This window comes from Gracilinanus agilis, chromosome 3 (genome assembly GCF_016433145.1).
Source record: "Gracilinanus agilis isolate LMUSP501 chromosome 3, AgileGrace, whole genome shotgun sequence".
Taxonomy (NCBI): domain Eukaryota; kingdom Metazoa; phylum Chordata; class Mammalia; order Didelphimorphia; family Didelphidae; genus Gracilinanus; species Gracilinanus agilis.
Window position 1 is genome coordinate 409,398,395 of NC_058132.1, and position 72,089 is coordinate 409,470,483.

The 72,089-nt window shown below is 37.3% G+C and overlaps 2 protein-coding genes across 10 annotated transcripts in view; one reads left to right on the forward strand and one right to left on the reverse strand.

Moving 5' to 3' along the window:
• Window positions 1-10,083: 10,083 nt before the first annotated feature.
• Window positions 10,084-46,678, reverse strand: GART (phosphoribosylglycinamide formyltransferase, phosphoribosylglycinamide synthetase, phosphoribosylaminoimidazole synthetase). Its single transcript, XM_044670214.1, has 21 exons — window positions 46,144-46,678; window positions 44,751-44,846; window positions 43,163-43,337; window positions 41,929-42,040; window positions 40,091-40,159; window positions 39,245-39,379; window positions 36,730-36,808; window positions 36,437-36,522; window positions 36,066-36,234; window positions 35,401-35,632; window positions 32,779-32,873; window positions 30,714-30,823; window positions 30,211-30,409; window positions 25,397-25,648; window positions 25,001-25,153; window positions 23,439-23,645; window positions 22,811-22,951; window positions 20,666-20,796; window positions 17,089-17,230; window positions 11,511-11,626; window positions 10,084-11,409 (listed from the first exon to the last, which is right to left on the reverse strand). Exons 1-21 carry the CDS (start codon window positions 46,286-46,288, stop codon window positions 11,218-11,220), a joined length of 3,036 nt encoding a protein of 1,011 aa, XP_044526149.1. The 5' UTR covers window positions 46,289-46,678; the 3' UTR covers window positions 10,084-11,217.
• Window positions 46,679-51,479: 4,801 nt separating this feature from the next.
• The window catches only part of SON (SON DNA and RNA binding protein), a 34,580-nt gene continuing 13,970 nt past the window's right edge, over window positions 51,480-72,089 (forward strand). For 4 of the 9 annotated variants that reach the window (XM_044670215.1, XM_044670218.1, XM_044670219.1 and 1 more), the window contains exons 1-6: window positions 51,480-51,623; window positions 54,219-54,385; window positions 55,772-61,948; window positions 63,156-63,316; window positions 65,015-65,161; window positions 65,410-65,598. In XM_044670215.1, coding sequence (XP_044526150.1) covers window positions 51,547-51,623; window positions 54,219-54,385; window positions 55,772-61,948; window positions 63,156-63,316; window positions 65,015-65,161; window positions 65,410-65,598 — 6,918 coding nt within the window. In that variant the 5' untranslated portion in view covers window positions 51,480-51,546. Of the gene's footprint in view, window positions 51,624-54,218; window positions 54,386-55,771; window positions 61,949-63,155; window positions 63,317-63,547; window positions 64,848-65,014; window positions 65,162-65,409; window positions 65,599-65,703; window positions 66,502-72,089 lie in introns of those variants that run through there. The other 5 variants (XM_044670223.1, XM_044670222.1, XM_044670221.1 and 2 more) reach the window with 5 other exon arrangements.

Here is a 72,089-nt window from a genome sequence, read left to right on the forward strand (position 1 = left end):
CCTGCAACTCAGTGCTACACAGTGGGCACTGAGGAGAACCTGCACACAACTGTGCGTCCACAGAGTGTGCCTGACCTGCCACTCAGTGCCACACCCAGTGTACACTGAGGAGAAACCTGCAACTCAGTGATACATGCAGTGCCCACTGAGGAGAAACCCAAAACCTGCCACCCAGTGCCACATACAGCGTACACTGGGAGAACCTGCCACCCAGACCAAAACGTCTTCTGGTAACAAACTGGGGAGTCAACCTGGGTAATGGCCTTACTTTCCCTATCCTATGGGAGCGTGAGCAAAGAGAGGACCCACAAAGATATCGCCCCCCAAAAATGGGGGTTTCAGGAGTCCAAGAAAGGCTCCTTCCTACCTGAGAAGCTGTGTCCTCTTGAGTGATCTGGGTACAGGAGCAGCTTCTAGGAGAGCCAAAAACGTTGGGCTCCAACTGTTATGGGGGTGCAAATGGTGAACCCCTGGGTTCAGGAAGGAAACCTTTCTCAAGAATGAGAGGACTCCAGGCTTAGCTTAAAAGTAAAAAGAAAGCTTTATTAGTAAGATAGGATTAATGGCCAGCAAGACAGCATGAGTGGAGCAACCCTGAGAGGGGGCTGCTCCCAGGACACACAGGGCAGCAGCATGAGTGGAGCAATTCTGGAAATTGCTCCCTGAATGCTTCGGTACAGGGGTTTTTATATTCTTTACAATAGTGAGTACTTGAGGTTATGTCATGGTGTGACTCTGGAGAGCTAAGCACTTCAGTGGGTTGAGGGGTCTGCCTGAGACCCTCAGGACTTAGGCTATCAAGGTGTGGCCTAGAAGTGTATTTTTTTGTCTATCTCAACCTAAAGGATGATCCAAGGATAATAGTCTTTATAGTAGCTATCAGATGTTCTTTGGCTTGAGAGTCACAGGGACAGAAAAGGGGAAGGGAATTTCCCTGTCTAATACAGTGCCCATGCCATCTTTGTACTATACCCATGTCACTGTCTCTTCTTTTAAAAATGATTATTTTTAAAAAACCCTTATCTTCTGTTTTAGCATACATTCTAAAGCAGAGGAAATATAAGGGCTAGGTAATTGCAGTTAAGAGACTTGTCCAAAATCACACAGCTAGGAAATGTCTGAGGTTACATTTGAAACCAGGTCTTTCTATCTCCAGGCCTGGTATTCTATCCACTGTGTTACCTAGCTGCCCCTCTGCTTTAACTTTTGTCCTAAGAGTAATGAACAAGATTGCAATATGTTAAAAAGAATGATTTCTCTTTCACTCTGACAATTTTTTTATAGTTTATTAGACTCCTGGTGAGGGTTCAGGTTTTCTCGGAGACTAGCACCTCTGCCTGAGCAAAATAATAAAACTTAGCTTTTTGCTTCTATAATTTTTGTGTTGTGGTAAATATATTCTGGCAGCAATTACCTACCACATGAACTCAGAGAAAAAAATTTTTTCCTATCGTAAGTGCTTTCAATGGGAATTTTAATTTTCTTTTATTAATTTTTATTATTCAGGGCTCAGGAGTGTTTCTCCTGCAACTTTTGGTTAACAAAAAGACCATTTTCTGTTAATATTAACCTCACCTGACCAAAACCTGTCTTAGGAGATGTAAAAATTTACTTAAGGGAGGCCTTAAACATTCCTTAGATCAGAAGTCAAAGGAAGAATTTCAGTTGTCTTGATTCTTTGGTGACCTGTAAATCTCCTTCAGACTTTGAAATTTCTAAATAGAGTTTAATCTGTAACCTGACTTAGTTTACCTATAAAATATGTTTAACTAGGATTGTTTATATATGAGATTATAAGTGTTTAAACGTATAAGATTGCAATATGCAGTGTTGTGATCAATCTGTGATTAAGAGAAATTGAAGCACAAAAGTCTGAGCAAATCTATTGGCAAGGCTAGCAGTTAACCAATAATAGAAGTCAGTGGCCCCGCAGTTACAGAGACATACATTACAATCAGAGAGAAGCTTTCTATAGTTTGATTGCATAAATTCATTACATCTGGTCCACTGGAGCTAACTAAACTAAGACCATGATTGGTCCACAATTATACTGACTTGCAAAAGGGAATGGTCTTCAGAGTTTATAGTAACAGTGAAAACTCGGAGTTGAACAACAACAAAGTTCTCAACAAAATAACCCTGTTAATAGAGACCCAGCGTTAGGAAAAACATTCCTAACCAGGTTAACTCATTCTCCATCCATCTTTATCTCCCTCAAGAGGCTAGACCAGTTTCAGTTGAGTACATTGTCTCTTCCAAGCTTTTCTACCAAGGCTTATACAAAATAAATCCAAAACTAAACCCTTTCAAATCGGTGAATACTAAAACTCTTAACTATGAATCAATCAATATAAATTTCACAGTAAAAGAATTATTTTTGTCAGTGACATAATTTTGGTTGTAAGAAGGCTTGTTAGAATCCTAATGATTGTTTGATTTACTTTTTTGTCTGAGATTAATCATGATAATATCACCTATATTTTTCTTACCTCTATTTAATTTCTGTGTTGGGATAGATTTATTTTGGTAGCAGATACCTACCATATCAACACAGAAAGGAAATTCTCCCATAATACCTTTAAGGGCCATTCTGAAGACAAATACTCATTTTATAGATCACTGATCTCCAAAAAGTGGGAGTGTGGCACATGATCAATCAATCTTTTTGTTTGTTTGTTTTGATTTTGGTTTATTTAAATTACAAAAAGCCAAAAAAAAAGACAACTTTATATACAAAGTCATACTGGAACTGTGGGTTATGGAAAGAGGTAAGAATTACAAAGGGAACATGTATAGATAGATAGAAAGATGAATAGATAGAGCATTTCTTAAAGGTTTAAGATGATGGAGTGCTATGCTAAGCACTGAGAGCAAGAAAACAAGAGGGTGCCTACTCTCAAGGAACTCACATTTTAATAGGAAAGAAAAAATGAAGTGGGGCTTGGAAAGGTGGGGTATCTTGGGAGAAGAAGACAGCAAAGTTGAATCCCACCCTCCACATAACAGCAATTTATTGAGCTAATCTTCAACATAATTATACCCACCCATTACCCGCTATGGGCCTAGCAACTCATTCCACTGTCTCCAGGTATTATTGCCTGTGTAGACTAGTAACCATAGAATAGTTGCCCTGGTGCAGCAGCAGCTATGCCATTCTGAAAATCTGATCTCATCAGAAACCATTTTTGCTTGTTTTTTCCATTTTGTATAGTGAATATCTACATGCAGGGAAACATGATAACTGCTGAAAAGCTTTTTTGTATACTGATCTTTTAATTGTATTATTAATTTTTCAACAAAAATTATCCAAAAATTCAAATGCTTAGTTATGCTACTTTGATCAAATTAATGATTAATCAGTAAGCAATAATTATAAGCTTTCACAATCTCTCCACACATACACGGGAATATTTTTAAACTAACAAAGCATATTCAATCATGTCACTCTCACTCAAAATGTAACTATGAATATTTTAGTAAAAGCAAAACTTTTTTGTACCACTGATAATTTTCAATCATTTAATTTCACCTTTCTTATTCATAATTTTAAAATTCTTATTTTTGTGTGCTCCATAATGTATGTAACATATTAACATGCTATATAAATTATACATATTATAATAATTTAATTTGATCGATTATATAAATAAATGAATGTTCTTAAACAATATGTTTAGTCATGGAGTATGGGAGAATAAAAAAGTTTGGAGACCACTGCTGTAGAAACAAAATAGAGATTAGGATGACTGTGTAATAATAGAAATTTTATGGAACTATGTGCCAACACATTACATTCCTGCTCCATGTTGACCTTTCTCCTCCCCTGGATTCCACTGCACTCTGACCACAATTTCTTTCTCTACCATTTCCCTATGTATTTAGTGATCCCTTTATGGTATACCAATAGTAAAAGTGGTCACTGTGAAAACATTTGTAATCCAGGAATCATTTCCATCCACTGAGCATTTCTGAAGTGACTAACAGGTGTAAAGATGCACTAGAGCAGTGATGGTGAGCCTTTTAGAGAAAGATCGTAGGCCCCACCCCCCACTGAGTGCCAGATGTGTCCTGCCTCTCTCCACCCCCCTCCCCCTCATACCCTAGAAAGTGCTCCTATTGGGCTGCTGGATAGAGGGGTGGGGGATGTGGAAAAATGTCATCAGGCACAGTGGAGAAGGGGAGAGAGCAGCTCTGCCAGGTCCCTCTGCCTTTCTAGTAATGAACTGGAGGTGGGTTGCATGTGCCCACAGAGAGATCTCTGCATGCCATATTTAGCACCCGTGCCATAGGTTCACCATCACTGCTCTAGGGGTACAGAGACTGACTGAAAAATAGCCATTGTTCTCAGAAACTTATTTTCTAATAGACTAATGATTTCTAAATTTTAAAAACTGTCAGCCACTCTGCACTTTACAGAAAACATTTAATACCAAATAACTTTTAGCTTATACTGTATTCACATAAAAATTATATTGGTTTTAGAGCAATATTCAACCAAATCTTAAAAATAGGGTAAATTTTTGCTGTACTACATTTACTATTATTATAGGATAATAGATTTAGAGATGGAAGATCTCTTAGAGGTCTTAGCTCTTTGGTGCAATCTGGGCACCACTTCCATCTGCTTGGGGAATTGGAAATCCCCAGATGAGGACCCAGTGGGCTTGCATTAGAGGGGTCAGGATTCCAATACTTGGCCACCAGAGAACTTCTCCGTGTTTCTGCGTCCACAAGGAGTGACAGCATTAGGGCGCACTTCCTTCATAGAAGTTTTACCCCTGCCCCCTGGAGGAAGATCTTGTTCCATTATCCCTATTGTTGGGGGCTCCACCGGAAACTAGAGGAGAGGGATGGCTGAGACTATGTATAGAATTAGGGTAAGTAACTTTACCCCATTCCCATTTGCATCCCAGGAATAGCATGCTCCCCTTTTCCTATTCTCCTTCTAGTTGGATCAAATTTCTTGACTTTGTTTTCATTTAAAATAGGTGTATTTCTGTGGGCGCTGTACTAAAATACTTAATAATTTTGGATCCTACAGGAGGACACATACAGAGTTTGGAAAATACTCTACTATTGCACTGCTAATAGTTAAGCAATAAAGGTAATTTGAAAAGAGAGAATTAACAGCTAAGTGGGTTTGGCAAAAGTTTCTTATGGGAAGTGGCACCTGACTAGCTTTGAAGGATGCTAAAGATTATAAGAGGAAGAGGTGAAGAGAGTTCACGTTAGGGATGGGGTCCCCTTCTGGGCAAAGGCATGGAGATAGGAGATATGATGGAATGTAGAATCTGAGGAATGTCATTTCAATTGTTTGGCTGAATTGTTGAATGCTTAAAGTGTGAAATATGTCTGGGAAGAGTTTATAGTTCATCCTCAAGGATATAGGAAAAGGCACTAAAGAACTTTGGTGTTTAGAAAGGTGAGGCTTAGAACCTTAGCAACTCAGTTTCTGTCAAGAGAAATAGGGAGGGGGAGTAGCTGGGTGACTCAGTGGATTGAGAGCCAGCCCTAGAGATGGGAGGTCCTAGGTTCAAATCTGGCCTCAGACACTTCCTAGCTGTGTGACCCTGGGTGAGTCACTTTACCTCCACTGCCCAGTCCTTACTGCTCTTTGGGCTTGGAACCAATGCCCCATATTGCTTCTAAGATGGAAGTTTTTTTTGTTTGTTTTTTTAAAGAGAAAAATGGCATTTGGAGGAAAGGTATGTATAGGTGAGAAGGTAGTGAATTCCATTTTAGTCAGCACAAGTTTAAGATCTAAAGGTCATTCAGTTGAAGATATCAAAAAGCCAGGTGGTGATTGTGGGCTGGATGCAGAGATGAGTCACCTGCATAAACATGATAAATAAACCCAAGGGGGACTGAATTCACCAGGAAATAGTGTGGTAAGAGGAATAGCTGCCTAGCTCCACCTCTATCCAGTGGGCTGGGCTAGTTCTTGTTCTTGAAAGCCATTGAGGGGATTAGAGAGAGGTCCTGGGTTCAAACTTGGCTTCAGACCCTTCCTAGCTGTGTGACCCTGGGCAAGTCACTTCACCCCCATTGCCTAAGCCTACTGATTAGGCTTTCTGAGGCCTAAGGAGCTCCAGCTTTTCCAACAGGCAACTAAGGGCAGGGAAGTTGGACTTGGTGACATCAAGTTACTATCCTGGTGGAATATCCATTCTGGGCAATGAATGTCCTTCCTTTGCTAGGGCTATTAGATGAATTCTATGTCATTTGGAACAAAATTAAAAGTAGATGAATGAGGCAGATGCTTTTGGGCTTGGCAGCCACATCCCATATCATCACTGTGGGATTCAGCAGTAAACAGTGACCACTGGGCAAATAGACAGATAGGAATGCATGGGACCCTAAGGAGAAGGCAGTAAATGGTGGTGCTGCCCAAAGACCCAAGCCAGCTCCCAGACTGCAGTCTTAAAGGAGATGGTGGGCAGGCAGTGTGCAGCTGGAGCAGCCTTCTTGTGATCACTCCACATGTGTCAAAAACGGTGCTAAATGTGGGGGACACAAAAAGTGGGTAAGAGCCAGTCTTTGACCTTAAGATAAAATGGGGGAAAACTGTGCAAACAATATATACAGAGGAAGCCACCTCTAGGATAAATAGGAAATAAAAGGAAGGGATGGCTAGATTTGCAGTTTAGGAGAGAATGGGTTGGTGGGGAGGGTCTGGAGGCAGACAGATCCCCCAGCAGGTTAGTGCAGTATTCAGGGTGTAAGGTTAGGGTCTGAGACAGCGAGGAAGTTATTTAAGAGACACTGTAAGGGCGAAAGCTTAGGGGGTGCCTGGGTAAGGAGTATAGAAGTGTTCCTGGGTTTTGAGCCTGGGGGAGGATGCTACTGCCCTCTATGGTAATTGGAAAAACAGAGATGAGGGGAAGAAGTTGGTGTAGAGTTTAGGGGGAAAAGATTAATGAGTTCGGTTTTGGACATATTAAAATGTCTCCTGAACATTCATCTGCTCGTGTTCATACATGCTTGTCAAGCAGTATACTGGAAGGTATGTTAAAATCAGGCCAAGTTTTTCCCCATCTAGTAGCAAGGCTAAAAAAATTTTTTTAAATTAATTTTTTATTTTTAATCAATTTCCACATAAATTTTCCAAAGTTACACGAGCCATATTGTCTCCCTCTCTTCTTCCCTCTCCCCCTCCGTGAGCTGACAAGCAATTCAATCTGGGTTAACCATGTATTATCACATAAACTATTTCCACATTATTCACTTTATTATTCAATTTTGGGAAATACTAAAGGACTTTTGCAGGATGAAGCCCAAGGTTCAAAATCTCCAGTTACACAAAGTGAATAATCTTATAAAACCTAAAAGCCAAACCATATGCCCAAAAAAACAAGTGATAAATCATCTTTTCACTGCATTTATACTCCAACAGTTCTTTCTCTGGAGGTGGATAGCATTTTTTTCTTTTATGAGACCCTCAGAATTATCCTGATCATTATATTGCTGTTAGTAATCAAGTCTATCATATTTGATTGTTCCACAATATTGCTATTATTGTGTACAATGTTCTCCTGGTTCTGCTTACTTCATTCTACATCAGTCCATGTAGATCTTTCCAGCTCTTTCTAAAATCTTACTTTTCATCATTCAATATAGCACAATAGTATCCCATCATCAACGTGTACCACAATTTGTTCTGCCATTCCCCAACTGGACATCCCAGCAATGTCCAATTCTTTGCCACCACAAAAGGCACAGTTATAAATTTTTTTGTACAAACAGGTCCTTTCCCATTTAAAAAAATCTTCTTGGGATACAGACCCAGTAATGGTATTACTGGATCAAAAGGTCTGCATTCTTTTCTAGCCCGTTGGTTATAATTCCAAAATGTCCTCCAGAATGGTTGAATCAGATCACACCTCCACCAGCAATGCACTGATGCCTCAATTTTGCCACATCTCCTCCAATATTTATCACTTTCCTTTACTGTCAGTCTGCTAGGTGTGAGGTGGTACCTAAGCATTGTTTTAATTTGCATTTCTCTAATCAAGAGGGATTTACATTTTTTCATGATTGATAGCTTTGATTTCTTTATCTGAAAACTGCCTATCAAGAGTCTCTGACCATTTATCAACTGGGAAATTACTTGGATTCTTACAAATTTGATTTTATGCATTTGAGAAATGAACTCTTTACCTGAGAAATGTTATAAATTTTTTTTCTATTATCAAGGTTTAAGAAAAATACATGTAATTAAAAAAATTCTTAATTGGAAATATCCCAAAAAAGGGTTCTTAAATGCATAGAATATAAAAAGGATTTTCTATGAAATCATGAATTTTCATACTTAAAAATATATAAATTTCCACATCACTTTCAAAATTGTCCTGGCTTGTCTACCCTCTCTTATATATATTACAAAAAGGTGTCGTCTCATTTTTTTGAATATGTAAAAGTTTTAAAGTCTTCTTTGTCTCCTCCCTAATCATTACTATCTTCTCACTGCCAAAACCTTTTCTCCTTTCAGGAGTGCCTACTCTGGTGGCAGAGGAGATGAGAGTACTGGGCTGGAAGTCAAGAAAGCTCCATCTTCCTGACTTCCAATCTGTCCTCAGCCATTCCCTAGTTGTGTGACCTTGGGCAAGTCTCTTCAGCCCTTTGCCTCAGATCTTCGTCTGTGACATGAAATGGAGAAGGGAATGGCAAACCACTCTGATGTACACCCAAGAAAATCCCAAACAGGATCACTGAGTCAGACACAACAGAAAAACGTTATCAGGCACTGTGATAAGCCTACTACAAATACCTCATTTGATCCTCACAACAACTCTAAGAGGTGCTAGTAGTAAAATCCCCATTTCATAATTGAATAAACTAAGGCAGATAGAGGTCAGATAGCTAATAAATATCTGAGGCCACATTTAAATACTTCCTCACTCCAGGGCTAGTGCTCTATATACTATGTCAATTACCTGACTCCTACTGAAAACTGAAATCAAAAGCCCCCACCACTTCATATAGCACAATTTGATCAGCCATTTTCCATTGTCTAAGAGGCAATCGAAGGTATTTCAAGATCTTTTCTGGTTAAAAATAGAAGCCAACAGGGTCTTGTATGATCCTGATTGTGATTCCTCAGTATTTTAAATGTTTCTTTGTACATCTTTGCAGTATTTTTTATTTGATATTGGAGTTATGGAATTTGGCTTCAATATTTCCTAGACTTTTCCTTTTGAGTTTCTTTCAGGAGGCAATCTGTGGATTCTGTTTTCACTTGGAGTAGAACTTCCTGATCTGAAACTATATTATAAAGCAGCAGTTGTCAGAATCATCTGGTATTGTTTAAAAAAATAGAGGTAGATCAGTGGAACAGACTAGACAAGGAGATTCTGAAATAACAGAATATAGTAACTTGGTATTTTGATAAAGTGGAAAACACATATTACCTAGAAAAAAAGCTTCCTACTTGATAAAAAAACTGCTAAGACTGGAGTCTGGCAGGAAATAGACTAAGACCAAAATCTTATACCAAAGGCCACAAAAAAATTAGAAGAGAAACACCATAGACCTCTCATAGCTATATGTAGAATTATTTTTTTAAACCCTTATCCTTTGCTTTAGAATCAATACTAAGTTATTGGTTCCAAGGTATTAAGAGTGGTAAGGGCTAGCAATTAGGAATAAGTAATTTATTCAGGGTCAGCTAGAATGTATCTGAGATCAAATATGAATCCAGGACTTCCTGGCTCTCTATCCATTGCATCCAGCTGCCCCAAAGATAGTTTCTTAATACTTTAGAATCACACTAAGACTTTTGAGGGACAATGTACACTAAGGATGATTACAACCTTCAAAATAAAGAACAAATGAGGGAAAAGTCCAAGAGGGAGGACTTTGAAGCAATTCGAATCAACAACTTGTCTAGTTTGCTGAATGAGGGAAATAAAGAATGAAGAATGATAATGATCAGAGGGATAGAAGATAAAAGACTAGGAATTAAGAGGTAAGGATAAAGTCTTATTTTATGGAAGAATTTTGATGCCTTGTTTGACTGGGAATGAAAAGACAATCTAGCCAGAGCTTGAATAGTCATGTGAGATATAAGATAGGATAATTTGTATGTTTGTTTCACATATAGAGAGCTTTATTCTTAATTGTGTTGTTTGGAATTAGGCTGGAAACAGGCAGATTTCTCAGCAAAAAACCAGTCTTTATAATGTATTAATATTATTTTTGTTGAATAAAAATGAATAATTTCATTAAATATTTCCCAATTACATGTAAACATTTTATTACAATTATTACTTTTTTTGAATTTCAAATTCTCCCCCTCATTGCAAGTGAAGATGAAACTGAGAAAACAAAGCATTTAGAAATACAATAACATACATAATACCATATATTTAAAACATGAAACAAAAACTTACTGACAGTCAGATAACATCAATTCAGGTAAATATATTTCCAAATTATTCTACACAGAAATAATCTTATGACTTTTGGTATTTTATACTAGTCACAAATAAAACAATATGCTATTATAATCAATTTAATAATAATAATACTCAACATTTATATAGTGCTTACCATGTTTATAGTGCTTACCACAGTGTTAAGCACTTCATAATCATTATATCATTTGAACCTCACACAATATTGGGAGGTGGGTATTATTTTCCTCTTTACAGATAAGGAAATCATGGCAAACGGAGATAATGTGCTTAAGATCACACAGCTAATAGATTTGATATTGGAATATAATTCAAGTATCCCCACAATTTTCCAGCCTTTTCTGGGGGAACTTGATCTGAGATGAATTAACAGGGTCAGAATCTCTGAAATGAGCCAAGAGTTAGAGAGGAATCTGAGCTGGAGGAATCATAGGGAGTCTCTGAACTGGGGTGAAAGTCAGAGGGGATACTAAGACAGAAGTTAAGGGTTTTAATTAAAAAACAAAACAAAAATTTTAAAAACTTCCTACTCTCCAAACCTCCAAAGTCTACTAAAATGTTTTTTTAGTAGTTTAACTTAATGTAATGTAAGCTCCTGCTAAAAGCCATAAGTGGGAATGAGTCCTGTTTATTGGGACAACTGCTTCAAATATGAAATTTCATTATTCTTCCCAGCATGCTGAATTCTGGATGCAGGCTTTTAATTTAATTTTAATTTTCTAGAAAAGTAGTTTTGTATACATGATAGAAATGACAGCACTTGACAAGATAAATCTAGATTCTTTCACCCCAAATTTGTGATGTCTTATTCTTCTTTAGTCCAACAAATCTTTCCATTTCCTCCAAGTCTTACTGCACCACTGGCCACCAGCTGTAAAGCAGCAGGAAATATTTTATGTTCTGCTATTTTTACTCTTTCTGATAAAGTTCCAATAGTGTCACCTCTCATTACTGGGACTGCCTCTTGAGCAATAATCTGACCAGCATCCACTTCTTCCTACAAAAAACAAACAAACAAAAAACAACCCAAAACTGTTTTCAACATTTTCAAAGGTAACTTGCTTAAAGGAATTCATTTTTAAGAAAAGAAAGACTTACAGCCACAAAATGTACTGTACAGCCAGTGATTCTGACCCCAGATTCAAGAACCTGCTCATGGGCATTTGAACCCTTAAAGGAAGGGAGCAATGATGGGTGGATGTTGAGTATTTTACCTAGAAAATAAATAAAAAATACAAAACAAAAAATTGGTTAGAGTTTAGACATCCTACATTCCTAATAGAGTTGTACTATGAACAAAAACCAGGCTACATCTTTTGCCTAGAATCTACTTAACATTTACTATAACTTAAGTACTACTGTATAGAACTAATGCTAATAGTACTATAGTTTTGAGCCACCATTTATAACAGAATCCAATAAGAATGAACTTACATATAAGCATGCCTATTATGTACAAAGGTACCGAGAATACAAAGACAAAATGAAAAGCTATCCTTGCCTTTATGGAAGAATTGCGACATATAAACAAGTAAGTCTATATATCATTATTTGAAGAGAGAAATAAGTCTGACTGGGAGAATTCAGGGGAGGCTTCCTACATAAGACCATAAAAGAGCTGATTCTTGAAAGATGAATACCTTGAAGGCATTTTAAGAGGAAGAAGGAGGGAAGGGAAAAAGCATTTATTAAGCACTTACTTTGTTCTAGGCACTGTGGTTGAATGTTTTACAAATATTCATTTGATCCTCACAACAATTTTGTGAGGCAGGTACTGTTATTTTCCAGTTGAGGAAACTGAGAATGATAGAGGTTAAGTAACTTGCCCAGACACAGCTGGTAGTCTGAGGCCACATTTGAATTAGGGTCTCCTTGACTCCATCAGCAAGGCTCTATTCACTGCCCTACCTAGCTACCTAGGTTGGCACAGTCTAGATAGAGCCTATATAAAGAAAAGGGAGCATTAGGTAGGTGGGAGAAATGCTTAGTTCAAAGAACTGTTAGGCCAGTTTGGCTGAAGCACTGAAAACCTAGAATGGTTGATTTAGAGATTTCAAATTGTGTATTTTATAATTTGCAAGAGGAAAACTATAGGAGATTATTGAACAGTGGAATAACTTAGGTGAAATATACTTTAAGGAAGTTATTTTGACAATTCTATGGAAGATGAATTGACAAGTGGAGAGACTAGAAGTAAGGAGGATTAGGAAGATTAAGGAATGATGAGAGTCTGGACTAGAGGTATTGCTAAGAATGGAAGAGATGCAAAAAACTTTGTGCAAGTATAACAGGTGTGGGCAAGATGATTGGACCTTATCCAAGGAATTGACTGATAGCTCAAACTGACTCCATTTTGAGGGAACAAGCTTTATCTTAAGAGAATACAATAAAAGAGTGGCTACAGACAGTTAGCCAGCTAGTAGTAAGGTAAGGTAAGACAAGTAAAGGGGAAAGAATAAGAGAAAGAGGATAGGGGTTTTCTGGAATGCCTTTTATCTTGAAGGGGCCATTTTGTTTGGGCAGTTGTTTCTAAGGAAGACAGGGATTTCAGAAATTGAGCGTTGTTTGGGTGACTAGGAAACTAACAGACCTACCTGTATTTACAGTCCACAGACCCTAACCAATGCCTAAAGGTTAGGTTATACCTAAAGACTGATGTGAGAAGTTTTCTCATAATTGTGAATCTAAGCATGTGAGTATGTCTCATCTGAAAGGTAGTCCCATACAAATCAACTATTGTTTCTATTTTCTTTTGATTGTTTATAGCTACTTGGCACGGTTTGTGGGCGATTTTAGCCCACATCACGACGACCAAGACCCCACAAATGAAAACTGAATACGTAGGGCAGAAGAGTTTAGGATGATCCTGGTGATGGGAAGGGTAGGGATAAGGGGAAGGAGTTTCAACAAAAATAGAGAAGTTTGATCAAAAGATGAACAGTTATAATAGGTGGAAAGATAATTATTTCTATGTTGGACACAATGAGTTTGATATACATATGCTGAGAAAAAGATATTCAATAAGCAGCTAGTTCTGAGCCTAGAACTTGGGAAAGAGAATATGGTTAAACATGAGGATTTAGGAGTCATCTGCAAAGGATAATTAAAGGGAGAAATGACAGAGAGAGGGAAGAGTTCAGAGCTCAGGAGAAAAAGGACACAAATGAACTGATTTAGAAAGAGTAATAAAACTTGGGAAGAGATGGAAGAATAGAAAATTTGTTGTCAATGTCAAGATTTCAAAGTTCAGACTAACTTGTTAACACAGAACACTTATAACTGATATTGTTAAAATTAGAAAGCTATGACCATCTTTTTGTATGGCTGAGGTGGGATGAAGATATGGATATAGAAGCTGAAGACATTAAATGGGATTTACGATGTTTTGAAGGAGGTCATCAGATATACTGAAATTATTCCAAGTGCAAAAAGCAGGTAGAGAGGTACACTATGGACTTCATGTTAAACTTAAAAAAGAGGGAGGAGGGGGCAGCTGGGTAGCTCAGTGGATTGAGAGTCAGGCCTAGAGACGGGAGGTCCTAGGTTCAAATCCAGCCTCAGATACTTCCCAGCTGTGTGACCCTGGGCAAGTCACTTGATCCCCATTGCCCACCCTTACCACTCTTCCACCAAGGAGCCAATACACAGAAGTTAAGGGTTAAAAAAAAAAAAAAAAAAGAGGGAGGATGGATAGGGCTATAAAGATGGAGAGAAATGAACCTCAGACTCTTGAATGTTTTAGAGGGGATTGGAAGCTGTTTTAGGAAAACAAAGCCTGTCTATTATTCTTCTTGTCAAGGCATGAAAGAAAGCACAGTATTTATTACAGAGGTAAGGTAGGTATGAGGTATATCCAGTAATGGTAGAAGGAAGTTTTTATTTCCTCTCTCTCTTTTCTAATTCCTCTCTGAGGCTGATGTAGTTGTGAAGACTGTCTGTCAAGGGATAATACCCTCAAGGATGTAAGTCCCAAGAAGAAAAAACATAGTAAATCAATAAATAAATATTATCTGCCTACTATGTGCCAGTAGGAACTTGTGCTAGGCTCTAGGGATATTATTAATGAATGAAATAATCCTTAATTGTGAGGAGGTGCTACATTCTAACTGGGGAAACACAAGAAGGATGTGTGTATGTGTATGTAGTTATATACAGAATAAACATCGGAGAATAAAAAGTAATTAAATCCATAGTAATTTTAATAACAAAATTACAGAAGATGAAGGGAAGGGGAGAGGGAAATCAGGAAAAATTTCATGCAGAAGGTGCTATTCTGTAAAGTAGAGTTGAGGAGAAAGTGTGTTCTAGGCATGGAAAAGGTAAATAGTATATCAAAAATAACCTATCAAGGCCAATTTGACTGGATTGTAGAATTCAGGAGGAATCTAGAATGAAGTTGGAAAGACAGGTTGGACAAGGCTCCGAAAAAAGCCAAAGAGAGGAGTTTGTATTTAACTTTAGAGGTCTGAGGAAGTTATCAGTTTATTTATCAGGGAAATGACACTATCAGATCTGTGATTAAGGAAAGTCACTGCCAGCTAGGTGATAGACATGAGGAACAACTTGAGGGAAGGAAATCAACTAGGAGGCTACTGCAGTAATTATAGCTAGAGGTGATGAGATGGCAGCTATATGAGAAAAGAGAAGAGGTGAGACATGTAATGAGGATGTAGAATTTGAGATTGTCTCCTGGCCCATCAGTCTGAAATGGTAAAAAGGTAAAAGTAGGAGGAAGGTATGTAGTGTAAAATTTAAATTAATATCCAATAACTCCAAGTAATATATTTTATAAGGTTTATTAATAATCACTCGAAGTAGATGTAAAAACAAAAAATAAAAACCTGAGTAAAGCCACATGAGTAAACTTCTCCTGCCTGGCACTCACCCAACCGGCCCAGTCATGTTTCCAGTAAAAAAGAGAGGGCAGAACTACACAAAACTTGTATCTTCCCTACATTAGTATGTAACGTAGCTACTCAACTGCGGATGCTGGGAGAGAGTCCCTGGGGAGCAAAATTCTATCCACATAGTAGTGAGAAAGGTAGCTTTCTATGGTGGAAAATCACTGGGAAGGTGATATGTTTATGAGTACATAATATTTTGGGGTATCATTTAGAAGCCTAATTTTCTATATGGGGTATGTATATATACTTTTTAAAACTCTGACATTAAAAAGGTAGTGCAGCATAATGGAAAATACACTGGGGGTAGGGGTGGTGGTGCCAAGATGGCAATTTAGTAGCAGAGAGAGCTGAAACCACTGACAATCCTTCCAAACCAATCTTTAAAAAATAGTCAAAACTAACAGCAAGACCCAGAGAGGGGGCTTTCCTGCTGAATACAACTTGAAAGGTAAGTAGAGTGAGTGGATTTTCATGGGCTAAGGGGGAATCAAAAATAAAACAGCACACAGGAGTGCTGGCCAATAACTCCCCCACCTACTGTGCAGGTTCCAAGCTTGGGCATAGGTCAACTTTGGGATCCCAGGACCCTGCCTGAACCCCCACACCCTAGATCCACCCCTTAAAGTCCTAGGCCCTGAGTAATGAGTCCCGTAAATCATCAGCAGAGGAGACAGAACCATGAGTTTTCAGAACTCCCAGTCTACAGGAAAAAAAAAAAAGGCTAGGAAAATGAGCAAACAGCAAAAGAAACATCTAACCTTATAAAATTTCTTTGGAAACAAAGAGCAAGGCATAGAGTCAATAGGAGATGGTGAGATTCAAGCAATCACATACAAAATTTCAAAGAAAAATGGGAATTGGTCTCAGGCACTGGAAGAACTCAAAAAGGAAATAAAAAATCAAATAGAGGTGGAAAGAAAAATGGGAAAAAGAAATGAAAGCCTACTTGCCTAGAAACAGAGAGATCTGGTTTCTAATCTTGGCCTTGGAATTACTTAGCTATGTAGCTCTAGGCAAATCATTTAATTTTTCTAGGTTTATTTAAAAATTTTGTGTGCCTACTGGACATTTCCAACAGGGTGTCTCATAGGAATTTAAATCTCAATGTATCCAAAAAAAACATACTTCATCATCTTTCTCATCAGTATCTTCCTTTTTGGAATTTTCCTACAATTATAAGCAACTGAAGTTAAGTGATTTGCTTATGGTCACACAGCTAGGAAAGTTCTCATTTATTTTCTATTTCTCCTCTCATTTATGGGATTTTGTGATTTATAAGTTATAAACCATTATAAGAATACTGAGGTTAAAAATATATGCTAATAGGGCAAACAGTTGGCTCAGTGGAGTGAGAGCCAGGCCTAGAGATAATGATTATAAACTCATCACAATTTATATTTCCAATCTCAATTCGGCCTTCTTATGTAATCAAGAGACGCCTGATATATCAACTGCTACAAAACAGTTCTAGGATTTTTAGTAGAAAAGAAATATCACTGAACATAGAAACAAAACAAACCTTTCAATTTGTCCTAATTTTAGAAAAGACATTTATTTAGTCAAACACTCTGGTCCATAGATATGTATTATAACTCTATGAATAGTTTTGATAAATTAAAACAAAATCTAAGCTCTAGAAGTTGCTCAAGTTATGGTTGCACGAAAATAAAATAATGAACAGTTCACTTTATGGAATGTTTGTACAAAATCCCAATAACACAAGAGCTGTATTTTGGGTTGGCTGATAGCTGTTAAATGAACAAATTGCTTACCACTCCACTTCTGGACGAAAGGACGAGACAAAATTCTCATGAATCCTGCAAGACAGATTAGGTCAATGGAGAACTCTTCAAGGACTCTGTCAATTTCATTGTCAAATTCTGGGCGACTTTTATATAATTTATGATTAATTACCTGTAGAATAAAAGATGCATAGAATAAAAAGCAATTGTTTCAAAAGTATAATCAAGTCATAAAACCCAACATATACTAAAAATAATTACACTGAAGTCATGATCTGATATTTCATTGAAGCATGAAAGTGACTGGTTTTTTGAAGGTTATGCCATAAAAAGATCATGGGTACTACCTAGACTGGAAAGGCTGTAGGTATAGGACCAGTCACTATTGATCTATTATTCTTTTTACTTAAATTCAATTCAGACATATAATAAGCAAATTATGGAGAAAAATGAACTGGGTATTTAAGGATGAAAACAACATAGTACCTTATCTTAAAGATCACATCATGTAGGTGAGGGAAGAGAGGAAAACCTGACTAAGATATGAGGCAGGATGCAATGACAGCAAAGGAGAGATCCAGATAAAATACTGAAAAAATTCTAAGAATGAGAGAACACTTATCTAGGGGAGAGTTGATGGAAGTAATGGTATGAGTTGGCCCTTGAAGGGAGAAGAATTTCAACAGGAATACAAAGAATGGACAATATTAATTACATATATTAAGTCTTTAGAGCTTTATAGGTCAGGAGTTAAGTCACCCAAGTTCTGTGTATTAATACCAGAGGCAGAATTTGAATCCAGGTCTTCCTGATCCCAAATCTAGCACTATACCATACTACCAGAAGACAAGAAATATGAACCAAGAATAGCAGAATGGCTTGCTTATACTTATGAGATGGGATTGAATAGGAAATGAGACAAGTTAAATATTCAGATTAGCTACAGAATGGGCACAAGATACATATGCAATAAGCCTGGACAGGCTGAAAACAGAATACTTATTTTATCCTATAAAGATCCCATAAGAATTTTTAATCTAGAAAGCAAAATGATTAGACATATATCGGGAAAGGGAGGGACTGGCAGCAAGGAGATGACTTATATTTTAAAAAAGTCCAAATGAGAAGCACTGAGGGACTCCACAAGAGTAATAGTATATTTGCTAAGGAGAACGTACTGAAGAGGTGTAGATAATTAGCAGTTTCTGTGAAAAAAGAACTGAGTTTTCATTGCAAACACAATCTGAATAAATAACACAGCAGATAAAATAAACAAATAAAAACTGTTTTATGTGGGCTGCACTTTGAGTGATGTGTTCAGAATATGGCAAAGCGTTCATAATACTCTGTTCTCAGCATGTTTTTGGGAGGGCATTCATGGACATCCAGAGAAAGGGTGAAAAAGATGATAAAAGACTGATTCAGCTTATAGAGCTGGGAGAAAAGTCAGGGAATCAAGTAGGGCTGTCCCTTGAGGAGAGATCAAGTTTATTTCTTTTGGCCTTGCAGTTCCCTGAGAAGAGTCTAGAAGTTGTAGAAAGGTAGATTTAGCACTTAGGATATGCTAACCATCAGAGCAATCCTAATGTGAAATGTGCCATTTCAGTAGATAGAATGCCTCTGAATAGAAGCTATAAAAGTGGGATGATGACTTGCTAAGTTGTAGAGGGGATTCTTAGTCAGGTACAGCTTGGCCTAAAAGATCATTTAAGTCCTTTTGAGAACTATGAGTTCCTGAAGCCTAATATCTAGTATGGATTCTAAGATAGAAGGTAAAAGGTTAAAGAAAAAAAAAGTCAAGGCTCTTGTTTTGCTCATGAGTTTTATTCTCCTCAGTATTTTCCAGTTCAGTTATGAGATGCCTTACATTTTGTTCTATTTTTTAAGTCTTTTGACTTTTGTTTTAAGGAGTCATTGGATTCTATTTAGGTCATTCTAATTTCCAAGGAGTTTGCTACTTGGGCAAAGTTTTGTACTCTTGTGCCAAAATGTTAATTTCCTTTTTAATTCTTTCTTCTATAGCTCTCATTTCTTTTCCATTTTTTCTTTCTCTGGTGCTCTTATATAGTTAAAAACATTTAATTCTTTTTTTCTTTGAGGATATGGTTGAGGATGTTTTGAAGTCATTTTCTTCTAGGTCTGTCTGGAGAATTGCTGTCACCATGAATGCTTTTTTATGGTGGGATTCCTTTTTTTGTTTGCTCATTTAAGCCAGCTTTCTAACTTTGGAATTGATATATGGGCCTGGCTCTATACATCTCTGAAGGGAAGGTTTGGGGTCTTATTATTGCTTGCTTGGAACATTAAATGTGGTATTATTCTAGGATCTTAAGGGTCAGCTACGGATTTGCAAATTTTCAGGGCTCTCAAAGTGGTTTGATTCAAGGAAAAGCCTGATTCTCTCTGCTCCCCCAACCTCCATTGAATGTGAGCTTTACAAATGCCTGACCTGGGTTTAAGTCTGAGCAAAAGTAGACTGCTATTTGACTCAAATCTAGTCAGATAGCTGAGAAATTCTGCTGGTGCAGAGTGACAGAACTGCAGGCTCCCCTTTGGACTGGAATTCTTGTACTAGTTATTACTCTGTAAACGTTAGTCTAAAACTACTGCTGTCTGCTTCTGAACCTGTTCCCTTTTTGGTATACCACCCATTCCTTACTACCCTAGAATGCTATCGTTGGGCATAGTTCCACTTGCCAATCTACTCTGTGACCTGGAATTGGGTAGTGGGCAACAAAGCTCTTATTGGTACCTATCCCCATCAAGGTAAGGTCTGGGACTGCTGTTTGCTCTCATCCTAAACTGGAGAGCCCTCCTGACCAGATCCTGTTCTGAGTATTCAGGCATAAGCTTGTGCAAAAGCATGGAGACAGAAGATGAATTTATGTAAAAATAGCATAAAGAGGAGTAATGTCTAATAAGTTCGGGGGAAAAAATAGGCTAAAGTAAGATGATGAATTTTAAATAACAAACAATGGAACCTGATTTTAATTCTAGAAGCAATAGAAACCCAGAGGTAGCATAGTGTAGTGGATAGAACAGTAGACTGAGTCTTGAAGATCTGCTTGAATCTGTCCTCAAATATTTACTGTGTATCCTGGGCAAATCACTTAAGCTCTAGGCCCCAGTTTCCTTGAGCCTGGCACATAGTAAGCACTTAATAAATAAATCCTTGTTCCCTTCTAAATCTAATATTCAAGGAGTTATAACATCAGATTTTTGCTTCAGGAATTTATATCTGGTGTCTATGTTGAGGACTGATTAGAGAGGAGAAAAAGGGAGACCAATTACTAGGCTGTTAAAATAGTTCTGATAATAATAGGTATAGTCAGGGTCTCAATCAACTAGGGTGGTGGAGAAAGAGATGATGTGAAAATAGGAATAAACAATATCTGGCAACTGTCTGGATATGAGAGACGAGAGAGAGCTACTTGATAAGTAACACTACTGAGAAATGAATAAGACTGTTGGCAGGACAACCCTAATACTCTTCCTAATTTCCTTTTGCAGTAAAAGAAAAATTATTTCAGAAGATGGCTATCATAAATTTTGAAGAGTCTAAGAACACCAAAAAAAACCCACTCAATACATGCTAAGAACAACTTACCTTAGTAGGAATACCAGCATTTTCTGCTTTCTCTAGCCCGGCCACTCCATCTTTATTAGAGATAACAATAATAATTTGGGCAAAGCTAGTTGGTTCTCGAGTACTATCTATTAGGGACTGGAGATTTGTGCCTATTAAGGATGGAAAAAATACAAGTTCATGACTCAAGAATGAAATTATGATCCCTCTCCTCAAATAATAAGCTTCATGTTAGCTTCTATTTATAAAATGTTCAAATACATAAAAACCCCAAAACAAAATGAAAAACATTGTTAAATGATTGTTTATGTCCTATATATGTATGTTACTGTGAAGGAAGCTTCGAAAGTAGTCATGAGGTTTCTAATATTCTAGGCCAATTTCCTATGAACAAACAGATATAATGGATGACATCTCCTGTCAGGATACTAATTTAACAGATGAAGAAACGCTGTTCAGGATATTGATTCCTAGTTCTTGGCTAAACCAATCTGCTAGCCCTACTAAGGCAACCACTTTTCTGAAGAATCAATTTACTGAGTGATACTAAAATACTTGGAACATTTCACCTCATGGGACTATACTTAAAATATATAAGAGAATTCCACATATATCTGGTTTCTCTTTTCTTATGATTTTTATGGTGAAGTATTAAAAGTTTGGAGCTTAGTGTGGTGTGAGACATTGTTTTAAACCTATGTTTCGCAAGATTGCTTTCTAAGCAATTTATCAAACATTAAGTCTTAAAATCTTTGACCAGAGAATATATTAGGGACTCTCATTTCTAGTACTCTATGTCTATAACTGCCAAGTTAGGTAACTCCAAAAATAGGCTGCAAACAGCTTTTTTGTAAAAATTATAGAGATCCAGCTCTATATTTCTGGGGGTTCAGAGTGGTGTTTAGTGGCGTCGGATTGAATGAGAACAGTCAGACTAAATGTTTAGCTCATAACTGCTCCAACTCCATGGAGTCTTGAGTTTAATATATACTGGTTTCACACAAAGAACACAGAGAAAGAATCACAGCTGTGAAGGGGTTACAAATTATACAAAAAACCATTAAAGTCCAAAAATTAGAGAGATAGATACAGGGTCAAAGGCCAAATTCCAATCACCAGTTAGTAGGAGGTTAATTCTGGGAGCAGAAATATATTTCATAGATATCCTAAACAAATTGAGTCCTGTACTCTTAATTTACAGGATTGCACCTGGTCAGATAAAGTCTTGTCCAGCTTTTTCTGTCTCTGGACTTGATTATCTAAGTAATATATTTTTTGGAGTTCAGGCTTCTTAATTATCAAGGAGAGAAATTGTTAACTCAGGAGCTGCTGGTCTGCTAAGGACTCAAAGCTTTCCAATAAGAATATTAAGAAAAGGTGGGGATCTGAAAAAAGAGGAGTCTCAGATTTTTACCTTAGATGGCCCATTCTGTGTCCTGACATGCAGTACAGAAACAATCATACACACAGTTTTACTTGCTGATGATTTTGTAATGGGATCCAGATAAAATATCTATTACAGACTCTGTTTTCTCTAAATGACTTCCAATAGCCTCCTGGAGGGAGTCTAGTTGTTTTTGGATTAACCAACCTGCTGGTACCAGAGCTTTTCAGGGCTCAAGTTACCAGGACCAAATACAAAGACTACCTCAGCCTGGATTGGTCATGTAGGGAATCCAAATAACAGGCCCTATCCTGACCCTATTTCTCTAATCGGCCTTCCACAATAATTATAAATAACACAATATATTATTTATTATAATATGTGAATATTATAACAGGTGAATAAATAACGTAATACACATAATAAAATAAATAATAATTATACTACTATGATGGCGATGATGGCTTTTACTACCATTACTACAACAACCATATTACCAGTAATGATTACTGGTCAGAGATCTATTATTGGTTAAGTAAAACTACATAAATAAAACAAAGCCTAAACTTGAAAGATACGTTAAAGCTAACTTGCCACCCTGAATTTAAAATAAAAGCCAAAAGAAGTTAGAATTTCTAAATTTATAGCATGAGTCCAATATGATGACACAAAACTTTCTCCTTATTCTCTACCATGTTTCCCTGATTTCTTTCTAACCCAATATTCTTTCAGCTTTTAGTAGTTATTATTGTTTCACATGTACACAGGAAAATGAATCTTACCTGTTCCAGATATTAGAACAGCCACTCGTGCTCTCTTTGGTTGGACACCAAAGCAATCCTTTAAAGATTCATTCACTAATGAGACGGATCCATTTATTTGCATTGTTTGAATTAGATGTTTAACTTTCACTCGGGAACACCCTTGATCAAAGCAGTAACACAAAGGCAGAAAAGTGGTAAATTAGTAAGAACATTTGTTTTAAGAGAAATTTTTTTTAGAGTACTCCTTTCTGAAGACTCAGATGTTAACATTTAAATATCTAAGCTTATATAACCAATAAAAGACATTTTTATCCCTCAAATGTGTTAAATTATAAAAAAATATTTAATATAAAGAAGTCTGTTCCTAGACTTTTCTCATCATAAAAAATCATATGGCTTAGTTCCTTTACTAAACAGCTGGTAGCTTTTAAACGTCCTATCCAAAATCTAGTGTTGGTAGTAGTTACTCAGAGTCATAATTTTAGCATAGCATCCATATGCTAGGGCACAAGCTAAACTGAAGAATTTTATGACAGAGATAATATATTAAAATGCTTTGCTGAATATAAACTTGCATTTTTATTGCTAAAGAAAAAATGAAATCTTCTACATTAACAAAATAAAATAATAAATTAAGAGTTAAAACCTGTAGGACAAGTAACTACATTCCCGATTATCCAGGCTTCCTCCTTATGTTGGTGTATATCCTTCAGAACTTGCTCAGCCAGATCTTTCTGTACCACCATGACAGCTCCAATTCCACAATTGAATGTCTTAGCCATTTCCTCTTCTGACAGGTGTCCCTCATGCTGAAGCCATGAGAATATTCTAGGGATCTTCCAGCATCGAGCATCTGGCAAAATGTTAGACGTGTCACACCAAATTGTTTCACAAATAAAGCATGGGAATCTTGACACTTATAAATACAACAAATACGTAATAAATGTAGTTTGGACTATTGGAATTGAGTAATAAAGTACTCCTCAGGTTGGCATTAAAAAAAAAAAAAAAAAACTAAACGCTTACCTTCTGTCTTGTAATCAATACGCTGTATTGATTACAAGGCAGAAGAGTGGTAAAGGTTAGGCACTGGGGATTGACTTGCCCAGTGTCACCCACAGCTAGGAAGTAAATAAGGCCAAATTTGAACCCAGGACCTCCTATTTCTGGGTCTGGCTTTCAATCCACAGATCCACCTAGCTGCCCCCTCAGTTTGGAATTTAAAGTCCTTTGTATTCTAGTTCCAGGTTACTGTCCTAGCACGCTTGCTATTTCAGCCCTTTGCTGTATTTAACTTGAAAGACATTAAAGCTAAACTCAGATTTTAAAGTGAAAACCACTAGAATTCAGAATTCATTATAGGGAAACTATGGTCTGCTCCATAGTTAACAAATTAACTTTTATCTTAATCCTTTTTCCTTTCTCCTTCCTGATAAGCCAGTTCTCCCTGGAAGATATAGCTTTCCTGGACTTTTCTAGTACTGGTTGGTCTCCCTGCCTCAAGTCTCAGCCCATTCCAATCAGTCTTCTATTAAGTTGTCAAATTTTCCTTAAGCATAGGCAGGACCATGCCATTCCCTTCTCTATTCAATAAATTCCAGTGGTTTTCTATTACCTTCAAGATCAATTATAGAACCATGTTTGGTTTTTAAAGCCCTTCATAACCTGGCTTCTTTCCTACCTTTCCAATCTTATTAAAGCCCCCCTGCCATTTCCAATTCTAAGTTTTGCAAAAACAGATTTGCTTTTCTAGTGCAAAACAAATAAAAATATGCCCTATATTTTGCTATTTAAAAAACAAAAACCACTTTCCAAAATCCTTCCACCCTACCTCTCTCAACTCTTGGAATCAAAAACAGGGCTGACCCAGGAAGTGCCACGGCTACCAGGCATTTGCCCGAATTCACATTCATTCTATTTCTAATCTTAATAAGAACTGGGAATACCACAAGAAGGGATTATGCACTGGAAGCATAATGGAAAGAAATGAGTTTTGTTGCTTTGGCAAAGAAAAAGTTAAGGAAAAATATAGTTAAGCTATTTATATCTATAAAATGAAATCAATATGTAATCCCTTGGGAGTATATCAGAATGGAAGCTAACCAGAAAAGAACAAGTATTATATCATAAACTTTATGAAATTCCCAAGAAAATAAAAATATTTTCACAAATCTCATTAATTCAAAAACATTCTGTTATTTTCCTTACCCAAATCTACCCCTAGCTTATCTGGAAGAACTCTTGGGATGTTTTCAAGTAGTCCTCCTCCAGTAATATGAGCAAAGGCCTTAACATGTCCTGATCGAAGAATAGGCAACAATGTTCGGCTATAAATTTTGGTTGGATTTAACAACAATTCTCCTGTAAATGTGAGATATAAGATGTTGAATATATGTTATTTAATGTTGAAATATAAGACAGGTGGACTGTAAGAAAATTAAACAAAAAGCTTTACAATAGCAAGTCCTTCTGAAATGATGTTTTTTTGCACATTATAAACTCACATGATTAAGGATAAATTCATGATAAATTATATAAGAAAGCAGTTATTCTATTCAATTTTTAAATGCTAGTCATAGATCTTATTATACTCAAGCAATTTACCTAGAGTTTGATTACCACATCCATCAGGTACTAAAGAGGAGAACTGGACAGAAGAATTTTCTACAATCTTCCTTACAAGGCTGAATCCATTACTATGAACTCCAGAAGAGGCTATTCCAATGATAACATCGCCCTCAGTGATTCTGTCCAGTTGAGGGAGCTTTTGATCCCGCTCCATGGCACCAACAGCAAAACCTGCAAGGTCATATTCTCCAGGTGGATACACACCTGGCATTTCAGCCGTTTCACCTCCTGGTTAAAGAGATATAAGAAGATAAGTTAGTGAAATCAGGAAATATTTTTAAGTTAACCACCTTTACATTTAAAATCTAATATATACTATAAGGAATTAAATACCAAAGAAGTTGCTTAATTATAAATTATTTGCAAATATCAAGACTTAAGGGGCAGCTGGGTAGCTCAGTGGAGTGAGAGTCAGGCCTAGAGACAGGAGGTCCTAGGTTCAAACCCGGCCTCAGCCACTTCCCAGCTGTGTGACCCTGGGCAAGTCACTTGACCCCCATTGCCCACCCTTACCAATCTTCCACCTATGAGACAATACACCGAAGTACAAGGGTTTAAAAAAAAAGAAAAGAAAAGAAAGACTTAAGGAGTGATTTGAGGGAAATACGACATAAAAAGGATAAACTTTTCTTTATTCTCTTACATTAACTATCAAACTATTAACTAGTTAGTATTAACTATCAAACACTATGCTAGGCACTGGGCATAAAAAGAGATAAATAGCCAGGAATTGTACTAGGCTACAATGAGAAGGGAGTACATTACCAGAACAAGGAAAAGCCTATAAAAAGGTATAGAGAAAATGCAATGTGTCAAGTATGGAGGCTACTAGTAAGCAGGCCAATTTGGCTCAGTATAGACCGTGTGAAAATTTGCAGGGAGAATCAGAAACAAAGGGACTCATTAACATACCCAGTGTTTTGATAAAGTGAAAAACAAATTATCTTTGAAAAAACTCATTATTTGATAAAAAACTTCTGGGAAAACTAGAAAGCAGTCAAGTAGAAACTGGCCCATATTCCACAATATTTTCTAAATATTTAAGTGGCTTTAATATTAACATATAAAAAATTAGAGAAGCAGATCATAGACCTCTCACTGTTATGGATAGATGTATTTTTAGCCAGACAAAATGGCTAAAATAGATAAAAGTGACTACATGAAGCTTAAAAAGCATCCTGTATAGACAAAAATACCCACAAGATAAGTTTTGGAAGTGGTCAAATGGGAAAGAAATCTTTGCATCAGATTTCCCCAATATGGTTTGGTATTCAAGATATGTAAACAATATATATTAATCAATTAATAGTTACAACACATGTCTAATAGACATTCTCCAATAGATATTGCAAAATAATCACAATCACATGGAACAATGTGCCAAATCAGGAAAACCAGAGAAAAGCAAACCAAAACACTGAGATTATATTTCATACTCTGAAAATTGGCAAAGATGGCAGCAAATGACAATAGTCAGTGTTGGAGGGGCTGTGGAATGAATAGACACACTAACATATTTTTTGTGGAAATATAAAATGGCATAGCCATTTTGGAAATCAATATGGAATTATGTAAATAAAGTGATAAAAATATCCATATCCTTTGAACTAGAGATATCATTACTTACCCCTTCCCTTCAAGGGAGTCACCAAGTGTAAGAAAAGTCCTCACACACAACAAAATACTTATAGCAGCACTATAAAGATTGTAAACAAAGTGGATACCTATTAACTGGGAAAGGGTTAAACAAATTGTTGTACATAAACACAGTGGAATATTACTATGCTGTAAGAAATGATGTTATGTGATAAGTACAGAGACCTTATGAACTGACAGTGAAGAACCAAGAAAATAATACCTACAAGAATGCAAGTGGAAAGAACAATCACATACACACACAAATCAAACGTGAATATAAAGATCAAGCATGATTTGAATGAAAGATGAACCTCAACCTATCCCTTTGGAACTTTTTACATGTACTGTCAGTTGTGGGTTTTTTCTCCCCTCACTAAAAATGTTATTTGTTATAGGGGATGGCTCTTTGGGAGGGTGAGGGAAACTATGATAATATACAAACCAGAAGATATCCACAAAAACTTAGACAAAAACATCTTGAATGAAGACACAGATGTTATGCTTGCCAAGTTTAGAGAAGACAGAAAACTAGAAGCATAGCTAACATTTTTGGGTAACAAAATCAGGATTCAAAATCATCAAAAGCCTGAACCTAAGATCTGAAATTAAAAAGGGTCTTCCAGGTCTCCAGTTTCACAACTTCAGAGTTAAATCACAGTGGATAAAGTAAAAAATTTGGAGCCAGGAAGATCTGGGCTCTAATGATCTAATACCATTTTGGATATATACTTGCTGAGAATGAGCAATTCAATTAACTTTTCATCTCAGCCTGTTTTCTCACCTGTAAAGTAGGAATTATAATGGCATCTAAAGTCATTATACAGCACACATACACGCACATAGAAACACATATAATCACATGCATGTGTGGACACCTAACTATATACATATGCCCTAAGTACCATATTAAGCTATTAATATTTGACTCTTCACTCTCTTTCAAACCGCCCCTACCCTAGCACCTGTCCCAAACCTATAACCAATAAGAAATCATGTCCTTTTTTTAAACTATTGCCTTTCTGTCTTAGAATTGATAGGTATTGGTTCCAAGGCAGATGAGCAATAAAGGCTAGGTAATTGTAGTTAACTGACTTGCTCAGGATTACATGGCTAGGAAGTGTTTGAGAACAAATTTGATCTCAGGCCCTCCTGTCTCCAGATCTGGCTTTTATTCACTGAGCCACCTAGCCACCTCTTCTATTAGTCTTACATCAACATCCCTTGTATCTATTTCTTTCTGTCCAATCACCAACCTAGATTAAAGGCTTTTTAAACTTTTCATGAGGACCACTGTAACAGCTTCCTAACTGGACTCTCTAGTTTGTTTTTTTCTGTTTCCAAAGCATCTTCTACAGAGATTCCAAAAATTCCTGAAGGACATATCTGGTTGTATCACCTTCCTTTCTGGTTAAGAACCTACAGTGGCTTCCTTTTGCTTCTTAAGAAAAAATACAAAATCCAAAGTATGGTATTTAAAGGATTTGAATATATGGGCCTCACCTACCTTTCCATGTATATTAATCCCTTCATAAAGTCAATGTTCCAGACAAAGTGGCCCTCTTCTGGATATTCCTCAGCTTATCTTCTTCCCCTCTCCAAAGTATTTGCTTATTTCACTAAAAATATTTTTTTCCAATTACATGTAAAAGATACTTTTTAAAAAAATTTTGAGTTCCAAATCAAATTATTTCCATTCTCAATGAAGGGTGAAAGGAGGGAGGGAGGGAAGGAAGGAGGAAAGGAGAAAAGAAAATCTGATCAAATAAGAGATAGAAAGCATTACAGGAAGAAAAAAGGATAATTTTTATTGCATGAAAACAAAAAAACCAATGCATCCAAGACCAGAAAGGAAAGCTGGGAAAAAATTCTTGCAGCAAGTTTCTATGATCGAAGTCTTATTTCTCAATTATGTAGAGAACAGAGAAAAATGTTTATGACTACCAGTCATTTCCCAAATGATAAATGATCAACGAACAGGTAGTTTTCAGAAGGAAAAAAAAAAAATCAAAGCTATCTTCTATATACCTTCCATATCACATCTATCAGATTGGCTAACATGAAAGAAAAGGTAAATGACAATGTTGGAGAAGATGTGGGAAAATTGGGGCACTGTTGGTGGAGTTGTGAATTGATCCAACTATTCTGGAGAGCAATTTGGAACTTTTTCAAATGGCTAGAAAATTATACATAATCAGTAGTACCATTACTAGGTCTGTATCCCAAAGTTTTGAAGAAAAGAAAAAGGACCAAATTGTACAAAAATATTTATAAGGAGCTCTTTTCGTGGAAGCAAAGAACTGAAAATTGAAGGGATGGCCCATCCATTGGAGAATGGCTGAACAAGCTGTCGTGTATGATAGTGAGGAAAAAAACAAGCAGGACACTTTCAGAAAAACTTGGAAAAATGTACACAAATTGTTGCAAAGTCAAATGAGAAGCAGAACATTCAAAGAAACAGCACTATTATTGTATACTGATCAACTGTGAATGATTTTAGGTATTCTCAGTAATACAAAGATCCCAGACAATACTGAAGGACTTGGGATGAAAAATTTTATCCATCTCCAGAGAAAGAACTGATATGGGGATGAATGTTGAATGAAGCATATAATTTTTACTTTGTGTGTTATGATTTGTTTTCTTTCACATGACTAATATGGAAATGTTTTGTATGACAGCTCAGGCATAACTCATGAAATTAATTGCCTTCTCAAGGAGGGGGCAAATGGAGGAAGGGAGAGAATTTGTACATACATTTTATGAAAGCCACTTTGGCAGTGTATATGGAAGATGGATTGGAGAGGGGAGAAACTTGAGACAGGGAGACCAATTAGGGGGCTGTCACAATAGTTCAGGCAAAAGGTAATGCAGTGGCAGACTATGAATATATAAAGTTGAACACACTTATTTTGCTTAGTTATTTCTCATTATTACATAAATTCCTCATTTGATATGAAACAAGGCAAAATGGAAAACAATTTAGTAGGAATTAGATTGAGATATTTCATTGGTTGAGGGAAGGTACTATTGGGATTTGGGTTTGGGTAAGTCACTGAGTAGTGACAGTGATCTTAAAAAACCACAAAGTATTAATAAATTATTTTAAAAAGCAAAATTTTAAAAGCTTGCATATGTTATAGGAAATATCATACCCAAAAGAGCACATCCTGCTTCTTCACATGCTTTGGCTATACCGGCAACGATAGTTTTAGCTGTGTTAATATCAAGTTTCCCACAGGAAAAATAATCTAGGAAGAAGAGAGGCTCTGCTCCTTGAGCCAAAATATCATTGACACACATTGCAACCAAATCTTGACCAATAGTATCATGCTTATTGCATTGCTGTGCAATCTGGAGAGAAATAATAGAGTTCTTGTTACAAAAGAAATAACCAAAAGCCGTTTGCTTAAGAAAAAAAACAGAAAACCTATCAAAAGATTTTCCTACACAAAAAGTTGCAATACTCCACTCTTAACACTCCCATTTATTATCTCCTTTTACTATTAATATTCTTGTACCAAGCCAAGTACTTGGAAAGTATATCTTATCCAATATATAATTTTTAAAACAATAACCCCTTGATTAAAAAAACAAAACAAAAACCGAACATCTGACATTCAGGCTTTCCTAAATTCTCAATCTTTGAAATAGTTACTTTTAATTTGGTTCCAACTCCATCTGTTCCAGAAGCAAGAAGGGGATCCTTATAACCAGCTGCTTTCAAGTCAAAGAGGCCAGCAAATCCTCCAAGATCTACATTACATCCTATCAGATAAGAAAACAGCAATTTGCAGTTTAACATAAAGAACCGTATAAACACACAAATTTCTACCATGTTATCCTTCATATCAACAAATGATTCAAAGGGGACAAGTCAGTATTCTGAGATATATCTAGCAAGATATTAGAAAATTTTATGGAATTTACATGTCATTTATTTTTCACCTCTATCAGGTCCTTTCTTCTTACAGAGAATCATAATAGGTAACATTTTAATAGTGTTCTTATATTTTGCTAAGGATCTGAGGCTACATTTGAACTCAGGTCTTTACATGACTGGCACTGTATTTACTACTGTGCTACTTACCTGCTTTTGCTAAGCAAAAATGCCCAATATTGAGTCCATGTCTAACAATATGTAAATATTCTGACTACCTCTTGGGAGAAGTACATTTCATTAACTTGTGACCATTACTTTTTTCCTTCTTCAACTCCCTAAACTTTATTGTGTTTATTAGTTATTATTATTATTATTATTATTATTATTATTATTAGTTAGTTCATTTACTTCATGGTATTTAGTTTTTCCACTTATTTCCCTCCGTATTAGTTTATAAACATCTTTCCATAGTTCTCTGAATTGTATACTTCTTATTATACAAATAGTACTTTCCATCTATGCACCAAGTTAAAAAAAAAAAAACCTTTACCTTCCAAATTAGAATCAATACTGTGTATTGGTTCCAAGGCAGAAGAGTAGTAAGGGCTATATGCAATGGGGGTTAAGTGACTTGCCCAGGGTCACACAGCTAGGAAGTATCTGAAACCACATTTGAACCCAGGACCTCCCATCTCTAGGCCTGGCTCTCAATCCACTGAAGCCACCCAGCTGCCCCCAAATGCACCAAAGCTTTAAGTCATTCCCTATTGCTCATCCTTTGCTGTTGATAGCAGTGCGGCAAATTATTCCAACCTAAAATATTGGTCTAAGTCCTCTTCTAAGCTACAGAATGTTGGGCCGGATGGAGCAAGGTTGTAGAATATAATTATGGTAATTCTTATTATGTTTTGCATGATTTTACATTTTGGATCAAAATTGTGTGCTAAAAGTATATTTAATACAAGAACACTAGATCATAAACTAAATTATTTAAACTAAAGGCACTTTCCCCCCATGTTCCATAGTATCTAATCATAGGAAGGTGGGATATAGTATATAACAGGGTAAAGTAAATATTTAACATATTTTTAAATTTTCTGAGTAAAAAGGCCTATTGGTTATTGAAAAGGTGCCTGTATTTCTTCTCGTGGTATTTATCTGAAATGTTTCTAAATGTAAGATGAAGAGCAGCTGATCAATATAGAAGTATTTTCAGACAAATCATGTTTTAAATATATATATTGTGTCATAAAAACATGAAAATAAAGACTATGGAGAAAGATGTGAAGACTTACATGAGCTACATTAGAATTTTACTTTTTAAACTTTTACCTTCTGTCTTAGAATCAATAGCATGTGTTGGTTCCAAGGCAGAAGAGTGGTCAGGGACTGGCAATGGGGGTTAAGTGACTTGCTCAGGACCTCCCATTTCTAGGTCTGATTTTCAATCTACTAAGCCACCCAGCTGCCCCCATATTAAGAATTTTTAAAAAAGAGAACTTTTATTATGAACTATATAAATAGAAGAAAAATCACCCACAAAAATGAGCTAAATGCTAATTATAATTGTCAACCTAGGAATTGAAAATAGCTGAGGAAGCACCCATCTCTTTTCAGAAAAGGTGGTGAATTGTTGGTGTGGAATACTGATAGTACTGTCAGATGAGACTGTGTTGTCAGATGGTTTTGCTTAACTCTTATTTTGCTAAAGAAATTCATTTGGTGATGGTGAGGTATAAGTCCAAATTTCAACATGTCATAAAAACCCAAAGGAATATCAACAAAATGAACTTAAAATGAAAAAGTCATTAAGGATCCAAAAAGATAGGATCTGGCTTACCTGGTCTGGAGGTAGCTTTAGCCAAAGGTTTAATTTTCTTAACTAGTTCATTGCCAGCTGCAATATCCACCCCACTTTCCTTGTAAGTCAGGCCTCTAAAACATTAAAAATGTTAAGCTGTAATTTATCTGAGGGGTAATTACTTCCCTGTAATATATTATTAACAAGGCATGATAACAATTTGTGATGATCACTTAATTAACCAAAAAGTAGTTAAGTATGTGCTAGGCATTATTCTAGGTACTAAGGATGAAAATAAAGAATAAAATAAAAATTTCTAGTCATAAGGATACTTACATTAGAATATGACCTAATTATAGCATAGATTAATGAAATACAAAGAAAATTCTCAAATAAAATCCCAGTGCCCTCAATATTAGCCTATAGTATACAATTTTTATTAAAACTATTTTTGATTTGAAGGCAAAATGACCAAGGTCATTTTGCCTCCTCAGCTTTTTGTTTGAATACTAAAGAATAACTGCAAATAAGTCATGAATATCTACTAAATTAGAAAACTAGGCCTTGATCAAATTGGTCATGTACTTGTTTGTACTAGCATATATATTCATCAGTCTTCAATTTCATCATGAAGATATGACAGAAGGGAAGAACTATATAAAATCTGTCAAAAGGGGGATCTAAATTCACTGATAATAATTCTCTTGTCAATGCACTATTCTAATAAGAGGCAGCCTGGTACAGTAGATATCAGGAGACTTGGGCTCAACTCCAATTTCAGCAGTTCCTCACCAAATAATTTCATAGTTTTAGAAATGGAAGGGCCTTTGCAAGCTAGAATACAATCTCATTTTACATATCAGGAAACTGAGGCTGCAAGAGGTTAGTGGTTATGTCCAGAGTGACACACCTACTAGGTGAGGCAAAATTTGAGCTCAGGTTTTTCCAAGTACAGTATTCTAATGACTATATTACCTAGTTGCTGCTTTGGAAGCAAATCATGTCTTAAAGCTTTTAGTTTCCTATATAACAAAGGGTATAAAATGTATATGTACATTTATGTATAAAATGGGGATACTAATTCTTGCTTTGCTCATCTTACAGGACTGTTGTGTATAAAGTATACGTTAGGGTGCTATAAAAATGTATTTTGATACAGGACACAGCACATGACTGTTTATGCTATTCAGGAGTGGGGACTCTCCATGAAATTATGCAGACTTTTACTAGTGATAACAATTTTAGGATTACAGAGTTGGACAGTAAAACACTATCATTTCCAAGCTTAAAAAAAAGGTTTGACTTCTGAGGTAATGATGACATAAGAAATCTAATAAGCCTTGTGAGAAATACTATGTCAATGAGGAAGCAGAGTTTGTATGTAGGTTAATTTGGATTATCAAAGGAGAGTTTCTCATTAAAGACATGCATAATTGGGGGGGGAAAAGTGAAGAGGATAATCAACTCCCTCAAATATAACTTAGAATTAAAGAATCCATGATGGAATTAAGAATGTACACTTTCATTAAGTTGAACAGAATAAAATAATGGAAGAACATCTTAAATAAGCAATGGGCAAATAAGAATGATTAAGCTGGGTGGCTCAATGGATTGGGAGCCAGGCCCAGAGATGGGAGGTCCTGGGTTAAAATCTGAACTCAGACACTTCCTAGTTGTGTGACCCTGGGCAAGTCACTTAACCCCAATTGCATAGCCCTTACTACTCTTCTGCCTTGGAACCAATACACTGTATTGATTCTAAGACAGAAGGTAAGGGTTTTAATTAAAAACCAAAACCAAAACAACACACAAACACTGGGAAAAAGTTGCCTGATAATACCAGTTCAAAATTGTGTCATATGAATGTTTCTCCATTTTATCTACAGCATATATACAATACCTTTTCATAATATTTAAAATAAGATCACATGCTATGTATGATGAAAAGAATGAGGCTAGAAAAGGCAGCTAGATGGCCCAGTGTATAGAATGACAGGAAAATTAAAATCTGGCCTCAAGCACTTTCTAGCTGTGTGACCCTGGGCAAGTTACTTAACCTCAACTGCTTAGTCCTTACTACTCTTCTGCCCTGGAACCAATAGTTCCTATTGAATTTTAAGACGGAAGACAAGGGTTAAAAAAATTGAGGGTACACACCAAAATTAAAAAAAAAAATGTAGTTTATTGTTTCCACAAGATTATCATTGCACATGATGATCAAAAGAAATTTTCATTAATCATTAACTGCAGATATGACGGACATATAACAGTAAACTGGTCTTGTTTAAAATACAATGAATATGACCATCAATAAGGCAAATGCACATAATCAAAATCATATGAGTATTATAAAAAGGATAACTATTGATGGTGTAAAATAATAATACATTAGCATGATTTTTAAATCCTTAAATGTTTTCCTAACTTATAGGAAGTTACCATGAACTTTTTCTATTTAATTAGAATGCTGCTGTGTTTGGTTCAAAGCCATTTGTAATTATTTCATTCCACAGCAGTATATAAAGATCTTAAAATGGGGTCTAGGTTAGTTTAAGGGAAAAACACACTACATTTCATCTTGTACCAACAAGTACAGGATTAATCAATGCAGGTTAGGTCTGAGCTAATAATGACTTTAATTTCTCTTAATAATAATTTTACCTGGGCTGTTTTAGGAAAGAGATAGCTCTATAGCCAATGTCCTTTCTATAAATAGCTCCTTCAAATTTTATAACAGCTATTCCTTTATTGGCTTCTTCAAGAGCAGACATCAGATCTCTCTGGACGGCTGTTACTGTAAGAACTCTACCACCATTAGTTACTATTTTATCCTCTTTCAGAGCTGTGCCTGCTTGAAACACCTCCAGGCCTAAAGCTTTAGCCTCAGGAATTCCTGAAAGAGATGACATTTAAACACATTTTTAAACAAGTAATGACAAGAAAAAAGAGATTAAACCCCCCTCCCCAAACTTATTTGCTTCACATCACAGTGTTTATGTCAAACTTAATCCTTCTAAATTCTGGTATTCTCATGATGGACACTGAAGTTTCTTAATTAAAATTTCCAAAACCTCAATCAATGTTTTTTGTGATTAACACTCCACTGGAGGTAGAAGTGGATGCATATGCTGAAAAATAGATCCAAGGCTAACAGAACCAACTAAAAGAGTACTTTGATGACTGTATTTTTTATATCCATTAAGGCTAAAATTATAAAAATATTTGTGAATTTCCTACAACCCCAGAGAAGCTAGTCCTAGAAAAGAAGCAACAAAGGAAGAGTTGTTTGCCAATGTGATGATCAACCAAACAGCTGTCTGAATTACCTGTTATCTCTATGCCTTTGATGTAGTTTGCTGGATAGCCTTTACTTGCCATGACAACGGTCACAGCAGTGCTATCTTCAAGCCATACTGGCAGAGAATTAGAAAGCTGACCATCTAAAATTGATTGGATTATTTCATAAAAATCACTTTTAAGAAGTGGAAGAATTACCTAAAAAAATAGCACAGAAGAGTTAAAAGATAATTTTAATACCTTCCATATCATAATCATTGGAATGTTAGGAATGACATATGTAATATGCTTGAAAAAATATTACTCCAAGAAGGATGACAAGTTTGGAATGAACATTTAGTGTTTACACACATTCATATTTCACTTGTCTTTGAGAATTTATGTATTAATTTTTACCTACCTGGCATTCTGGATCTCCAAATCTGCAATTAAACTCCAGAACTTTTGGGCCACTCTTGGTAAGCATTATACCAGCATACAATATTCCTTCAATAAAGAGCAGAAATCTACTAATGAAGAGAACATAGCTACATAGCTTAAAATTTTTTATAATGATTTTCTAAAGGCTCTGATTTATTTGATATGAATAAGCCAATTTTGTTCATTTCTTGTTTATTTCAGAGACTGGTAGAATGACACAGGAGCACCTTTGAGATTTTCTACAAAGTGATACTCAAAGATCAATGTTCCTACCTATATATGGAATGCCTTCTTGCTGCATGCCATCTACTGCTCTCTGAAGAATGGTATTTTTAATTTCCAATAACAAATCCTTAGGAACCTAGGAAAAATCCAGAAAATTATTTTTAAGGTAATTATTTTATGTATTTTTATACTAATATGATTTCATATGAATATGAAAATCCAGCATGTCATCTTACAAATACAAAATGACCTATATCTACTCAGGTACCATAATTAGCAAATAGGATTTATTCTCAGGAAATCAAGCAGCAACAGTTAACAAATTCTACACTGATCTTATCATTCATTACTTCCTGCTAAGGGAACCCAGTATTATTTTACTGCAAAAATTCTAAGAGCTTATTTATATTATTCAATCACCCCAACACCTACTGGCTTTATATGTGCCCAGGTAAATCATTCAACCATGGTATATTAGGCAACTGTTAGAGAGTAGGTTCCAATCTACATTGCTAGAGTGAGTTCTCTTATTGGTGAGCTCCCTATACTGATGAAATCACTTTCGAAAGTTTTACTGATATGGCATATATTTAAGAGAGTAATATTGTCTCTGCACTATCAATTTGGGACAGTTATATTCAGTATTTTGTACACGCTAATTTTTGCACTCATATTTATTCTTACTTTATTTCGAAAGTGTGGCATGTTCCTATTATTTAAGAATTTCAGAAACTATGATTCACCTGCCCATTAAGATGGAGAACTATGGTTACAAAGTCAAAGTTGTAATCTGGCTGGTATTTAATATTTATAAATAGGATGTAGAAAAAAAGGAACCTGGGGGCAGCTGGGTAGCTCAGTGGATTGAGAGTCAGGCCTAGAGATGGGAGGTCCTAGGTTCAAATCTGGCCTCAGACACTTCCCAGCTGTGTGACCCTGGGCAAGTCACCTGACCCCCATTGCCTACCCTTACCACTCTTCTGCCGTGGAGCCAATACACAGTATTGACTCCAAGATGGAAGGTAAGGGTTTAAAAAAAAAAAAAAAAAGAAAAGAAAAAAAGGAACCTGGGAAGATCTGTTCCAACTACAGTTAAGCTTAGCTTTTTAAATACATTGTGAACTTTTCATTACAAAAAAGAAAAAGGAGGCATAATAAATAAGGAGGCTCAATAAATCAGAAAACAGAGCTTGCTAAACATAATTTAATTTCTTAAGATCTGTTTGTCAATATACATGACATAGAAATTAGTGGCAATGTGACAAGAGTGGGCAGAGTGGAATAAGCTTTGGAATCAGGACCAGAATTTAATACTCCACCTCTGACTATAATGAGTTGCGGGCAGGTCACAACCTTTATGTGTCTCAAGGAACTCCCTAGGACTTTTCTTTGACATCACAGATAATTATAATTTATGTTGATGGAATTCAAAATTTCTAGAAAGCAACTCTGCTCTGGGAATATTAGAGACATTAGGAGCCTGGAGTGATGAGTCCTGTATTCTAGAGTCAGAATAGCCATTTACAAGCTTTATAATGATAGGCAAATTTATGTCTGTTCTGGCACCAATAAAATAGGCATTAATAATCCCTGCCTAATTTACAACTGTGGGTGGAGTTGTAAACTGATACAACCACTTCTGGAGAGCAATTTGGAATTATGCCCAAAGGGCTATAAAACAATGTATATTTGATCTAGGATTGCCACTACTAGATCTGTATCCCCAGAGAGATAAAAAAAAGGTAGAAAGGACCTATGTGTACAAAAATATTTATAGCTGCCTTTTTGTAGTGGTAAAGAATTGGAAACTAAAAGGGATGTCCATCAATTGGGGAATGGCTGAACAAATTCTTGTATATGATAGTGATGGAATTCTATTGTGTCGTAAGAAATGATGAACAGGATGATTTCAGAAAGTTGGAAAAACCTACATGAACTGATGCAGAGTGAAATAAGCAGAACCAAGAAAATACTGTACACATTAACAGCAATATTATGGAATGACCAATTTTAACAGATTTCCCTAATCTCAGCCACAGGATGATCCAGGACAATTATTTTTTTAGCAGTGTCAGATTTGATTTTTATTAAAAAACAAACTTTTTTGGCTTAAAAAACAAAAACAAAAAACAAAACAAATTTAAGTATTTTCTCACAGTTACATGATTCATGTTCTTTCCCTCCCCCTGCTCACAGATCCATGAATTGGATCCATGATAATTTTGAGGGACTTAACAAAGAATGCTATCTATCTCCAGAGAAAGAACTGTGGTAGCAGGAATGCAGATGGAAGCATATGATTTTATCACTTGTTTATTTGGGTACATGTTTTGGGGTTTTTGGCTTTACAGATTTATTCATTTAAAAAATGACCATGGAAATATATTTTTTGCATGATGATAAATGTATAATCAAGGTCAAATTGCTTGCTAACTCCAGGAAGAGAGGGATATAGACAATTTGGATTATGTAACTTTGGATGTGGAAATGTTATTTATGTATCTGGTAAAATACTTTTTTTATAATAATAATAAGAATACTTGTCTAATTTACAGATTATTACTTTACTTACCTGTGGTGTTGGACAATAAGCTCCCATTCCTCCCGTATTGGGGCCATGGTCTCCATCCAATAATCGCTTATGGTCCTGGGCTGGTGGCATAAGGGCCACAGTCTTACCATCAGTGAAACACAAACACTACAGGGAAAAGACAATTTTTTTCCATTTATTAGGTCTACATTTAATGAAAAGTGTTTAAAAATCACTGATGTAAAAGTTGTGAAATTTATCCTATAAGGTAACACATAGATGCTTTTGAGCAGAAAAAAATCAGGTACACACAAGCCTAAGAAGTTATACATAAAGAACTAGAACATTTAGAATGTTAAATTTTACTTGACCCTACCAGCCATTTCTGATTACAGAGCTCCTTATCTCATAACTCACCACAGAAGAAAATTACTTTCAAATATGCCTATTACTTTGGTAAATAAAGGGAAAATAATTTTAAAAATATATTAAAAGGCTGGATTAAGAACCAGGCAAGGATATCTTAGATTGAAATCTGGCCTCAGGCATTTTCTTTCTAGTTGTGAGACACTGAGTAAGTCCATTTCCTATCCCTGACTGCTCTTTTGCCTTGGGACCAACACCTCCAGCCCCATCTTCCACAAAGAGCACTTCTGGTATAGCTGAAGAGAAAGCAGCCTCTTTCTAGCTACAGAAGATGTAATTTTTTGAATTATTATATGTATCTCTTCCTCTTTTGGGACTACGCTTTATTTCTCTAAGATGAAACTAAGTTTTTTTTTTTTTTTGATGGGGAAGAATTAATTTAAAAACTGTTCTAGCAGGAAGACAAAGAGTTTGAATAACCAAAAATCCCACTATGGACGGAAATATACTTACAGACACCTCTTCTCCTTCAAGAACTTCTTCAATTACAACAGTATCACCAGCAGCTCCAAAAGCTTTATCCTATATTGAAATGAAATACCATTAACTTTATAGGTTTACCTTTACTTGAGATTTTTTGCCAAATTAGGAAGGAACCACTATATTACTAGATTTTTTTGTCATGCTCAAAGATACTATATTTCAACTTGAAATATAACATATGTATTGATATCACTAATTTACCTTTTTAAAAGATTCAAATCAATAATCTCATGCTCACAAAGCAAAATATAACATCAGCACAGCCTAAGATGGCAGTTTTTATTTCGCTTCTATAAACCAAATAGAAAACATTATATAACTATTTCTCATATTGTGATCATGTATCATAATCACAAAAATGCAGATTCTAACAGAAAGTAAGGTGAAAGAAAAAAATGGTTTCTTTAGGAGCACTGCTTGGTTTCTCTTAAAAGGTATTTCATAAAGTAGAGAGAAAGCAATGAACCAAATGGCTATTCTGAGCAACCAGCAAGTAGTGGTTGGTGAAGATAACAAAAACTTTGAGAAAAACTGTCATTTTAAATATCTGTAGCAGTAAGGGAATGATGGACGTCAATGTTCCATGGGATGGAAAATGAGAGGACTAAAAACTACAACATATTAGAGGATGGAAATATAGAGATTTGGCTAGAATTATAAATATACAGCCCAGAGAAAAGACTTACAGGGATATACTCAGGTATCTTTTAAATATATGAATGGTGGTCACAAAGAAAAGAGATTTATCCTTCCCAACTCTAGACGAAGAATTGGGATGAATAAAGTAAGTTATGGTTAGATAGACTTTGGCTCAACCTAAACGAAGAGTTTTCTAATAAGCTCTTTAAAAATGTATTAGGTTGCTTTTTGAGATGAAGTCTGTTAGCAGGTGTTTAGCAGAAGCTGAATGCCCTCTGATTAAGGTTGGTGGAGATGGGATTCATGCAATATTGTAGGGACATTGAGATGACTGAGAAGCAAAAAAAGACAACTATACTGCAACTTCCAGTCTTAAACAGCTGTGGAACATATCTTTTTTGCAGTTATAACTGGAATAAAAGTGAAGCCACAAGTATATAGGTGTATGCTGTGTATTTGTAATAGGAGCATGGCACCTTGTTATGGTGTAGATCTCAAAGTTGTGTGGGGACTAATCATAACTGGTGCGTCTGCCTATCACACAGCTCCCATAAACATGCTAATTTCCTTCAAACTCTAGAATTCTAAGGCTTTATGGAATCAGATTTTAACATTTCCCTTGATGGGTTTGAAGTCCTGGTCTAAAGCTCAAAACAAGAAGAATAAGGAGAAGAATAAGAGAATTTAAGGGTTATGGCAGATGTTGATTTCCCACAGAAAACTAAGGAGGTCAAAGACAGCAGAGGAAAGGACTCAAACTTATAAACTATAACAAGGAACTGTTCCAACAGAAGGCTTTGCTTAAATATTTTTTTAAAAGAAAAGTATAAGAAGTTATGGGAAGTTCTCAAAAAAACAAAACCTTGATCATTATAAATAATCTCAATTAGGAATAAAATGAGAAAAAGTAATTATTTAAGCTTGAGCCCCCAAATTTTCTTTTTCTGTTTATTCTTGGACCGCAATAGTTGAAGCCAGCTTAACCGAGACAATTACAATTTGGTTTCTTTATGTTACAATTTTAAATATAAAATAGCATTTCTGGAGTGTCTACTAGGCCCATGGAATACTATGATATAAATATTTATATCATGTATCTCTCTCATTGAGAAAATTAATATTTAAACATGACATTCAGTATAGAAAACCCCAATGTCTCTTTATCATACCTGCATTATCTCTTTAATTGCTTTGCAAGCCTCTTCTTTGTTACTAGCCACAATTACACCTTTTCCAGCAGCCAGACCACTGGCCTTTATAACTAGAGCAGGAAAGTCTGCACTGTAAAGGAACATAAATTGTCATGAACTACTAATTATGCCAGATATTTTTGCTTAATTGTTTTTGGGGGATAAGAGAGGATTTGATGTGAAGTGGTAATTAGAAGGCAAAATGTCTTTTCATGGTAATGATTATGACGAAAACACAAAAAACATAATTATTCTGAAGAAGAAAAAGAATTCTTGTCAGGTGATATTTTTGGATGAATTACTCACTATCACATGTAAGTAAACATTATTATTTTCACATGTAGTTTCTGTAGGCAGCATTATAAACTAAATTGCTTCTCCAAATGAATTTATCTTAATTTTTAATCGAGACTGAGACAGAGTAGTATTTAAAATAGAGACAGGTTGAGGTCATTCAATTTTCTGTCACACAGATACAACGAACTACACCACAACTTTCCCCATTGTGGTTTCAATATATTGTGGCTTGGCATAAGAAATTAAATGAGAATTTTTTTGGAGTTTTGCAGAAGTCTGAGATGATAGGGAAAAATAAGTTTACAAACTATGAAATGGATAAAACACAGATATTGTATTGTACTATATAAATATATTTTATCTTATTTACAATTTAAATGTCAGGTTGAAGAGTTTTTAAAAATAGAGTTGTATCAATAATATGGAATTAGGTATTAATCAACGATAATTTGTAAAACCCAGTGGAATTGTGCATTGGCTAAGAACACGAAACACGTAACTATGGGAAAATGCTCAAAATAGAAATAAAACAAAAAAAATTAGAGTTGGGTTATTTAAGTTCTCTAAGGACAGACTGGAAAGGGGAGAGAGATTAAACAGGAAAACGATTACAACAAGAGTGAGAGATGAGGAGGGTCCAGTAGTTAGTAAGAAATCAAGAGGAAAAAAAAGTCAGGGAGATGAGAACACAGAACCAGTCTTAGGGGTACATTCATGTTTAGTGGGGCTGGAAATGCACAATGATACAGAAAAGAAAATTAAGAGGGAACAACAAGTAGCTAAGTAATTAAATCAATAAACATTTATTATCATTATAGTGAAATCAATACAATATCATAAGCATGCATGGGAAAAATAAAGGATAATTAAACACAGATACAAGATAATTATTATTCATAGATAGATAGCATTCTACCTCATGACAAAGTTGCAGGCTTCTTCAGGTGTGGTGAAAGCCTTCCACTTTGCAGTAGGGATTCCATGTCTGTCCATAAACTCTTTGGCAAATTTTTTGCTGGACTCTAACTGAGCTGCCTCTGCTGTGGGTCCAAAACATTTCACTCCTGCAGATGTCAGGTTCCCAACAATTCCTACAAATAAAATTATTTTAGATTATATTTTGCAAGATGAATGCAAATGGAAAATATTACAGGTCATTTCTGCCATATGCACTGATGTTCCCAATCAACAGATTAAATTGCCAGAAAACAGGACATTGTCATGATAAGGTTTGGTTTTAAGTGATTCTTTTTTTTTTTTTTTTTAAATTTAAACCCTTACCTTGGAGTCAATACTGTGTACTGGCTCTAAGGCAGAAAAGTGGTAAGGGTAGGCAATGGGGGACAAGTGACTTGCCCAAGGTCATATAGCTGGGAAGTGTCTGAGGCCAGATTTGAACCTAGGACCTTCCATCTTTAGGCCTAGCTCTCAATCCACTGAGCTACCCAGCTGCCCCCTTAAGTGATTCTAAGAAAGGTGTACCATTTTAGGTACAGCCATTTAAAACAGATTATCAGACAATATAACCCAGTGATTTCCAAACTGGGCACCACCACCCCTGGAGGGTGCTGCAGCGATTCAGGGGGGCAGTGATGGCCACTGGTGCATTTGGGGGTGGTGAATAATTGTAAAGGGGGCAGTGATAGTATGTGACAGGGGGCGCCAAGTAATATTTTTTCTGGAAAGGAGGTGGTAGGCCAAAAAAGTTTGGGAACCACTGATATAACCAAATCTCTGTATAGCATTTTTTGTTGGTAAATAGTAAAACATATCCCTGACTTATTAAGTCTCAGCTTAAACTAAAAAGAGATTAGGTTGGAAATGATTGGGGACACAAAATGAATTATTAATGATTATTTAATTCAATTTTTATTGTCTGTGTGAAGTAAATTATTTAAGGGATGTTGATCAGGGTCTAGTATCAGCACGTGTGTCAACATGCAACATGGCTACAGAGGGAGAAGCTAGTGGTGTTTAAAAGGCAAGTATGGGAAGGAGGGGCTCTCTTTACTTTCACTGTTGAATAGATTGACTTCCTGAGCTGACACTTGGCAAGTGGCAGTGAAGTGTGGAGGGACCACGCTGGGCTAAAATCTGGGACCTGATCTACTTTAAGTTAGAAAGGCCGAGATATCTCTCCCTACCTCTATCAAATTCTCTTTTTATTAATAAATGCTTAAAACTCTGGTGCCAAGCCTCCAGATTACCTTTTATTTATTCCATGAACAATGGAAATTTAGTAATATTTCTTAAATTCAGTAAAAATAATTTATTTGCATTGAATTTAGTCAATTTGTATAAATATTAAATGGTATTCTGTACCGTCAAAGACTTCTTTTATACCAAGGTTTTGTTTTTGATATTTTGAAAGCCATCTAAAATAGTCTCCATGTTGTGAAAACGATTTTATCCGAGGTAGAATTTAACCCTAAAAGTTTATTATTAAATACTTTCTTCCATAAAGCCAATCTTACAAAAGGAAATTGGAAGTTTTCCAACTTTACCAGCAGCAAGAGGAGCCTCTGGTCCAACGACTACAAGTTCAATCTTCTGATCTTTGCAGAACTGAGCAAGCAAAGTATAATCAGTGACTGACACAGCTGTAGAGAGAAAAAAAACCCAACTATTTTAATTTCTAATGGTAAATCTCTCAGTAATTTACTTACATATAATCCCTAAATTCTATTTGTTTTTCCCTATAAGCAACTGAATTTAATGGAGAATTAAAAAAAAAAAAAAAAAAAGAAAAAATTAAGCTAAAGAACATATAAATTCACTTTATTTTCAGTTGTTATGTAAAAAGTACTGGCAACAGGCCCAAAGTTCTTGAAGTTACTTAGTGAACTACTAAATAATGAAGCTATTTTGTTTAATTATTTGCAAAAAAATAAAATATATAGAGAATTTCCTTGTTTTGAATGTAAACCCAGGCTTATTTCATAGCAAAGCCCAAGTACTACTATATTAAATTTAAAAAATCTCTTAAATATTGGGAAAATAGTTTTAGCATAAAAATATAAGCTAGTTTCCTGAACAAGTTATTTTGCAGCTGCTGAGCACTGTATTTTTGCACAGAACCCCAGTGTACCAACGTATTATTTTCAAACACATTTGCTTTTTGCAAATGGCATTCCCATCAATCAAAATGTACCTTTTATGTACATTGCAATAGGATTCCATATCAAACACCTTTGCTATCTTCAAGTTCATTCAAAAGGAAGTCTCCTTTTACAGGTTTAAGAACAGATCAGCCTTTAAATAGAAATTTTGCAGAGATATTTATCAGGAACATCACAATATACTTCAACACATGGGCCCCAGAATAATATTCCTACCTATATTTCCAAATGAGATAAGTCATATAAAGCCCTTTGCAAAAGTTGGCTTTATATTAGCTGCTATCACTATTATGGCTAGTTTCACTAGGTGAATAATATAATGGTTAAACAAAACTTTATGTTGTTATGGGATTCTATCAGACTAGTCCATTCTGATATGTGTCATAAGGACAGTGATGGGATTGCAGTGGGGAAGATGTATGATCAAAAGACACTTTGAGCCTAGGCAAGTTACTATCTCTTGTACAAACCAAATGAGATAATGTATATAAAGTTCTTTAAAACCTTCAAAGCATTATATAATTGTCAATATCATATTAATCTAATTTTATTAAGATACTGGTATAAAATTATTTCCTTACTACAAACTGATTCATGCCTTCTTATTGAGGGAAAGCCATTCTTTTATGACCAAAAAAGCCAGAAATAAAGGAGACCCAAATACTAATAACATAAATACTTAACATAAAATAACTAGACCTGTTACTGACAAAATGATGTTAGATGAATTCTAAGGGTTTTTCTAGATCAAACATTCTATGAATCAAAATATCTTTACCTGAATTTGAAATTTTCTCATTGTTGGCCGTTCCTGCATTTCCTGGGGCAACTATCACATGTCTAACATGTTGAGACTGAGCAAGTTTCCAAGCCAGGGTATGTTCCCTTCCCCCATTGCCAATCACAAGCACGCAAACTGCCATTAATTTATCTGCAGAAAAGGGATTAAAAAAACAGACAAACAAAAAACCTGATATACTGTAATGCTCATATACTTAAGAAAACCAGTGCCTGGAGAATCAAGTTCAGTTAATTTGTAAAAAATAAAATAAAAAAAATCCACTCATTTCCTAATTTCTTATTGGTCTCCTATATCCTGGTAACATGTGACACTGCTGACCATCTTCTCTTCTTTTTCATACTCTTTTTCTTTGGTTTTTGAATACGGAACTAGCCTAATTTTGTTGTTTGCCCAACCTCTTATTTTCCTCCCCACCTCTTAAAAGACAGTATTCCTCAAGGTTCTAACCTTTGGCTTTTTTGTTTGTTTGTTTTTGTTTTTTTAAACCCTTAACTTCTGCTGTGTATTGACTTATAGGTGGAAGATTGGTAAGGGTAGGCAATGGGGGTCAAGTGACTTGCCCAGGGTCACACACCTCCTGTCTCTAGGCCTGGCTCTCAATCCACTGAGCTACCCAGCTGCCCCCCTAACCTTTGGCTTTTTAATCTTATCTCTGTTCTCTCTTCCTCTTCAATTTTATTCACTCTCATAGGTTCAATTATCACCTCTATGAAAGTGATCTCTTCTAGACCCAGTCTCTCAGTAACAATTCCACATTTAAGCACCATGTTTAAGGAATTGTGCTATGTTCAGTTGAGATTTTCAGTTGCAGGGGGCAGCTGGGTAGCTAGAGCCAGGCCTAGAGACGGGAGGTCCTAGGTTCAAATCTGGTCTCAGACCACTTCCCAGCTGTGTGATCCTGGGTAAGTCACTTGACCCCAATTGCCTAGCCATTACCACTCTTCTGCCTTGGAGCCAATACAAAGACAGTATTGGCTCCAAGACAGAAGGTAAGGGCTTAAAAAAAAAAAAAAAAAAAAAAAAGAATTTCAGTTGCTGCCTTAAGAACATATAGTAGAGCAAAGAGTCATGGGAGACAAGTAAAAACATAAAAACAGCACAGCACAGCAAAGGTCAGAGAAGGCCTTTTTTTCCTTTTTTGGGCTGGAAGGAATCTGGGTAGACCTCAAGGAGTTAGTAGTATATGAATTATGCCTTGAAGAGAAGAATTTAGACAAACTGAGGCATAATGGAAGGAAATTCAATGAAAAGCCTGAATAGTATGATAAGAATAAAGCATTTTATTCTTTAGGCAATGGGAAATACTGAATGTTTTTGATCAAGGGAATGTGACTTGATTAGAATGAGAATTACCCTGACAGCATTATGAAGGGTTGGTTTAAGAGATCAGGCTAGAAAACTTTTTACCCTAATACATTTGAGAGGTAACAAGAATTTAAAGTTAGGGCAACACAGGATAGGAAGAAAACATATTTAGGAGATGGAGTGGAACAGGACTTTACAACTGGAAAGAGGTTACATTTCTAATTGTGTGCTGGGTATGTTCTCTTGGCTGGTCCACAAAAACTGGAAGCTTGTTATTTTTGACCATCAATATGTCCAAAAATCAAACTCAAAGTTACATCAGGAGGGAGAATTGAAGAGTCAGAAAAAAGAATATAGCACTTGGGACAGCTATGCATCTCAGTGGATAGAAAGCCAGGCTTGGAAACTGGAGGTCCTGGATTCTCTGGACCTCCCAGACACTTCCTAGCTGTAAGACTGTGGGCAAGTCACTTAACCTACCCTCTGCCTAGCCGGTATGACTCTTCTGCCTATAAGAGTGAAAAATGGGAAAGATTATGGTTGGTCTGGATATTTAAAGTATTATAAAGTTCTAAAGTATCTTAGAGGCCCCAGCAGAGGGGGCACAGAGGTTAATTAAATAAGGCTTCTAGCTACAAGGCCTCCTCTAAGAAGAGAGGCCTCCTTGAGGCTAGTCTCCAGAAAAGCCAAGGGAAGAAGAGTCAGCTTAACTTACCCACGTGACAATTCAAAGAGAAGCAGTCAAAGGTCTCACCAGAGCTCCTTCAACTCCAAGTTCAAAGTGCCAAAAGCCCCGCACAGGAAGTTACCATCACATTTAAAAGATAGCAGCTTTTGTCACTTCCTGCTTCCACCTCCAGTTTCACATGAACAAATGGCAGCTTCAACACTGTTTTGGACTGCCCAGGGGGCAGTCACTTGTTTTTGATTTGTCACTTACTATCACATGTGGGTCACAGACCTACCCCTCCCTACTTAATTCTAAATTGGGTGGGGTGACATTCCTGGTGGCTAAAGTCTAAAGAATGAATGAGGGTGAGCTAATTCCATTTATACATGCCTTAGAACCAATATTCAGTATTTAAGTTAAGGGTTTTAAAAAAAAAATGTTTACATTTAAAAATAAATTTCCTTGTATTTAAAAAGGCAAAACTGTTATTAATTCAGGGGCCATACAAAAACAAGGGGCTGGGTGGCAGAGTGGATTGAGAGCCAGGTCTGGGAGGTCCTAGGTTCAAATCTGAGCACAGACACTTCCTAGCTGTGTGACCCTGGGCAAGTCACTTAACCCCCACTGCCTAGCCCTTACTGCTCTTCTGCCTTGGAAACAATACAAAGTATTGACTCCAAGATGGAAGGTAAGGGTTTTAAAAAAAAAATAATAATAATAAAAACAAGGGGCTGACAGGATTTGGCTCTGGGGCCAAATTGTTTCAGGGATCCAGTTAAGATTATTAAATAAAGAGAGGACAGCAGGAATATGAGTTGGCAGAGGTTGCAATGCAAAGTGGAAATGAGAGTCAGAGTAGGAACTGGTAAGAACTTGAACTAGGGTAGTTGTGGTGTGAGTAAAGATGTGATTGGAGTGGAATTGAGAAGAATTGGTAACTATAGATATGTTAAATAGTACCCAGCTAGTGGATTCAGAGGACAGAATGGCAGGGCTGGAGTCAGGATGACCTGAGTCAAAATCAGACTTGAGACACTTAATAGATGTGTAATTCTGGGTAAAAACTTTACTTGCTATCTAATACTGGATAATCCTCAGTTCTCTCATCTTTAAAACAGATATACCGACTTATTTTTTTAGACAAGATACAGTTGTGTTTAGTTTACCTGGATTACTTGCATTTCACTGAATTAGCAGAGTATGAAGCAGAAATTAGGCTATTTTCAAAATTCCTAATTTATGCTATGTGAGTGCAAAAGCACCTACTGAAGACATTTTGGACTGTATGGAGAATAGTTAAAAATAATAGCAAATTATATCAAAGAACTGAACAATTCTTATTTTTTTTTAAAACTAAAAAAAGAAATCATTTGTACTGGCTAGAGAAAAGAACAAATTTGAAACATTTACCTTATCAGAAATTCAGAAGCATGAGCAAGAACATTTTAATGAAAAATTAAGATCCCCCAAACTGGCAGTGTAAATGTTAAAAAAAAAAAAAAAAAGTAAAAAATGTCTCTACTGAGTATATGGTAAAAGGAAAAGCACATGGTCAATCCCACAAGATTAAAAAAACAAAATGTATTCTCTCAGAAGTACTTATGAAGAAAAACATTTTATTAGTCAGTGTTAAAGAACATGCACATGGCAACTCCAAAGGAGTAAAAAAAGAAATATATTTAAATACATGCCAAGAAAAATAAGGAAATGAATTCTGATGGTTAAAGAAAAAATATGTTTCATTATTTGAGAGCTGAAGGCACAGTTTCGTAGGACTAAAACACTTTGATTTAGTATCTAACTAGAAAAAAAATTTCATTAGCTTCTGGGTTAAGGGAAAAGCACCCAGTCACTCCCATAGAATTAAAAAGCAAAATGCATTAGTCCCAAAGTTAAAGAAAAACCCATGCCAACCGCCAAACAGATTTACAAAATGGAATGAATTCTAGCTGGAAGTTTATTTGAAGAAAAAACTGCTCCGTTAGACACAGGGTTAAGTAAAAAGCACATGGCCGACCCACAGAATCCAAGAACTGAAATTATGCCCCAATAAATTACTAACATCACAGCTTTTTCTGTCCTCTTGCTAGCAAATCACAAGACATTATAGAAATCTACCTTAAGTGAGTCTGAGTAAGACGATTTAGATGTTAACAAAGAAAAATAAAATACAAAGGAGCCCCGCACCTACTTTTTAAGAACAAGAGTTGCGACGCGCCAAAAGGAACAAACCCCAAGGTCCTTTGCTCCGCGGAAGTCTGTGAGAGGTGGAAAGGAAATTCGTAAGTTCAGGAATCCTTCCAATCTGGCGCTTATTTATGTTCATAAATTCGTAAATGGGCAGTCCGGTACCCACGGGCAAGCCCAATACCGAACCTCCCTACCCCCAAAGGACTAAGGCTAAGGCCGCCTTCTTCAACTCAGAACAGAGGCGTACAGTTTATGTGATGGCCCTTCCGGGGCTTACAGATTCCAACCTCGTGGTTTTGCCCCAGACCAGGGGAAATCATGTCCATATGTGTTACATAATGACTCCCCCCCCACTACCGCCCCCCACGCTCCCCATCAGGCTTGTACCTCACGCCACTGAGGACCCGTAAAGAGTTTTTTCCCTTAAAAAGTGCCGCCGAGAGCTCGTACGGCCGGGGGGGGGGGGTGCAATTTCGTCAGGGTAACGACAGACGCACTTTCCCGCCGCAGAATATCGCAGCACAACACTGGGGAGTTAGGGTCCTGGAAAAAGGGCCAAGAAAGCCCAACAGCCTGGCAGAGCGTCCGAATGGCGTGGGTTCGGAAAATGAGGTGGATTTAGACATGGGGCGGGGGAAGGGTCGGGGGCGGAGGGAAAGAGAGGTTGTATTTTCCAGTCCAGAATTGCGCGAGCATAGGGAGGACGGCCCTGAGGAGGCGGGCCCTCCCTGGGACGGCAATGAAGGCGGAATTGGCGCCCCCCTCAGGCGTCTGCGGGCTCCGCGAGAAAACTGACTAGTTCTTACCCCGCCGCCATCCCCTCTTCGGGATAGTTATGCCCTCGAATCAACCCAAACTGCACAAGTACAAACCCACCTCCCGCCCCGAACGCTGGAGATTAAGCCGCTCACGTTGGCGGGATTCACCAGCAGATAGTGGCCCTGTAATGGCGCCTGCGTCAGGCACTAACATGGCCGCCGCAGCCCCGAGCTTGGAGCTTACGTCAACGGCTCCGCCCTGGTCTCGCAAGAACTGCCCGAGAAAGCGGATACGTGCCCGCTGATTGGCCCAGTGGCAGAGCGTGCCTTCCCTGGAGCACCGGCAAGAACCAATGAGGGAAGAGAGATAAGGAACTGGCCGCAGCGCCTACTCCCGACGCATGCTGGGAGCCTGGAGGTCTTGGGAGGAGGAGTTGAGAGAACGGAGCGGCCGCCATGGCGACAAACATCGAGCAGATCTTCAGGTCCTTCGTGGTCAGTAAATTCCGGGAAATTCAGCAAGAGCTTTCCAGGTAACGTCTTCCCAGGAGCATCTGCCTTTAGTTGACCACTGGGACCGATACAATGTTCCACCGCGGTTTCTCCCCTAGCCGCCATCGTCCTTTGGCCTAGGCCCTGCAGGAGCCTCGCCCGGGCCTGGGATCTATTTCCTGGCCCCCGCCCCCTCCCCCATCTCCTGCCTTCCTTCCTCTCTTCTCTCGCGCGCGAGGGCTTTCGTCTCTCGCTCCGCGACGCTCTCCTCCTCCCCCCACCCTCACCAACCCCTAATCTACAGGCTGCGTTCGTAGACTTCCTTTTCTCTTCGGAGTAACTCCCCTCCCCTCTGTCTTCCAGGCCCCGTTGTCCACCTTGGGATGGGCCTAGGTTCCTCCTCCGCTCCTCCTCCTCCTCTTCCTCCTCCTCGTTTCCCCTCCCCTCCCCCGCAGTCGTCTCCGGAGGTTTCACCATTATGTCCCTAGCCCCGGAAAGGGTGTAATAACGGCGATTTTATAGCATAATCTAAAACTTTCATTTTTGCTAATTCTCCATTATTCAAGATCCGACAATACAGTTTGTGGATTATTCAGGTTTTTGGTTTCCCCCTTTGCTCTCTCTACCTGTTTTTTTTTTTTAAGAGTTGAAAACAATTAAAATTTGCCCAGTTTGTTGTTGGTTAGCTACTCACGGTTTGAAGGTGGGAGATGTTCGAAACTGATATGGAGTGTGTATAAGATTTTGGTTGGAGGTTGGGGGAAGAAAAGATGTCTTTAGGATTTCAGTTTTCACCCATCCCAGCTTCAAATAACAAGGAAAGTTGGGTTGACTAACGCAGTATCCCTGAGCCACTATTGCCTTTTTATGTTCTCATTTTCCCTACCAAAAAATGTGGAGAAAGGAATTTGGAAAGAAACAGATGTTTACCCCAAAAGGAAAATAATGAATTCTTGCTTTTGAGTGGTTTTTCCGTTAGTGTTTCTGCCTTGTATACCTTACATGGTCCTTGAAACTTAAATATTTGTTACAGTTTCACTCATTCTTTCTCTCCGTGGCTTTTCACTATCTTTAAACTCCAGCATCCCGATCATGTCTGTCTATTGGTCACAATGTAGTCTTAGCTGACTCCAAGAGTAAGTTAAATACCCAAATTAAGTTCTTAATTCTCATTTACTGAGCAGTGGGGTGGATTCTGTTAGGTGGGGAGAAGGGAAATCGCGTTGATTTCCGTCTGTCGGTCATATGAGTGAACAAATAATTTTCAGATGAGACTTATTCCTGAGACTTAATTGCAAAAAGTGTTAAATTGAGTAGTCTAATTATGTCATTTGATTATGGTCAATTGACTGCAGATTATCCACTTTTTTGATTATTCACAGCAAATTTCTACATCATACAGCACCAGCAGATATATTAGAGGAAAACTAAACCAATTTTAATATTAATTCAAGCAAAGTATAATTAGGAACATTAGTTATCTTCCTTCACTCCATCTTATAGGGTTTTTTGCCTCTCCCTGTTTTAGGGTAATTATGAATCAAATATGAATGGATTTTGGATTACATGTTACTTTACATAATTTGGATTGATGTTTTACCTCATTAGTGTGAATAGAGAACTAACTTCATTGATAAATTAGTTGTGTTAGTATTACACCAGGTTTTTTGTGATAGCTTTGAGTGTGCTGCTTTGGTTATATTTTCCATTGTAATTAAAATTTTTTTTTTGAGATTTGGTTTTTTTAGACATAAGTTCATTTGTTTTGATAGTTTAGGCCTGCTAAATTTAATTTGGATGAATTAGAATCAAAGTTGTATTAAATATTTAAAAATACGATTCGAGAACATAAATATATATTCAATCTTTGATACAATACAAATGAACACAATCATTATTAGCATGGAAAGTTGTTTAGGGTGAAATAGGGAAGGTTTCAGGTAATTGAATCAATTTGGAAATGTCAACTTAAACTGGTGCTTTTTTATGTATACAGTGTCATTGGTTAAAGTGTAATAAATTCTCATTAGTTAATTAGTTTATTAACATCTCATGCAGTCTCCTTTATACAAAATGACATGTATTTTCTGTACTTTTGTGGACATTGTATTGAACTTTACAGTATGTGATTAATTTATGTTGTGCTTATTTTGCTAACTTTTGTGTGTTATCCTTATGCTGGTGGTGAATAGTATTTCTGCATAGATTAGCCAAAAATACTGGCCTTTTTTCCTTCATCATACCTATATGTACCTAGTGTTATAGGACATACAATCTTCTTTGTATTTTTTTTTCCTGATAATAATAAATATATAGGCTCAGAAAATCTTTTTTTTGGGGTGTTTTACTTGGTTTACACTCTGGTAAAATTGTAGTCCTGTGAGACCAAAAACTTAGAATTTAAACCAGATGGAACTAGATTAGAGGGGAACAAAATTTAAGGAAGAGTTGTTACTGTTTAAGAATATGTTTACAAAAACTATAAAGATGATAATGTATGCATATTATATATGTTCAGATGTGATAAAGTCACTAAGAATTAGACAAACTATTACTAGGCTGTTAATTTGTGCTGGTTTGTAGTATATTGACATTCATAGTGTTAATTAATTTTACCATTTTATTTTTTAAATCAGTGGCAGGGTTGAAGGCCAGCTGAATGGTGAAACAAACCCACCTGTTGAAGGAAACCAGTCAGGTGATGCAGCTGCCTGTGCAAGGAGCCTACCAAATGAAGAAATAGTGCAGAAAATAGAAGAAGTGCTATCTGGGGTCCTAGACACAGAATTGCGGTATAAACCAGGTAAAGTAAAAAGGATTATCTGTGTCAAGGATTATCTTTTCTTCGAAATCTTAAGGGAAGTTTAATTGGTCTTTAAGAAGAGTATCTTTGAGTATATTTCTTCTACAGGAGTCCTTTGCTATAAATTAACTGAATTTTCTGGCTAATTGAAGATAAATATGTTAAAATATGCCCTGAAACTTTACATAATAGAAAAATCTTAACAGTTTTGTATGCTTCAATTTATTCTCATTGAAGGTGATTTTTTTCTTCATTTAAGGTCTTGTTAATGTTATAATTTTGAAATTCACAATAGTTTATATTGATGATAACAGCTGATACTAGGATGATAGGTTGAACGGATTTATAGCTGGAATCCTGTAGTTTCCCTCATTTTAGAAATAAAGCTGAGGGCACAGGTAGGTTAAGTGATTTGAACATTATCATCTTAAGTGTGTACTGGCTGGGGGCGGCAAAGAGAAGAAAAAAGATAAAAGGTAGGTTATTTCCAGTTTAATTATGTTTTTAAAAATTTAATATAACAACAGATAATGCAAGTTGCTTCTTATTAGCTAGAGAAGTTTATTTATTGTCACTATTGAGTACTTTTATCAGTCCGATGACTTATACTGAATTTTTTTTAGAATATGTTAATTTAAACATTGAAGTTTATGAAAAATTGGTTTTTCTCTCTGAAATGCCATTTTGGAATATTTCTTTTTGAAAAATTATTAAGTTTACAGTGTTTATTTCTAGAATATAAATATCTCAAAGGATCAACCTGTGTCAATTTGCTCGGCATTTTTTTATCCTTAAAGCAAATGTAGTATGAGCATATTTTATTTTTCTGACAATTGATGTTCTTAATTCCTTCTGATATTAAAGAGTATAATTTTATTAAGGTATTAAAATTCATGTGGAAGGTTGAATGCCTTACCTTTCTTTTTGATGATTAAAGTTAATGGCCATGTAGACATAATAGGAAAATGTTATAAAATTCTTTGTGGTTATGCATTGTTAAGAGGAAATAAAGCTAATATAATGTGGGTAATCCTATCCTTCATTGTTAATATTTTTCTCTTTGTATCTTTTAAAGTGTTAATCAGAAAAATATATATTAACAGAAGCAATATTAAAAGAATCAGCGAATAGGCATTATTTTGTGGCAAGTTCCAAGGCCTACAGTTTGTATTTTAAATATTGATAGGATATTACAGAAAAAGTTCTCAGCCTGATGGTTGTCAGATTGATTTGAGCAAATGTTTGAATTTTCTGTTATACTTTTATTTAAGTTTAAGAAAGACAAATCCTTTATGCCATGATATGCAAAATTCAACCTTGCAATATTTATTTAAACCTTAGTGTTGAGTGATCTGAAAAATTAAATGTCTTTTCTTTTTTCTTTAGATTTAAAGGAGGCCTCCAGAAAAAGTAGATGTGTATCTGTACAAACAGACCCTACTGATGAAATTCCCACTAAAAAATCAAAGAAACATAAAAAACACAAAAATAAAAAGAAGAAAAAGAAGAAAGAAAAAGAGAAAGAGAAAAAATACAAAAGACAGTCAGAAGAATCTGATTCAAAGCTGAAATCTCATCATGGTGGGAATGTAGGGTTAGAGTCTGATTCCTATTTGAAGTTTGATTCAGAGCCCTCAGTGATGGGGCTGGAACACCCTGTAAGAGCACTTGGGCTCCCTAAGCCCCCTGCAGTAATGCTGAAGTCACCAACAATGACATTGGGACTGAATGAATCCCCTGCAGTTGCTCTGGAACCTCCTACAATAGCAGTAGAGATATCAGAACCACATACTTTAGTAGCACTGAAGCCAACTTCAGTTGGGGAACTATCAGAACTACATGCAGCATTAGTCCCAGAACCCTTCACGTTAGAGCGACCAGAGACATCTGTGGCTGTAACCCTGGAATCATCTGTGAAACAGACGTTGGAATCTCCTGCAGTGATGCCTGTGCCTACTACAGCAGTAGTGCAGAAGTTGTCTGAGGCATATGTGACAGTGCCATCAGAATACAATGCAAGATCTGTGACAAAGCATTTGGAGATTCCATCTTCAGAGCAGTCAAAGACCACATTACTCGAGCCTCCAGCATCAAAAGTGCTTGAGTTATCAGAAACTTCTGGGGTGACAGTATCAGAGACACCTGCAGAGACCTATCCTAGGCCAAGGTCATTGATAGCTTTGGAGTTGCCAGAGTCATCTGTAACTGAAGTTCTGAGGTTGCCTGAGCAATCTACAACAATACCATTGTTGTCTATGGAGCCTCCTACAACTACAGTATTGGAGTTGCCCAAACCACCTGCAATCTCAGTGCTAGAGATACCTGGACCCCCCACAACACCAGTGCCGGAGCTGCCAGGACCCCCTACAACACCAGTGCTGGAGTTGCCAGGGCCTCCTATGACATCGGTGCCGGAGCTGCTGAGAACCCCCACAACATCAGTGCCGGAGCTTCCAGGGCCCCCCGTGACATCTGCATCGGAGCTGACAGGGCCCCCTGTGACATCGCCGCCGGAGCTTCCAGGGCCCCCCGTGACATCAGCACCGGAGCTTCCAGGGCCCCCCGTGACAGCACCGGAGCTTCCAGGGCCCCCCATGACATCGGTGCCGGAGCTGCCAGGGCTCCCCATGACCTTGGTGCCAGAGGTGCCAGGCCCTCCTGTGATGCCGGTGCCAGAGGCACCGGTTCCGGAGGTGCTGGGGTCCCCTGTGGCATCGGTACTAGAGTTTCGGGGGCCTCCTGCAACGCCGGTACAGGTTCCGGAGTTGCCGGGGCCCCCCGTGACACTGGTGCCAGAGTTGCCAGGGCCTCCTGCAACACTGGTACAGGTGTCAGAGTTGCCGGGGCCCTCGGCAACACCTGTGCTTGAGTTGTCACAGGATTTGCCTGGGCTTCCAGCACCATCGATGGTGTCGGAGTTGCCTGAGGAGGTGCCAAGGCAACCCACGATGGCGCTGGAATTGCCACAAGAGTTGCCAGGGCTGCCTGTGGTGACAACAGCAATGGAGTTGCCTGGGCAGCCTGTGGCGACTGTGGCTTTGGAATTGGCAGAACAACCTGTGATGACAACAGAGCCGGAGCAGCCTACGGTGATGCCAGCGCTGGAGTTGCCGGGGCAACCTGAGGTGACGACAGCAGCAGGGTTGCCTGGGCAGCCTGTGGCTACAATAGCACCAGAGTTGCCCGGGCAGCCTGAGGTGCCAGAGTTGCGGGGGCTGCCTTCGGTGACTGGGGTGTCTGAGTTGCCAGGGCAGCCCTCAGCAACTGTGGCACAGGAGTTGCCGGGGCAGTCAGGGGCACTAGGGCAGCCTGTGGCAACTGTGGCGCTAGAGTTGCTGGGGCAGCCTGTAGCATCAGAGCTGTCGGGGCAACCCACAGGAGCTGCAGCGCTAGAGTTGCCAGGGCAGCCTGTGGCAACTGTGGCGCTAGAGATGTCGAGTCATTCTGTGATGACATCATCGGATCTGTCAACGATGACCGTTTCACAATCCATGGAGGTGCCTTCAACGACAGCGCTGGAATCATACAGTACAGTAGCACAGGAGCTACCTACTACATTAGTGGGGGATACATCTGTAACAGTATCAGTGGATCCCCTGATGACCCCCGAGTCCCATATGTTAGCTTCCAATACCATGGACTCCCAGATGTTAGCTTCCAATACCATGGACTCCCAGATGTTAGCTTCCAATACCATGGACTCCCAGATGCTAGCTTCCAATACCATGGACTCCCAGATGCTAGCTTCTAATACCATGGACTCCCAGATGTTAGCTTCCAACAGCATGGACTCCCAGATGTTAGCTTCCAACAGCATGGACTCCCAGATGTTAGCTTCCAACAGCATGGACTCCCAGATGTTAGCGACTAGCACCATGGACTCCCAGATGTTAGCGACTAGCACTATGGACTCCCAGATGTTAGCCTCCAGCACCATGGACTCCCAGATGTTAGCGACTAGTACCATGGACTCCCAGATGTTAGCCTCCAGCACCATGGACGCCCAGATGTTAGCCTCCAGTACTCCAGAGTCCTCTATGTTAGGTCCCAAGTCACCTGATCCCTACAGGTTAGCCCAAGATCCATACAGGTTAGCCCAGGATCCCTACAGGTTAGGTCATGACCCTTACAGATTAGGTCATGACCCGTATAGATTAGGACAGGACCCCTATAGGTTAGGTCATGATCCCTATAGGCTAGCTCCTGACCCCTATAGAATGTCACCCAGACCATATAGGATAGCACCAAGGCCATATAGAATAGCTCCCAGGCCTTATAGATTAGCACCCAGACCCCTAATGTTAGCATCTAGGCGCTCTATGATGATGTCATATGCTGCTGAACGCTCTATGATGTCATCCTATGCTGCTGAACGCTCTATGATGTCCTATGAACGTTCTATGATGTCACCAATGGCTGAGCGCTCTATGATGTCAGCCTATGAGCGCTCTATGATGTCAGCCTATGAGCGCTCTATGATGTCTCCCATGGCTGAGCGCTCTATGATGTCAGCCTATGAGCGTTCTATGATGGCTTATGAGCGTTCCATGATGTCTCCAATGGCTGAGAGGTCAATGATGTCCATGGGTGCTGACCGTTCTATGATGTCATCCTATTCTGACCGTTCCATGATGTCATCCTATTCTGACCGTTCCATGATGTCATCTTATACTGCTGACCGCTCAATGATGTCTATGACTGCTGATTCTTATGCTGATTCCTATACGGATTCATATACTGAGGCATATATGGTACCCCCCTTGCCACCTGAGGAGCCTCCTACCATGCCACCTTTGCCACCTGAGGAGCCCCCTATGACACCACCATTACCTCCTGAGGAGCCCCCTGAGGGACCATCATTACCTGTTGAGCAGTCAGCGCTACCTGTTGAAAATACATGGGCTACTGCTGGGACAGCATTACTTTCTGAAGAACCAGCATTGCCCCCTGAGCCTCCTGTGATGCAGACAGAGATTCCAGAGTCTACAATGTCTGATTATTCCGTAGGAGCAGCAGAGCCCTCCGTATTAACATCAGAGCCTGCTATAACTATTTCAGAGCCACCACCAGAGCCAGAATCCTCTATGACATCAACATCTTTAGAGTCTCATATGACACAAGAACATGCTATTATAGGGCCTCAGGCAGCTGTCCTACCTTCTGGTGCAGTGTCAGAAACTGCTATACCAACTGCAGAATCCACTGAGTCTCCTATTGTGACAGAATCAGTGGAAACTTTTGAGCCCGTTTTAGCATCTGGGCCTATCTCAGAACAGATGATATTTCTGTCAGAGGTGGCAGTCCCAGAACCATCAGATATGGCGGTCTCAGAGATGGCTGTCCCAGAACCAGCAGAAGTGGCAGTCCCAGAGCCAGCAGAGGCAATGATTCCAGAGCCAGCAGAGGTGGCAGTCCCAGGGTTGGCTGAGGTGGTGGTCCAGGGGCCGGCTGAGGTGGTGGTCCAGGGGCCGGCTGAGGTGGCGGTCCAGGGGCCGGCTGAGGTGGCGGTCCAGGGGTCAACTGAGGTGGCGTTCCAAGGGCCAGAAGAGGTGACTTACCAGGGACTGACTGAGGTGGCTTTCCAGGGGTCAACAGAGATGGCAGACCAGGGGTCGACAGAAGTGGCAGACCAGGGACTGACAGAGGTGACAGTCCAGGGACCAGCAGAAGTAATGTTCCAGGAACCAACCACAGTGGTGGTTCAGGAGTCGGCTATGGTAGTCCCAGAGCTGACTGCAGCACTCTCAGAGCCAGCCATGGCGGAGGTGGCCATACCAGAACCAACAGTTCTAGAGCCATCTGCAACAGTACCTGAAGGTACTTTAGTAGTTCCTGAGCCGATCCCAGTGATGATGGAGTCCACAGTCATGACTTTAGAACCTGTTATTAAAAGAACAGATATAGCCTCTTCTGCTGAGCCTAATCTTTCTCAACAGTTAGCCATACAGGAAATGTCCATTCAGTCAAGTGAAGAATCAAATAATGAAAAGAGGCAACTGGAGAGTCATTCTTATGAAAGCATACACCATGTAAATATAGTTTTGGATGTAAATAGTCCTTTAATTACAAAAGAGACAGAACATAACACTGTTTCTGCCACCAGCCCTGTTGTTAGTGAAATTGGTATGGAGAAATTTTTGCCTGGCAATGAGACTGATTTTAACACAGTGTTGACCACCTGCTCTAGTGAAGCTAATATAGTTGAAACCGTTTCTACCACTAGTTCCCATATTCATGAACTTGATGTAAAGGGAACTACTAAGGAGATTGAACTTTATGCAGCTTCTGTTACCAGCTCAGTAATTAAGGCTGATATTGAGGGACCGTTACCCACTCAAGAGATTGAACATGACATGGTAATTTCAACTAGTCCTAGTGGTGGTAGTGAAGCTGATATTGAGGGACCTTTGCCTGCTAATGACATTCACCATGATATATTGTCTGCTAATAATCTACTTAGTAAGAATGATCCAGAAGCATCATTACCTGTAAAAGATAGTGAACATGATGTGGTAATTGCTATCAGCCATAAAGATGGTAGTAGTGAAGCAGAAAAAGAGACACCACTCCTAGTTAAAAATACTGAACACGAGTCTGTACCTGCTGCCAACATTTGTGATCTTAATGATGCAGATCTGGTGAGACCTTTACTTCCTAAGGATATGGAACGTGTCACAAACTTTAGGACTGATGTAGAGGGACCTTTGTCTGCAAGTGGAGTTGAACGGGACATAGTAACTACTGCCAGCCCTGTTGTTGTTAGCATACCTGAAAGAGCTTCAGAGTCTTCATCAGAAGAAAAGGATGATTACGAAATCTTTGTGAAAGTTAAGGACACACATGACAAAAGCAAAAAAACTAAAAGCCGTGATAAAGGTGATAAAGAGAGGAAAAGAGATTCTTCGTTAAGATCTAGGAGTAAGCGCTCTAAATCTTCAGAACACAAATCACGTAGACGCACAAGTGAATCCCGTTCAAGAGCAAGAAAAAGATCATCAAAGTCTAAATCTCATCGATCCCAAACACGGTCACGGTCACGGTCACGACGCAGGAGGAGAAGCAGCAGATCAAGATCAAAGTCAAGAGGAAGGCGGTCTTTATCAAAAGAGAAACGTAAAAGGTCTCCGAAACACAGGTCCAAGTCTAGGGAAAGGAAAAGGAAAAGATCTAGCTCTAGAGATAATCGCAAAGTAGCCAGAGCTCGAAGTCGTACACCTAGTCGTCGCAGTAGAAGTCATACTCCTAGTCGAAGAAGAAGGTCTAGGTCTGTGGTCAGAAGAAGGAGCTTTAGCATTTCTCCTGTTCGCCGGAGCCGTACCCCTAGCCGCCGGAGCCGTACCCCCAGCCGCCGGAGCCGTACCCCTAGCCGCCGGAGCCGTACCCCAAGCCGCCGAAGAAGATCTAGATCAGTGGTAAGACGAAGAAGCTTTAGTATATCACCAGTTCGACTAAGACGGTCACGAACACCCTTGAGGAGGCGTTTTAGTAGATCTCCTATTCGCCGAAAACGATCCAGGTCTTCTGAAAGAGGCAGGTCACCACCTAAACGTCTAACAGACTTGGGTAAGTCAGTCTCTTAATTTAAAAAAAAAAAGTTTGGAATTGTAGAAAACTAAAAATCAACTTGAGCACTGTTTTTTTTTTCCCCCTTTATTTTTTTAGGTTACTGGTTTATAATGTCTTTATCTTGGTTTTTTATTCAGCTTAGATTTTGGCAGGGCAAAGGGCAGTCTGGACTAAATTTTTCACATTTGTGTGGGGAATTCTTGTTTTGGAAACTTAACACTAATGTAAACTGTCAACTTGTTTGTAGTCTTACATCATTAAATACGTCTTGGTAGCTATTTTCAGCAGTGTTGTAAATAGGAGTTTCAGAATTTGGGACACTGAAAAGTTAAGTGAGCTAGGTAGGACTTGAACTCAGGTCATTTTGATTCCAGGGCTATCTGGTCTTTTTTCTTAGTGTATTTGTTCTTGAATAGCAGAGACCGTGGAGGGTTATTTTTGTATCCTTAGTACTCTAGCAAATTCTTAATCAGTGTTGAACTGAATTTATTCCTGGATCTAATATTTTGATATTCTTTTGGAATAATTAAGAAAAAGCTAACTTGGATGCTTCAGATTTAAAATTTGGAGAGAGGAAGGGTTGGGATGAATTGGCTTTAATGCCACCAAATACACACACATATTCCAGATGTATATTGGCATAAGATAACCTGGAATGACATTCAGATGTATGTTTTTAATCATTCTCTTATCCAGTACCATGTAAACTATAAGGCTGACAACTATTTTGAAATAATTTTTGTGGGGCATAATAATTGCTTTTATATATAAAGATTTTTTGTAGGGCCACTTTAGTAGATGGTATCAGTAAAGTTATGTATGACTTGTAAATTTAGACTAAAAGAACCAGACCCATTTTGAACATTCATTATCAGGATAGCTAAAATACTGTCCTTAGTTTTACCCACCGAACAGTTTACACCATGGTATTTAAATATTGACTGATATGTATAAGTGTGGCTGCTTTTTCTATCTCAGTAGTTTGCAGACCTCTAAATCTGGTTGGTAGAGGAAGGAAACAAGGAAATAAAAGAAAACAGGTGACCTGAAGGGTGCATATAATTTTCCCCCTTAGAAAACAGATTTCTATAGAAACAAGTTCAGGAACCTTGATGCTTTTGGAAATCTTTAGAAGAATAAAAAAACTGTTTTGATTGTATAATATGAAAAGTCCACTACTTGTAAATTTTTACTGTCCTTACAGATAAGGCTCAACTACTTGAAATAGCCAAAGCTAATGCAGCTGCCATGTGTGCTAAGGCTGGTGTTCCTTTACCGCCAAACCTAAAACCTGCACCTCCACCAACAGTAGAAGAGAAAGTTGCTAAAAAGTCAGGAGGAGCCACAATAGAAGAGCTCACTGAGGTAAGCTAGTTCAAAATTTGCCTCCAATTTTAAAATTGATTATTTCAGTGATGTTGACTCTGGAGCGTGCCAAAACCCAAATTGCGGGCTGAACTGATAATGGCTGGCACTGAGCAGCCAAAACCCGAAATACAGACATGGCAGCGGCAGAAGCTCCGTTTAGCAGGCCATTATCCGGGATGGCTAAGCTCCGCTAGCTAAAAGTTACTTCCCATTACTTTTGCTTTCCAGTTTTAGAAGCCAAACTGACTGAGGCGCGGGACGTTTCGTTTGAATGGAGGAGGTGTTGAGTGAGCAACACGCAGAAGCGCGCCTACCGTTTCGTTTCCATTCACGACGTGTTCACTGACCGCCACGAGTGTACTACACATACGCAAAGACACAGACAATCTTCAGAAATGATCTTTTGCCACCGGAGCTTGGAAATTAATGAGAATAGCCGGCCATTGCCTGAAAGGAACTTCTTTCGCATCAACATTTCGGGTTTTGGCCGCTCGGTACCAGCCGTTGTCGATAATGGCCGGCCATTATCAGTTCTTCCTGCGGTTCGGGTTTTGGCAGTAACATATATTAAGCATATTTACTGTTTTCATTTGGTCTTTTCAGTTGAGGCTTGTTTTGTGGGTTTTTTTTTTTGAGAACGCTGAAATATTGCTGCTAGGATCCAGAAAATACCACATTGTTTCATATGTTGAAACTTGTTATTGGCTAGCCTTATGCCAGCCCTCCACTGTCAATACTTTCTGTTCCTTTTGGTCACAAGCCTTATATAATTTGTTCTTTTGGCTAAATGAGCCCCCTTTTGTGATATTTTCAAATTGATAATGGATGTGAAGAATTCTAGTGCTTGTATAGAGAAAACAGAGACAGGTCCATCCAAATTTTCATTGTCATTTTTTAAGCCAGGCAACAGAGCCTTTACCTAACTTCTCAGGAAGGAAATGACTTTGTCTGCTACATGTATCAGACCTTGTCACTAACTCCCTGCCCTTTTTACCTTTTTAAAAAAAAAATTGAACTCTACTTGTATGCAAATGGAATCCATTCAGTCTTTGATCTATAAAACATTCATGGAGAAAAATGTCAGTAATTCCCTTCTCCCCCTTCACTTCCCCTCCACAGTTATAAACAGACATCTTTATTTTTCCTGTCTTATCAATCTTGTTCTAACCACCCCCAAAGAACCTTTCCTTCTTCTCTTGAATCAGTGTCCCTCACCTTCACAATCTGGCTCTAAACCCCTTTAAGGGGATTTTCCTTGATAATTTAACCCCACCCGACTCTGTTCACTCTAGCCTGCATTCCCTCAGCACTTATGTACTCAGTTTGTATTATATCAGTTTGCACTTGTTAATGTGTTGCTCTGTAAAAGCGTTCTTCAGTTATTTCATGTGTATGTATTCTGTCTTTTGATCTAGATTGTAAGCTCCTTGAGGGCAGGGACCATGTCTTTTACTTTTTGTATCTCCCTGACAGTACCCAGTACAGTGCTCTGCACACAGTAGGTGCTCAATAAATGTTGTTGACTGACTGACTGGCCAGAGTCTGCTAAGTAGCTAACTCATCTGTCTGTAAATGTAAACTTGTACTTTTAAAAATTACTTTACATGGTTTTGGTCCCATTAAGAAGTGATGTTTTATCTACGTATACAGGGTGTGTAAGATTATCTTTTGTTTGTTTTTTTTTTACTCTTTAAGAAATGCAAACAGATTGCACAAAGTAAAGAAGATGATGATGTTATAGTGAACAAGCCCCATGTTTCGGATGAAGAGGAGGAAGAACGTCCTTTCTATCATCATCCCTTTAAACTCAATGAACCTAAACCCATTTTTTTCAACTTAAATGTGAGTATTGCAATTGATACAAGAAGTCAAAAACTGGTAACTGAAAGTTTATATTGAAATATTTTGGCTTTAAATTACATTAAAAGTTACATTTTAAAACGTATTTAGATTTCTCTGAGGAAGAATAAAAAAGTTAAATGCCTGCTAATATATGTGTTAAGTGAATGTTACAAAAGATTATGTGGCAGTTATTCAAATTTGGTGTTATATGAAATCTTAATTTGTGAAAAATCCTTTTTGTTCCTTAGATTGCCGCTGCAAAACCAACTCCACCAAAAAATCAGGTAACATTGACAAAAGAATTTCCTGTATCATCTGGCTCTCAACACAGAAAAAAGGAAGCAGATAGTGTTTATGGAGAATGGGTTCCTGTAGAGAAAAATGGTGAAGAAAACAAAGATGATGATAATGTCTTCAGCAGCAATTTGCCTACTGAGGTAAGTAAAAGTAATATTTTACCCTTTTTTTTTTCTAAAAATACCTAAAACTGCCATTTTATTGTTATTTTATATCTGATTTGGATTCTGTTTCACTCTTCTTAGGGTCGGGTTAAACGGCAGGGCCGGGTTAGACGACAGATGAGACAACCCGCAGCTACTCATTTCACAGTAACTCGATGCAATTCACTTTGTGGAACCTCGCCACAAAGTGAACAGCATCGAATTGCAGAGAACAGTGTTGTCACGTCCTTACCCAACATTGGGCCCTCCTTGCATTTATGGGGAGGTAGCCCAAGGTACAACTTTTCTTTAGCTTCCCGTTTTGCTTCCAGGCTTTATAGCTCTAGATTTTGGTGGTAGCAAGTTCAGTGGGTAGAGGAATCAGGGAGATAGGCTGAGCTTCAGGTTGAACACTTGAATCAAACTTTGAAATGGTCCTTGCAGGTTGATAAGCAACTTGGGTACACAGTCCATTTTCCATTAATAAAGTTCCTTAATTGTACCTCCAGATTATTTGCCAGATACCCTTCTATTTTTCCTCATTTTCCCTTCCCCTGCACTACCCTGGCCCTTTTTTATTCTCGTGTTTAACCTAATGCTCAGCCTCTTTCTCCATTCCCTTCTCCCCCTCTCTGCTACTATTAAAAGTTGGAGAAGTGGAATCCACACTTGGAAATACATGTGTGGTTCTAGTAGTATCTTGTCAAAATGATGCGGTGATAATGCCAAACAACCCCCATTAAAATGCTGCCTGACTAAATAATGTGCTACTCATTATAGTGCACATCAGAACAGCAAGACTGTATATATATGTAAATATATATATATCTGTATCTTTGTATGTATCTCTGTATCTGTACCTTTGCTGTATCTTTTAATAAACAGTTTACTTTTATTTAACTTGTTGTGCAAAATCACGCTTGGGGAATCTGGGAGGGTGGAGATTCAGTAGGGGGGTGGGAGCTCCCAAATGATCCTTCAACCACCTTTTCTTTATCCTGCCCATTATTCCCGTAGTCCGGACACACCTCCGTGAACTGGACTACCTCCCCAATGCCCTGTAAAAGTGGTGGGCTGGTTTCCCCACATCCTCCTGTCCCTGCAATCTGGGGTGTCTGTAGGTCAGAGAGACCTGTCCTTTATATATAGATTCATGCCCCTTCAGAGACCTTGAATCCTCTTCTGTCACTCCACACCTTTAATACCATAAGTAAACAAATCCAATTTTTAAAATTAGAAAGTGAACAGAACCCAAATCAGAAACATAATAACATTTTGATAGCAGTATTTTTTTCCCTTCAGCCTGTCAAATTCACAGGCCACATTTTCACTGTGCACTTTTAATCCTGCATTTAGATATGCAGCAAGCTCTAGGCAGTGAAGCTGGGAAGCATGATAACTAGCCATTGCAAATTATAGTTACCAACGGATAATTAATTGCTTTGGGGATTCTCATCTGCTCGTGGTTCCACAGAGGTGAAACATTCTGTAATGACCCCAGTACAGAGAAAATTTGGGAGAACTTGTCATCTTATTTCATATTAGCTTTTTTTTTAAACCTTGTTTGGGAACTATTCTAATGAATTAATGACAACATTTAATACCCAGATCAAGTTACTTGGAGGTTTTAAATTTCTCAAAAGGGACACGATTAACATTTTCTAGTGACTTCCCTTTATTATGTAAACAACTAGATGGGGAATTCTGAACAACCTCAGACTTACTTAGGTTTCCTGATGACATACACTTTTATTGAATTAATTTGATGCATACAATTAGGCATTTAACAAGTATGGAAGAACACACTCAATGTGAATAGCCAGGAAGCTTTTTAACGTGGGAAGTGTTGCTGCTGAATATGAAGAACTATTATACCTTTTTCCGAATGATGTTTCCTAAGATCCTAAAATGTCATGGAGTATTTTACTATGAGTGCAAATATTAACAGCGGACAGAAGAAAACATTGGGAAAGTGCTTAGTGAATCTGAAAGGAAGACGTGTAAATGTAAACAAAAAGTCTAATCTGTTTGCCCCCTTCACTTTTTAAAGTAATTAAATCTGAGCAACATGTTCCTTAATCCTTTGGGTTTATCACCCCCAAAGTAGATTGTTTAAATGAGGGTACTTGAATAATTTACCTTAGAATCCATTAGCTTCCTCTTTAGAGGATTAGATAAATGTGTGACAAATACTTTTCATGGAATTCAATTACTAGCTGGTTGACTATATGAACTGTTCTCCTGTATATTTGAGTTGGCTACTTTGAATGCCTCGAAAATGTTGGCTAGATGTTAATTTAGACCAAGTAGTTCTAAAATGTAATAGATGGAGAAAGGGTGGAATTTTCTTTTTGATTGGTGCTTTTCACCTGTTATTCACATTATGCTTTACATAGTTTTTATTGAACACCTAGAAGAAAATTTTAGAAATGGAAATATCAGTATCGCATATGAAGTACAATCCAATTTATGAAGTATCCAGTGAACAAATTTTTTTGAGGGGAACTACATTTATTGAAAAATCTAGTGATAAATTTATGAGAAAATTCCTTTTCTTTTAAATGCCACATTTTTGGAGTTGAAATGAATTTTTTTTTTGTAAAAAGTAAAGTTCAGTGAGTTCAGCAATATCTTTTTTTGGTAGTAGCATTACTTGTTAAGGAGCTTTTCATTTTAATAAAGGAAATGAACTTTGTACATACCAAATATGATTGTATTATGTGAAAGTTAAAGATACATTTTCCCATATAAGCCAATTAGCTTTGCTAATCTCTGGTCACAAACTGCATTCCTAACTCCAACCAGTTGTTTTGCAAATGAGTTGCTACTGTTGGTCCCAGTTGACTATTCAAAGATGTGGATGAATCAACATAAAGCCATCACTGCTTCTATAAAAATTAACCATATTCTGTTGACAGTGGGTCAGTAATATCATCTTTATATGTGAAGAACCTGCAGCAGAGGACTATGTAGAATATTGGTCATATTGTCATAAATGTTCGAGAAATGTACTATTACTGTAGAATAAGGGGATTGATTTTTGGTAAAACAAATAAAATTAACTACATCTGAGGTTTAAAAGCAAAATTTCTTAAATCAGAGTAATATTAATGCAATATCTAGCCAGGAGTGATTTGTTTGTTTGTAAATAATATGGTACAAGTGTCTAAACAATCAAGGGGACTCTAGTTTTAAATTTGTTAACTTAAAAGAATTATGATGTGTTAGCCAAATATATTTCATAAATACATTTGAATTTGGGTTTCCTTTGTTCCCTTCTTCCGCTCCCAATATGCAATCAAGAATAACTAAATATTCCATTATAGTTCAATCTTTTCTTATAACTGTAATATTTAAAGACTAGCAGGCACTCTCAAAATGGATTGGGGGTGGGGGTGGGGGTGCAATTCCCACCTTAGTTCCTTCACCTCTAGTTTTCTTGGTAGAGATCACTCACAAAAGTGAAATGTATATTAGATTATAAAGGTTTTATCCAATGTTAGTTTACCTGAACTTTAAAAAATCTATATACTCTTGTTTGTCTGCCCCATTGATTTATATAGTACAATCTAAATTAATTTTTACATATAATCTATTTCCCTTGATGAATGCATTACCATTGTAATGGCTCAATTTCCTAATGAACAAACATTTGGAACTCCAAATTAGATTTTTCTTTATCTTTTTTTGTTTGAATTTATAATTTCCTTGGTGGTGAAAGCAGTTCTAGCTGAGCAAAACTCCCTCTACATGCCAATCAGGAACTATTCTTAGATTTTTTTTTTTAACATAGTAGTCTTATTAGTTAGATATCCTTATATCTATATAATGGTCTTACAACTTCTCAGTGAAGAGACTTGAGAGGATAGCATTACTTAACCTAGGATCACACAAGCCAAGTTAAAAAGTATTAAGTACTTCCTATGTGCTAGGCACTGTGCTAAGTACTGGGGGGGAAAAAAGGCAAAAGCTGCTTATATGTATCAAAGTGGACTTGAACCTTGGTCTTGGGTTATGGGCAGATTATTCTCCACTTCAGACATCCCAACCCTCCTGAATGTATCTGCACATATTAATACAGAAATGATATTTTAAAATGCTATATAACATAAGTTCTTTGGCTTCTGATCTCATTTTCCATTTCTTATTGCAAATGCCACTTTGTTGTTAGTATCTATAATAAATCTTAAAAAATTTTCCATTTCTTCACATATTAGGTTAGATAACTAACCAGAATAATTTCTGACTTTTAAAAATGGTTCATTTTTATTCTACTCTACTGTGGGATAGTTTCTTATAATGGACAGATTAATTAGAAAGTTGAACTTTATAGAGACAATAACTCAAAAAAAATCTATTTGATAAGGGAAAAACACAAACTTGAATGATTCTGATCAAGAATATGTAGCCCATAATGCAAATTAAGATTAATCTCAATGCCATTTATTAAAAGAAGTAATCTCCTTTATTGATGAAACTAAGAGATTAACTAATGGACAGTGGCCATTGATTATGGTGAAACTGGAGTTGAAAGTCTGGACCCTAAAAACATATCACAAACTTTAGAAGTGTTAGAGAGTATAATTGGACTTCTGAGCTGTTTTACTTTCTGGCACATGACCATGCACATATGGGTACAAACTTTAGAAGTATTAGAGAGTATAATTGGACTCCTGAGCTATTTTACTTTCTGGCACATGACCATGCACATATGGGTACTTGATCAATAATAATGATATCAAATAGGTTTAGAGTTGTCCTAAGTCAGAAAATTGACTGAAAACTCACTAAAGTCACACTTAAGATTTGTAGGAATAATTATATCCCTCAAGATTTAGTTATATGCATGAAAATGTTAATGTTAATTACATTTTCTACCAATTTATTTTTGGAGGGTAGACTTTTGCGTTGTTTGGAATATTTGTATTACTTTCTAGCTCCTGAGCTGCCTTTAAAATGTTAAGTTTATACAGGATATAAAGTTTTTTAGAATCATCATTGTGATATTTGGGGTGGGCACTTAAAATGATTCAGTACTCTCATCTAAAGGGATTTGATTAAGCTTTTTTGTGCATTGTTGTTTATAGTCCCAGCTAGCTTGAAAAGCAGGAGAGTGGGCTTTTGAGGCAAACCTTTGAATACCTCTAAAGGGTTACAAGGTGGTACTGATTCATGTTATTTTAAAGATGTCTCCTTGTAATTTCTAAAATGGTGAGTACTGAGTTAATAGTCAATATGCTGTTTTGTAATGAAGCTAAAATTAAACAGCATTAGATGTCAGTAGGGTTGTATTACTTAAAAAGAAACTAAAATTGTATAATTTTAAGGTCAATCTTAAATTCACAGAAATTATAGTGAACTTGTTTTTAAAATGGGATCTCTAAAATAAATGTTCAATAACTTTTAGAGGTGATTTAATATAACCAACATTTGGTTCTTTACTATTGAAATATATGACATCACCTCATCAAAAACTGAAAAAGGGGTGTGTAGTAGTGAAAATAGATATATATTTTTTTTATCTATACACATATACACACACATACACACATATGGTATATAGAGAACCAGGTTGACTTAAAAGGTAGAAGCAGTGATCCAGACCACGATATTATATTATGTTCTATCCAACTTTGCTTCTACCAAAATTAAATGCCATCTGCCCCATTTATTAATGACATTTCTTCTCCTTCATAACATCTCCTGGCTAGCTTTATTAATATTGCCATGACTATTTTAACTATTCATACATAGTATTTTAAAATCTTTTATAATACCTATGGTAGACACATGACTCCTAACAATGACTTTCTTTTCAGAATGTACTTCAAAGAATAATTGTTAGAGAATGGAAATCTTAATCGTGATTGAATAGAAAAGATTAGACTGAAAGTTAGCTAATAGCTATTAGAAACTTTAAATAGTCCAAGTTCTCATCCAGCAAAAATCACTTCAAACAATGGTTTGTGCATATTATCTTAGGTTGTTTTGGTCCTTAAGGTCCTGTAGGGAAATGTGGGAAGGTAGAATCTTAGAATAACCACAAAGGATCTCATGAGCCACATAACCTAGTACTTTTATCCCTAGGGTGAGGGAATAATTCAGCCAAGGTCACACACATGTACACACATTGACCCAAGATTATTAACTTATTTTGATTTAATTTGGAATACTCAACAGTTTTGTTAGAAATTGAGGTGTTCAAGTAAATGCTTGAATGTGAGAGCATAGGAGATTAAAGATCTTGAATGGGGAGAAATTGCCACTAAATGGGAAATTGGACAAGAAGTCCTAGTCTAAGGTCCTCCTGATTTGGTGATTGTTTATAACAAATATATTCTAACACATCACTTTAAACTAAAACAATTTGGGATATATATATATGTAGATCATATAAGTAATATTTTTTTATTCCTCCAACCCCGGGAAAAAACCAACCTGAAAACTAGATAGATGACCATAAAATGAAGAGGCAGTTAGGAAAGAGT

What these genes read in the sequence shown, in the direction of transcription:
- GART (XM_044670214.1), bottom strand. Translation starts at nt 46,288, where the DNA reads ATGGCAGTTTGCGTGCTTGTGATTGGCAATGGGGGAAGGGAACATACC. An exon ending in TAAAGCTACCTCCAGACCAG is followed by an intron (nt 30,824 to 32,778) that starts GTAAGCCAGATC and finishes CTTATCTGATAG; the next exon opens with GATGTAATGTAGATCTTGGA. An exon ending in ATGCTGGTATTCCTACTAAG is followed by an intron (nt 17,231 to 20,665) that starts GTAAGTTGTTCT and finishes TTTATTCTACAG; the next exon opens with GTAATTAATCATAAATTATA.